The following is a 72,089-nucleotide window of genomic DNA, read 5'->3' on the forward strand; positions in this document are numbered from 1 at the left end:
TGCTGCTCCAGGTTTTCTTGTAATTATTATCACTGATGATGCGGACTTTTCTGTTTAGTTCTTCATCTGCCCTCTTTTCTTCGAGCGACCATCTAGAGAATTGCCTTTTAACATCGCTGGTGTCTGACTAGTGGTAGAAGCATCTGTTTGTCATCTAGAGTATTGTTGGTGTTGCTGATTTTGATTTGTTTTTTGACAGACAGTTTTTTAAAAGACAATTGTTGATTTTTGAATCAAACTAATCATCAGTCTTTTATAGTATTTAAAATACGTCTTTATGGTAAACGAAGAGGTTAATCGTAATTATGATAACCTGTTTTTTTTTTTTTTGAAGGTTTAAAATTTGTCCTTTGGGTTTCTTGATATTTAATTTTATATGAAAACTTATTTTTGAAAGATTTTGCATTAAAAGTCTGTTGTTTTTAAATATAAATTTATATGTTTATATTAAATGTACACGTTTTTCCCTCCTAGATTATTAAATATAGAGTGAATTTAAATCTGACCTTTGGGATGTTAGATATTTCACTATATAATATCATTTCCAGTTCACCTGTTTTTCATCACGTTTTACTACCAAGATATCATTCTTTCACATCAGTTGAGTAATATATAACTTAAAATGGCATCATACACTTCTGCAGAGTCTGATGATTTAAAGCAGCGCTTTATCAAGCAAGTTGAGGATCAAGTATATGCGGATAGGGCTACTCTTCAAGAGCAAGAGCTGAAGAGATGTTTTGATGGACTGCACCTTGGTCTGTTCAGGAGAGACCAGGTTTCCAGAAACCTGCTGGCGATGCCTTCGACTTCAGTTCGTGACATTTGTGTTGTCAGTAGTATAAAGTGCGGTGACATAGACGTGGAGTTTATGGCGATGCTCAAGGATATACATTAAGAGGTTCAACACTCGATAGAGTTTGTGACACTTCGGGTTTTCCCACGCAACTATATTGTATGATACAATTATGTGGAATTATTAAATGAAAACCTATGATATAATTATCGTGTATTATGTGGGGGGGGGGGGGGGGGGATATTCCACGGTCCTCCCAACCGCCGAGGTGATCCCACCTCGCAGACCGCCACCCAGCAAGCCTGAGTCTGGGGGTAAATCCGCTACCGTAGGAGCATTGGGAACGAGCAAGACTCGAACTCGCCACCTCCGGGTTAGAATGCGGGCTGGTGGCCATTGGGCTGACACCCAATGGTTGTGTATTATGTGTATTATGTGAAAATGTGTAATATAATTAATATGTGCAAAAGTGTATGTATGTATGTGAACTGAAACCTCTCGGTTCCGACTCGAAACCCCTTGGTTTCGACTCGGGAATTTCCTGGTTCTGACACCCCTCCTTCCCCTAATGGGTCATGCATTCATGATCTGGCCCAACGTAACAAGCCCACTCGGAACCCTAGGAGGGTGCGGCATCTTAGGAAGAGTATATAAACCTTCTCATCAGCCGACATATGGAATGTTTTGACAAGCAATCATTCAGCTCAAATCCCTAAAACATTCCATCATTCCCTCTCTCTCCTTATCCACTTTTTCTCTCTAAAAACCCTAAAGCACACAACCTTTCTTTCCTAATTCTTGATCTTGACGGTAGCCTTCAAGACATCAACAACTCACCACTTTGGAAGCTTTATATCTTGATTTTTCTACACATTCTCGCACTTAATGGAACCGGTTAGTGAACCACCTTCATACTTGTTAGGAATGCACGTTAAAGGATGATGTTGGTTAGTGATTCATGTGTTACACGATAACTGTTTCTGTGCAATATGTTGGTTTATTGATAAAAGCTATTTGATGCTAGAATGTAGAGGTTGATATAGGATTTAGGAGTTTGTTGTAGCAAAGCTTGGATTTTTATTAATTTTTATAGTTTTCGAAACAAGAAAACAGAATTATCAATAACAACAAAAAACATAAACCAAGAAACTACAAATATTCATAATGCATTTGATAATTTTACTTTTAGAGTTTATTCTTCGCATGAACTATTGCTTATGCGAATCAATGCATCGCAGACGAGTTCTTCGTCGGATAAGGGTCACTTAGTCCCTCTTGCCACTCTTCGTCATGTATCCGTTTGGCAACTTCCATTAATCTTCGAGACTTCTTTGGTTTTGTATACAATCCACCGTGTCCAAGTGATCCTTTATACAAATGCACATCTCCAAAGCCGACGAAGTGAGTCTTGTTCTTCGTATTGATAAAACCCTGCAATTAATATAAAATGCGGATTCCGAAGGTATCGTAGAAGCTTGGAAGGTTTGTAAATCACGGGCCATTGTGGCTAGGATCGGAATCGGAAATTGAGATTCCTTTCCTTTTCACCAAGCTAAGATATTAGATGTTTCCTATTCTTCGGTCGCCATTCCATTGACAAACTCTGATCCCTTAAACCTCCCGAGCTCATTGCTCGGGTGCTACCTTTTTGTCATTTTCTCTTGTCATTACTCACTATATTAAATAAATTAAGCTTCAGGTTAGCTTACTTGAAACCCGTATGAGATACGGAGGAATAGACTAGTCTATTGAAATAAACAAAATAATTGACTTGGCTATGATTTTGAATATTAAGTCAAACCGGTGCTAATCCGTCATACTTTAGGACACAATTTAATATTTTATGATTTTTAAATATATTAGTATATTTACCTATTTGTTTGGATTCAAGACTAGTTAAAATTAATATACACACGAGTTAAATAAATGTAACGCTATATACTTGGTGATAAAAAAAGTTATGTTTTTTTTAAATACACGTGTGTCGTACGGGTTGATTAAACCCTTGTATTACACATGTTGAATAAAATATAATGTAATCTTTTAACACATATTTATACACGTTTCTTTTTGAAATTGATACTAAAGCCAGAAATTATAATTATTCATAATTAATTTCATATTAAGTTCACCTGATTAGTGATATAATAACTATTCAAAAATAGATAATAAGTATCCATAATTGAATTTGTGTTAAATAACTAATATTATATTCTAGTAATATGAAGAGATGGGGAAGCATCTCCTGAAGACTATGGAGGAGGCCTTAGAAATGGTCGCGGCTTTTCTCCGAGGGAAAGAAATGCTCCAAGTACGAGTAGCAAAGTTAAAGTCAGGATCTGACAAAAAGGCATCTCCTGCTAGCCAAAGTTCCAACTCCTTCTACGCCACCAGAAAGAGATACATGCCTTACTCAAGGTTCTTACAAAGGGAACACACCTCAGAAAAGGGGGTCCAATTCATAGAATTAACCAAGACACCTATGGAAATCTTGGCCACAAAGGAGGCTTGCTTCAATTCAAACCTCCACGCCCGATGTGGCGTCAAAACAAGGATAAGTGAAAAATTGTGATTATCATACAGACAAGGACAACCACACGAACGACTACTATCATCTTAAGGAACAAATTGAAGACGCCGTCTAGTCAGGGGAACTTGCCAATCTCCTAAAAACCTTAAGACAAAAAAAAAGCCATCAGTTTCTTCTAAGGAAGAAGGGAAAGGTAAGGAAGTAGATGTTTGCATGGTTCAGGATGCTCGAGAGCCAGAATACAATTTTTGGACCCATAAAAGGAATGGTTTCCCTCCCCTCATAGGGAAACATGTTCTCAGTCTCCTATGATCATTAGAGCATGAATCATGGGGTAGGAGGTTTGCCGAGTGTACATTGATGGTGATACCTCCTCGGGAATCATTTATGAACATTGATTTGGGCAGCTAAGAAAAGAAGTTCAACAAAGGTTGAGGCTTTCAGATATCCCACTTGTAGGCTTCCACTACTAGAAAACTGCTACTATTCCTATCAAAATTTCCTACACATTTCCTACAAACAAAAATGCCAACACTTTCCCCATGAAATTCCTATGAACAAGAAAGGGTATTAGTTTTGCGACAAAAAAGCCACAAATTGTTATGCGTCGGAAAAGTGTCGAAAATTTCCCACGTAGACGGAATTCTTTTTCATTTTAACCATTTGTCGGAAATTTGTAGGAATTGGTACGCGTAAGAAAAGTGTCAGAAATTTCCGCCGGAATTCAGACATAATTCGTTTTCATTTCCGACATTTCCATTTATCAAAAAAAATTTCAAAATAAATAAAATTAATGATATTAAAAAAAGTTTTATAATTTATAAAAATATGTGTTATTTTTTAAATTTATTTATTACTATCCATAGGAAGAGTGTCGGAAATTCCGACAAATTACTGACGGAATGGATAAAAAATATTTGTAATACATTTTATATGTTATTTTAAAACAAATTTATTAAAATCCGTAGGAAATGTGTAGGAAATGCGGACAGATTTCCTACGGAATGGATTTTAATTAATATCCATATGAAATGTGTAGGAAAATACCGATGCAATTCCTATGAAATACGTTTCATTTTAATAATTCTTCAAAAATTCGTAGAAAAAATAATGAATTTAATACTTTGGTAGAAAATGTGCAGGAATCCACTAATAATAAAAATATTCATTAAAATAAAATTAATAATACTAACATATAAAGTTTTATTATTTATAAACACGTAAGTTATTTTTAAAACAAATTTATTAACCTTTCAATTTAGGGCATGTGTGACTTGTTATTCTCCGTAACGATTTGATATGACTCGATATAACATGATATAACCCTTAAAAACCGAATGTTAATAATAAAATTCATAATGGGCCATTAAAAGATATGATGGCCTAATACAGTCTATTATGGCATGTATGACTTGTTATAGTTCGTTATGATATAATTATCTGTCAATATAACATAATATAACCCTTCAATACCGAATGTTATATAAATGTCACACCCCAATTTTCCACGTGTCACCGGTGGGCCCGGTGGGGAGTATAGTGACGTAGTTGGCATCATCATAGACAAACAACACAATATATAAATGCACAGCGGAAGCAAAAGATAAATATATTACATTCCGAATATAAGTAATGTCAAAGTATTACAACGGAAGGTAAAGGATCCACAGGCGGATCAATAAAAGAAAACTGTTCAATAGGCTTTAGGCATCTAGAACTTGCAAGATTCCCTAGTGACGCCCCGAGCTCCCAGCCAATTACGCATAGTACCTGCCACTTAACCTTTTGGAAAATACGTCAGTTTACACTGGTAAATACAATTAACTGACTCATTTTGGAAAAAGAGTTTGAAAAGTGATTCGAGTGCAAACGGCACAAAACATCTTGACACATTGATTAAAATGCACAGAGGCAAAATTAATCTTTATACTTGGGACAATTTTATTAATAAAAATCTTGTATCCGATTTACATGGTTGTCCAACATTTAGGGCCGGTGATTATACAATACAAGCCGGACAAGATTAATCGACACACCACAAATATAATCTCACAAGAAGATAATCTCACGAGTGAGTATACGTTATACATATGCAACAGGAGGTGTTCTGCCTACACCTTGTGCTTACGTCGTGGCCATTCACTTTTTAAAATGAGCCAAGGATATCCAGGACACGGTCATTAACCCCCAATGTTATTTGTTATCAATCAACACAGATTAAAACGGGATTATGCAATTTAATCATCTCCGATTAAACAGTTTCTACACCCGACCAAGCGGTATTTTTATAATACCGTATCCCAAGCCCGTATAAGGGAAAATAAGTTAAAAGTATTTACCTGAGCTAGCTCCTGTCTTAAATAGCAAGAATAATAACTCAGCCGTATTCCTAAGTAAGCGTAGGTACAATTTACCGGAAAGCTCTAGTCTGGAACGATGGTATAAATAACCAATTAGAATACTAACGGGTCTTTAATTAAGCCTAAGCTTAGACCGGTTAGTTTTAAGGAAATATACGGTTCAAGCGCACGATTAAGCGAAGACCGGATAGAACGTGATCTAGACCCGACAAGTTTGAATACTTGTATAATATGGGTATACTAAATACATTCTGGATTTTGAGACAAAATGATAACGTTTGGCACGATTCGGTCAATTTATGCAAACTGGTTACATAAACCGAACCGAGCGCTAAAAGAGCGTTACGGGTAGGAAAAAGGGTCATATGCAAGTTCCCTGAGATAATATGCTTTAATTGTGATATAATATCAGCAAGTTATGTTCTATTATGCCCCGAATAAGTTTAAACTCAATTTATGCCTTGGAAGGGCATTTTGGTTATTTAAGAGATTATAAAAGAGTTAAATTGGAAATCTGAGTTATAGGTCTGATTTATACAGTAAATATACTTACTTTGACATATTATAACAGTAGGGTATGACCCATATACCAAACTTGTCATTTAAAATCAAACTATGCACCGTAGGGGTATTTTGGTAATTTTACAAGGGCTAAAAATGCCAAAACTGGAAATCTGAGCTCAAACATTTATACTTACTGTTATTATATGAAAATATACTAAATACATCAGTAGGTATGAGTCTTATATGTTTAGAATGAGTATAACGCTTACTAGGCGTTAAAAACGCTTAAAACGCGATTTAGAGCCGTTTCCGGGTTTTCAAAAGAAAGCTGAGATTTTTATATTTCCAGAATGCTCAAAATAATTTATTTAACATATAAAATCAGTAGAAAAAGGTTTGGAGTCAAAAGAATGTATAAAACTCATTTTATAGCTTAAACGGTCAAAACCGGCATAAACCGAATCGACTTAGCGACGTATGATCCGATCAGCCAAAAATTAAATAAAAATCATCAAAAATCCCAAAATATTATATAACATCAGTGGGTAAAAAGTTTTGTATCAAAACGTGGCCTGAAATGGGTTATACGTGAAATGCGCCGTTTATGTAATTTTAAAATATAGTTTTACGCTATCGGCCATAACTCAAAATCTGGACCACCAACTGGTCTCAAACTTTCGGTGCAAGTTTATATATTAAAAATAAAGATTTCTACTCTTTCACTTTTCCAAAGATCACGTTTTATATCAAAAAGGGCAAAATAGTCAACTTTAAGCATATATCGGAAACATGCAAATGAATCGGCTAAGCATAGACTCAAGAATCAAAAATTCCAGAAAGTTATACTAAAATAAAATAGTCAAAAATACTCTCTAATACAGATCTCAAACATGCATGTACGAATCCGAATCGATAGTCTACGAAAAAGTCGTTTTATAAGACTTTCGGTTCCGATTCGTATTTATACTAAAGATCGTCGAGTTTATTATGATAAAACACATTCTTACATGTATTATAAGTTATTTATGATGATCAAACAGATTGCATGTCCTCTACATTACCATTTAAGCTTATTTTTGCAAAAACATCTTCTGTTGACTTTTTAGAAACAAGTTTGACTCGACAATTAGCATGCACAAAGTGGGAATCAGAGAATACCCTTTTGAGGGTTTGTTTCCCACATAAATACCAACATATCAGGGGTTTCAATTTGAGAAATGACAGAGTAAAACTCGTTTAATCGAAAAGTCAAAGTATAAGAACAACGGTTTGACTTTTATCAATCAATCTATGCTAGAACGAATTATAGGATGATATAAAGGATTACCAAGGTCCTAATGAAGCCTAGCAAGCACTTGGAGTCTGCCTTGATGATCAGAAAGCTCCTGGAGAAGTCTTGAGAGTTTTGCAAGATGTGTGTGTTCTTGATCACAATGCAAGTGCCAAAGAAATGAGCCTTTTGATCAATTTATGGAGGAATTCAGATGTTATAGCAAGCTCCCAGTAGGCCTAGGCATGCAAGGAAGTTTATTGGTGCAAAAGGAGGTGCTAACAGCTGTTTACCACTTCAAATTCGGACCAAATTTGCAATTTTCGCGAAGTTCTGATGCTGGGGGGTTCACGCGGCCCGCCTAAGGATTCCCAGGCGGGTCGCCTGGGGTCTGCAGGCCCAAAAATGTTTCAAACTTGGCAGCTTTGGTCCCTGTTCTTGCATGCGATGTTTCGGCTAGTTATTTTGACTCGTAAACCCCCAAACTTGGTTTCTAAGAACCTTGGGACATTTACCAACATGGTAATGTCCTCGGATAACTTTGCGCTCAACCGAAAAGCCATGTAATTCGACGTTGACGCTTTTAACCCCTCAAATACGGTTTTGGCCATAACTTTCTTATACGTTAACGAAACTTCACGAAATTTTTGCCACATATTCTAGTGAGTATATTTTAGCATTACAATGCTTCGGGTCTGCCAAAAGTTCACTCAGAGGTATAATTTCAACATGTTGACACTTTTGGCCCCTATAGTTTGTAATCCCTCACTTTTGTGCATTTCTCGCTTCGTATGATCCATGAACCATCCGTTTAAGGTTATGAACATTATGTAGGGTTATCATAGAGTCTATTTATCCATTGTTGACACTTTGGACCCTTACGTTCCATAGTTTTCATTGTTTGTCAATTTTAGTCCCTCTAAAGTATATTTTCACATACCGGAACCTTATGACACGTGTCAAGACATTATTGGACGAAATTTTTCGAGGTGTTACATCCTCACCCCCTTAAAAGAAATCTCGTCCTCGAAATTTACTGAAACAAATGAGGATATTTCTCTTGCATCGTGGATTCCACTTCCCACGTATATTCGGGACCTCTACGGGCATCCCATTTGCCCTTTACAATAGGTATGTACTTCCTTCGAAGCTTTTTCACCTGTCGATCCTCAATCGACAAAGGTTTTTCCACGAACTTCAAACTCTCGTCTATGTGTATATCTGTATGCGGTATAACCAGTGATTCGTCAGCGAAACACTTCTTCAAACTACAAATGTGGAACACATTATGAATAGCGCTAAGCTCTTCAGGCAAGTTTAACTTGTAAGCGACTGACCCGACACGTTCGACAATCTCGAAAGGTCCTTAGTATCTCGGGCTTAGCTTGCCTTTCTTACCAAATCGCATCACCCCCCTTCTAGGGCGATACCTTAAGTAACACTTTATCACCTACTTCGAAGTGAAAATTTCTGCGTCTTGAATCCGCATTCGATACGGGTTTATCATTATATCACAAGTCTTCCAACCGTTATGTGATAGTGCTTCTTGGCGAAACATATCCCTTAATCCTTAGGGTGTAATACATTGCGAGTTCCACCAAGCTCCTTAAATAGGCTTTTAGCTCATAAGTTATATGATCTATGATACATTCGATTCCTTCGAATGATTTTTATATATAATCAGAGTTTAACTAGCCTGATACTTATTAATTTGGCACACCCTTCCAGAGTGATGTCTTTGATGAACCTTATTTCTTAACAAGGACTTAGGAGGGTTGCTATTTTCACAACTCTTTGATTTTTCTGCCAAAACCGGCAAGCTTACAGATGATCATGGATTTGCCTGATCTTATTCATTGTTTCCAAGGCAACTATCAGACCGGATGATTGGACTTACCAATCTTCTATTTAGCAATAGATAATTTAACATCCCATCTAAGCAAGGTCCCCAAAGGAGTAGCCTTGATACTTATACATCACTATTATAGAAATGCTTATCTTAATGTGAGATGGTTCTTCCAACCATTACTTAAAACTAATCTTAAGGGATAGTTAATTCTCCCAGTTAGTCGAACAATCGACGATCCTGGGCAGCTGATGGAAATTCTCAATTATTGCTTAATTTGGGGTTGTGGTATTCAATGCATAAGCAGAATGAACCTTCTTTCTTAATTAACAATGCCGATTTCTTCAGGATATCGAGTTAGGCTATATGGATCCTTTATTTTAAAACTTACTTATTTGGGGTTTCGATTCTTCCAATGATGGTACTAGCTACCTTGAAGGTTTCATAATATAATAACCTGAAATGGGATATAGATCTTAACTCTACTTGCCTCTCAAGAGGTGAACATGGTAATTCTTATAAGGAAGCTAATTATGACACATAAAGATGTCAGAGATTTCCGTACTCTCAGGATTTGGCTCATCTATCGCTGTCGGTGTCAGATAAATGACACATTCCTCTTACCATTGCAAAGATGCCCTAAGTAGAGATACTTATAAGGACATTTTTATATTGGATATCTTCTTTGAATATTACTAGTCGACTTTAGTACAATATGACTATTGGGATATCTTCGGGGATCCCATGCATTAAACCTCCATACTGATCAGGCATGGAAGCAATCTATGGGACACACTAGGATACGCAAATCCTCATATGGCACTTTTATCAAACATAGTTTGGCATTCGCAGGCGATATAAAACAATGAGAAGAAAAGAGAAAAAGAAAAAAATGATTAAAATAACATATATTGTTGTATTCTATGCGAAGAAAGAGTACTCTTAGATCTTTCGGAAGGATCCCTTGCCGATATGAGAAGAATTGGTTACTAAGGTTTCCTTGGTAATTTATACCTTGTGGCTAATATAAAAGTTTACTAGGCTTATGGTTTATGAAGGTTTATTATTATACATGTGCTTATATTTAATCAAAATGGGAGTTTTCACAAACTAGGCGCCTAGCTCGGTTGGCTATGCGCGCGAAAGGGTGCGGCCTAGACCCAGATTCGATTCCGGGGACGGCCGGTTCTACCATTTTTGCGACTTATCGATTTCTCACAGGAACGGAAAAATAGTCCTGGTAAATTTTCTACTTGTAAGTTTTACCTTACACTTAATATATATATATATATATATATAGTCCTTATGAAGAGTTTTAAAATTTGATATACTTATAGTTTACGAAGGGTTTACTGGTATCCGAACCAAAATAAAACTCTTAGCATTTAAATTACTGATAAAACAACAAGGAATTGTACCTGATGTCATTATTTATGGGCCAGCTTAGGCATTTTAGGCGCTTTCAATTTTTGGCTTTACTTCCTCCGCCGCATTTTCTTTGACATATTTAGGGCACGTAGTCTTGATGTGGCCTTTCTCATTACAGCCAAAACAAACTGCATTCTTCATGTCCTTACAGTCCAATGCTTTATGTCCCTTAGACTTGCAGATCCCACAAGCCCTGGGCTGTGATTTAGATCTTAGTTCGAACCTGCATTTCCCATAATGGCGCTTCCTGCAGGTCTCACATACTGGTTTCTTGTCAGACTTTTGTTTGTTCTTTTTCTTAGAACTCTGGGAGTTATCTACCTCCCTTTTCCTTTTTAGTTCATCCTTTGCATCCGAGGCATGAACGAGATCCTCCTTAAGAGCAAGGAAATGTGGTCCTAGATAAAACTTGGACCGAACAGCATGGGGCTCCTTTAACTTTTTCACAGCCTTCTTCACAGCTTTTCTAACGGCTGCGTCTATCATATTTTGAAGAACATCTTTGGAAATTCTAAGGTTTACAATTTCATCATCATTAGCATGTGTCGCGTCATCAGTGGCGCGATTGACTGTTATCTTACCCGAGTTTGCCATACTCGATATTGGTTCCTAATACCAATAAAACAATTTCTTAGTTGAAATCCACAACTGCTATTTTTCACTCTGATGGCCATAATATATACTAACCATGGGGTCAATCACCTATACAGGCTATTATAGCACTAACATTCTTAATGAACGTTATTTAAAATATATTAATATTACTTAGCCTAGGTCACAAAAGACCATCAATGGCATTAAAGATTTGGACCTAGTCCATTACTTTTCTGACAGAGGATCAAAACGTCACATCTGACTTTATTATATTAAAGAATTTAGGGAGCTTGAAAGCTTGCCATAGGAATATCAGAAAAGAGTGATTCCTATTTAGATGTAAAATATCCATCTAAGGTTTGTTGGAGCATTTTCTAAAGTGTCATCGGCCAATTTCTACTTCGTATAAAATGACCGAAGTCCTACTAAGACGGATACAACAGTTCTCAACAGTGATCGTTCATTATTGCATCACATGTGTCAGTATCAATTAAATTTCTGCATAAACTGCTTGATAAGGAAAAGTACCTGCCATATAGTTATCCTTCCTGGCATTCATCCGGAAGACTCATGCATTTGTTTTCCTGGCCTCTCAGGCTTCTTTATAAGCTTTGGGCAGTTGGTTTTGATGTGCCCTTCCTTGTTACAGTTGTAGCATGTGGCGTTCTTTAACCCCTTGCAATCTAAGGTTTTGTGGCCTTTGGTCTTGCAAATTCCACACAATTTAGCGCGTGGGTCTATTGTACATCTTCCAAAATGTTGCTTTTTGCAGTTATTGCATTTGGGTCTGTTATCAGACTGACTCGAGTTCTTCCTAAACTCGGAATCTTTCCCACGCTCCGAGCTTCCCTTCTTCTTCTTGTTAGTTTGATGAGAGTTTTCCTCCTCTCTTTCTCTTCTTCTCTCGCCAGAAGCCTTAACAGACTTAATTCTGATTGCATCTAAGGTGAGAGATAAGGATAAGTCCACCGCGGACCTATATGTGGTTGGCCTAGATGCTTTAACATTCCCTTTTATCTCTGGTGCTAGGCCTCCAATGAAACGCGCTATGCGTTTAGGTTCAGGGTGACTAGATAAGGAACTAGGCGGGACATAGTGTTGAAACTTGTCACATATGCCGGACAATTCAAATTTTCCATGACCAAAGTCAAGAAGTCTGATTCTATCTTTTCTACTTCATGCTGAGGGCAATAGTTTTCCTTGACTAAAGCAACAAATTGACCCCAAGATAAGTTGTAGAGTAGAACTTTCCCCGTGGCTTGGAGCAATGATCTCCACCATGCCAACGCTTCTCCTTTAAATGATTGTGAAACAAACTTCACAACATCTTGCTCCGCACAACCGCTGATGTCCACAACAGCGTCCATCTCATCGAGCCATGTCATGCAATCGATGGCCCCATTTTCTCCTGTAAAGTCTCTGGGCTTGCAGGAGATAAAATATTTATATGTACAGGTCTTAACTGGTGCCTCTTGATGAAACACAACTTGTCTAGACGGAATACTCCTTTGATTTGACAAGTTATGGACATCGTCCTCCCTTGACTCATGTGTTTCAGGAGGGGGCTCACTACGAGCCATAGATAGAGTCTTGGAGTGGGTATCATTTGATTCATCATACTGTCGATCAAGAGCTCGAGTAACAGCATAATCTATTATTGCCTGCAGTTCTGCTCCAGTTACACTAATTCTGGTAGTATCATTGCTCTCCTTCGAGTGACTGTTAACCTCATCTAATCTAGCCATGTAGCTTGATTGCTACATAAATATTAACAATGATTTATTCAGAGATTATTATGGAATCATCATCTTTGACGATTTATCAACCATTGTAATATAAACCATATTGGTTGACTTGTTAGTTATATTTAATTAGTATTTTCCATTATAATTTATCCTAGTTATAAAACATTAAGGATATTAAGGTGGCGCATAAGGCCTAGTCACAAGGACAGTTCTAAATTTTTTTTGTAAGCCATGATTTCAGAGAATCGATGCATTAAGGTTTGAATCACGTTCATTGCCTTCTCTTGACAGGGATTTGTAGACTTCAACTGTCTTTTGTCTTTTAGGACAATAGGTATAGCCCGTGGGCATTCCCCTTCTAAGGGATGGTTATAATATGATCACCTTCACAGATGCTATTAGTCGAGATCGCATGGGTCCTACCGACTATTATGCTTGGTCCTGGTCCAACACTTTTAGACAGGAGGTCAAAGACCACCACTGTTGTTGTCTTATCGGACAACAAGTTTAGCCCGTAGGCACTTCATCACTATCGGATGTTTATAATGTGATCATCTTATAGGATGACACAAGCCATGATTTCTAAATCACTAGGCTAGATAAAAAATTTGGAAGAATCCAATATAAGTTTGATTGTTGTGATTTATCGAATCACATTTGTCAGGAGTGCTAACACGTTCTTAGGCGTTAACAAGGATCTGAATCCCTTGGGTAGGTTTCACCATCTTGGCCGCGTAGGCTAGATTTCACCTTTAAGATTCTTTTTTAAAAATGCCTACTGGCAGGGAAGGAAGGATATTTATTTTATTCAGGATTTTATCATAATCCTAATTTATAAGTTAATAATAGCACAAATGGCCTAGTCGCGTAGACAAGTTAATTTATAAGCCATGATCGTTTGGGATCGAGGCATTTAGTAATAGCACAAAAGGCTTAGTCACGAGGACAAGTTTAATTTATAAGCCATGATCGTCTGGGATCGAGGCATTTAGGTGTGAATCAAAGTTCATTACCTTTTCTTGACAGGGAGTCATAGACCACCACTGCCTTTTGTCTTATATGACAATTAGTATGGCCCGTAGGCGCTACATCACTATTGGATGTTTAATAAGTTTGGCCCATAGGCACTACATCACTAATGGATGTTTTAAATAAGTTTGGCCCGTAGGCATTAAAAGATAATTATGTCCTTATAAGGACAAATAAGGAAAACGATCTTCAGTAAAAGGAGTTTCTTCTTCATCTTATTTCTGAATGCTTTCTCCTTGGATGTTCGTTCCATTTTAGCCGCGGTACGAGACTCAGCATCTCGGGCTCCGGTGTGGAGAACTCCCATTACGGCTTCTTCGCTTAGCGACGTATCCAATATAAAAATAATCGGAAGCAGTAAATTCCATATTAGAATCGGGAGTATTCCTATGTTAAGTCTAGACTCAAGTATGTGCAATTGTGTCACTGAGATTAAACACATTAGGATAGTGTTTAATTCACTCAATGTTGGCTCTGATACCAACCTGTCACACCCCAATTTTCCACGTGTCACCGGTGGGCCCGGTGGGGAGTATAGTGACGTAGTTGGCATCATCATAGACAAACAACACAATATATAAATGCACAGCGGAAGCAAAAGATAAATATATTACATTCCGAATATAAGTAATGTCAAAGTATTACAACGGAAGGTAAAGGATCCACAGGCGGATCAATAAAAGAAAACTGTTCAATAGGCTTTAGGCATCTAGAACTTGCAAGATTCCCTAGTGACGCCCCGAGCTCCCAGCCAATTACGCATAGTACCTGCCACTTAACCTTTTGGAAAATACGTCAGTTTACACTGGTAAATACAATTAACTGACTCATTTTGGAAAAAGAGTTTGAAAAGTGATTCGAGTGCAAACGGCACAAAACATCTTGACACATTGATTAAAATGCACAGAGGCAAAATTAATCTTTATACTTGGGACAATTTTATTAATAAAAATCTTGTATCCGATTTACATGGTTGTCCAACATTTAGGGCCGGTGATTATACAATACAAGCCGGACAAGATTAATCGACACACCACAAATATAATCTCACAAGAAGATAATCTCACGAGTGAGTATACGTTATACATATGCAACAGGAGGTGTTCTGCCTACACCTTGTGCTTACGTCGTGGCCATTCACTTTTTAAAATGAGCCAAGGATATCCAGGACACGGTCATTAACCCCCAATGTTATTTGTTATCAATCAACACAGATTAAAACGGGATTATGCAATTTAATCATCTCCGATTAAACAGTTTCTACACCCGACCAAGCGGTATTTTTATAATACTGTATCCCAAGCCCGTATAAGGGAAAATAAGTTAAAAGTATTTACCTGAGCTAGCTCCTGTCTTAAATAGCAAGAATAATAACTCAGCCGTATTCCTAAGTAAGCGTAGGTACAATTTACCGGAAAGCTCTAGTCTGGAACGATGGTATAAATAACCAATTAGAATACTAACGGGTCTTTAATTAAGCCTAAGCTTAGACCGGTTAGTTTTAAGGAAATATACGGTTCAAGCGCACGATTAAGCGAAGACCGGATAGAACGTGATCTAGACCCGACAAGTTTGAATACTTGTATAATATGGGTATACTAAATACATTCTGGATTTTGAGACAAAATGATAACGTTTGGCACGATTCGGTCAATTTATGCAAACTGGTTACATAAACCGAACCGAGCGCTAAAAGAGCGTTACGGGTAGGAAAAAGGGTCATATGCAAGTTCCCTGAGATAATATGCTTTAATTGTGATATAATATCAGCAAGTTATGTTCTATTATGCCCCAAATAAGTTTAAACTCAATTTATGCCTTGGAAGGGCATTTTGGTCATTTAAGAGATTATAAAAGAGTTAAATTGGAAATCTGAGTTATAGGTCTGATTTATACAGTAAATATACTTACTTTGACATATTATAACAGTAGGGTATGACCCATATACCAAACTTGTCATTTAAAATCAAACTATGCACCGTAGGGGTATTTTGGTAATTTTACAAGGGCTAAAAATGCCAAAACTGGAAATCTGAGCTCAAACATTTATACTTACTGTTATTATATGAAAATATACTAAATACATCAGTAGGTATGAGTCTTATATGTTTAGAATGAGTATAACGCTTACTAGGCGTTAAAAACGCTTAAAACGCGATTTAGAGCCGTTTCCGGGTTTTCAAAAGAAAGCTGAGATTTTTATATTTCCAGAATGCTCAAAATAATTTATTTAACATATAAAATCAGTAGAAAGAGGTTTGGAGTCAAAAGAATGTATAAAACTCATTTTATAGCTTAAACGGTCAAAACCGGCATAAACCGAATCGACTTAGCGACGTATGATCCGATCAGCCAAAAATTAAATAAAAATCATCAAAAATCCCAAAATATTATATAACATCAGTGGGTAAAAAGTTTTGTATCAAAACGTGGCCTGAAATTGGTTATACGCGAAATGCGCCGTTTATGTAATTTTAAAATATAGTTTTACGCTATCGGCCATAACTCAAAATCTGGACCACCAACTGGTCTCAAACTTTCGGTGCAAGTTTATATATTAAAAATAAAGATTTCTACTCTTTCACTTTTCCAAAGATCACGTTTTATATCAAAAAGGGCAAAATAGTCAACTTTAAGCATATATCGGAAACATGCAAATGAAGCGGCTAAGCATAGACTCAAGAATCAAAAATTCCAGAAAGTTATACTAAAATAAAATAGTCAAAAATACTCTCTAATACAGATCTCAAACATGCATGTACGAATCCGAATCGATAGTCTACGAAAAAGTCGTTTTATAAGACTTTCGGTTCCGATTCGTATTTATACTAAAGATCGTCGAGTTTATTATGATAAAACACATTCTTACATGTATTATAAGTTATTTATGATGATCAAGCAGATTGCATGTCCTCTACATTACCATTTAAGCTTATTTTTGCAAAAACATCTTCTGTTGACTTTTTAGAAACAAGTTTGACTCGACAATTAGCATGCACAAAGTGGGAATCAGAGAATACCCTTTTGAGGGTTTGTTTCCCACATAAATACCAACATATCAGGGGTTTCAATTTGAGAAATGACAGAGTAAAACTCGTTTAATCGAAAAGTCAAAGTATAAGAACAACGGTTTGACTTTTAGCAATCAATCTATGCTAGAACGAATTATAGGATGATATAAAGGATTACCAAGGTCCTAATGAAGCCTAGCAAGCACTTGGAGTCTGCCTTGATGATCAGAAAGCTCCTGGAGAAGTCTTGAGAGTTTTGCAAGATGTGTGTGTTCTTGATCACAATGCAAGTGCCAAAGAAATGAGCCTTTTGATCAATTTATGGAGGAATTCAGATGTTATAGCAAGCTCCCAGTAGGCCTAGGCATGCAAGGAAGTTTATTGGTGCAAAAGGAGGTGCTAACAGCTGTTTACCACTTCAAATTCGGACCAAATTTGCAATTTTCGTGAAGTTCTGATGCTGGGGGGTTCACGCGGCCCGCCTAAGGATTCCCAGGCGGGTCGCCTGGGGTCTGCAGGCCCAAAAATGTTTCAAACTTGGCAGCTTTGGTCCCTGTTCTTGCACGCGATGTTTCGGCTAGTTATTTTGACTCGTAAACCACCAAACTTGGTTTCTAAGAACCTTGGGACATTTACCAACATGGTAATGTCCTCGGATAACTTTGCGCTCAACCGAAAAGCCATGAAATTCGACGTTGACGCTTTTAACCCCTCAAATACGGTTTTGGCCATGACTTTCTTATACGTTAACGAAACTTCATGAAATTTTTACCACATATTCTAGTGAGTATATTTTAGCATTACAATGCTTCGGGTCTGCCAAAAGTTCACTCAGAGGTATAATTTCAACATGTTGACACTTTTGGCCCCTATAGTTTGTAATCCCTCACTTTTGTGCATTTCTCGCTTCGTATGATCCATGAACCATCCGTTTAAGGTTATGAACATTATGTAGGGTTATCATAGAGTCTATTTATCCATTGTTGACACTTTGGACCCTTACGTTCCATAGTTTTCACTGTTTGTCAATTTTAGTCCCTCTAAAGTATATTTTCACATACCGGAACCTTATGACACGTGTCAAGACATTATTGGACGAAATTTTTCGAGGTGTTACAATAAAGGTTCTAATGGGCCATTAAGATATATCAAGGCCAAACACGGTCTATTAGGGTCGTATGACTTGTTAGTGTCCATTAAGATATATCAAGACTTAACACGGTCTATCAGGGCATGTATGACTTGTAATTAGTTGTTACAACATAATATCCTCAATACAATGTGATATAACCCTTCAACGTCGAATGTTACATAATATCATGGAGTTTTCTAGTAGTGTTCGTGGAAGAAAGGGTTCGTCCCATCGGAGAAGTAAACCTAAGGCGTTCAGATTCCTTTGGATATGCATGTGTATTGGTCACACCTAATGACGTCCCCCACCCTCACTTGAATTGGGCCATTTTTATCGGCTGGAACAAATTCAACATGCACATATGTCAGAATTCAAGATTGGAGTCCGCTACTACACTCATGGATGTGCCCTTTGCGCCCCTCAATGACACCCACAACACGGTGTTTTGCCCCCCCCCCCCCATTTGCTGATTTGGCACTGGACATTAGCCCAGTCATAAAACAACTACCTTCCCACACTTTCTTTAAATGTTGGGAGTCTCGGATACAACATTTGTCAATAAACGTTAAATTGCTGAAGGTTCAGTTAGTTTCCAGTCATTTAGTTGATGATATGGTCCACTTGCAATTTGCAAATCCATTAAAATGACTAGTATGGAGCTATGGAGTCAAAGTAGGCGGCTTAGGTTGAATGCGTGCCATCCACTCCTTTAACTTTTGGAAGTATACATGCATCTACATATCATGGTTTGGGGATTATTTTTATATATTTTGTTTAAACTGAAAACGTATTGATCAAGTAAATAGTGCGTTCGGAAAAAAAACATATAATATGAACATGAAACATCATTTTACCAACTATATATAAATACACCTACTGATGATCCTTTAAGTTATTACCCAAACTCAACTTCTCATCAAATCATCAATCGCTTCCTCTCCCAAAGACCTTCACTTTGTCTTGTTTCCTCTAATGCAACAAGGCCACATGATACCAATGGTCGACATTGCACGAATACTAGCCCACCGTAACGGCACAGTTACAATCATCACAACTCCAGTTAACGCCACCCGTTTCAAGCCAGCCATCGATCGGGCAATCCAAGCCAAGCTCAAGATCCATGTTATCGAACTTCAACTTGCCTTAGCCGAAGTTGGTTTGCCTGAAGGATGTGAAAATTTCGACATGATTCCATCGGTTGATCTCTTTGTTAACATGTATGCCTCCATGGACAAGTTGGAAAAGCCATCAGAAGAAGTTCTGAGGCGGCTAACGCCGGTTCCTAGTTGCTGTTGGAAATCTGAAACATCACCATTGACATTTGCAGCGGAAGAATGATACATACTTGCAGGCATGGTGATGTTCACTAGTGATTCAAGGAACCGTATGCAAAGATATGTTTACAGAGAAATCAAAACGAATGAATGGACAAGTTCTATAAACGAAAATGTCTTGATAACCGGATAATATGGTTCCCGGTAATATTTAAACATACATAATTGGCGGTTAATTTTGGCGGGTAACTGCCATTGCAGTTTAACTTGATTACCTGACCCGCTTATCATCCTAAAACCGCTTATCATCTAATCTAATAGGTAATCATCCTAATTATAAGTTAAACATACATACATAACCGAATAATAACGAAATAAACATAACTAAAGTTTAATATCTAATGCAGCAAATATAATTCTAACACAACCCCCTTAAACTTTGGTTATGTTTGAACCTTGCTGCATCACGCTCTTGTTGGCATCATCCATTACTTTCTTTATGTGACTGAAATTGAATTTCCTCCTCCTCTTGTGCATGTTCCAATTGTCTGTCCATCCATTCTCACTAAACAATGCATAATGCATTGAACTAGTGCTGGCTTGATCATTTCTCGCGTTATCTTCCCGGACATCTCCTGCACTTCCGATCCTTCTGAAACAGCTTTGAGAAGATCCGACGTCATTCTGATCACTTCTTGCAGTACTTTCTTGAACGTTATCTGCACTTCCAGTCCTCCGATGGCAGCCTTGCATTGAACCAACATTCTCATTAATCATTTCCTTCTCTTGCACCCCGTCTTGAACTGTTTTGAATTTATAATAATATTCTAAAACATCAAGATACATTGTATATATTAGTCTCATATAATCTCCATCTTCATATCCGAATCCTAGATCCTTTGCTATGATCGGCCATGTGTTCTCGGTTGTAACTTCACGGTATCCTCCTTCACTTGCTACCAGAATGTATAGACTTAACAAGTCTATTTTCTTTTGATCGGTAGAATAGGGTGGAACCGGTCTTGATGTGATTCCCATATAACCATTCAGAAACCACTGAACCATTTCTTCAAATTTGTTTTGAAGTTCAACTTTGTATTTGAAAACATACTCTCGGTCGTCGAGCATGTCAATCAAAGCCTTACAATCAGCATATTCTCGGAATTTTAATGATTTTAAAATCAATCTATTCCAGTCGTTATCATCTTCATTCGAAACATTTAAGGTTTCGAAATAAGAGTTCAGGTATGCCTCTTTAAATTCATCATCCACACCTTTCAGATCTTGTAATCTCCGTTTTTCATGTAAGCCCAATTCCTCTTCTTTTGTTAACCCATTTGTTTCATTTCTTGAATTTACAGTTGGTGTTGAAAACATTGGATATATCTTGCATTTATCACCGGATTTCCTGACCGTATAGCCTTGTAACGTTAATTGATCAAGACTAAGGACATTCCGATCAATCTCCGGTGAATAAAAAACGCTTTGGATATTTAGAGTTTCATTTCCAGTTTTCATTTCTACCGACCCTACCCCTCTTATGAACAGAAAATTGTTCATACCAGATCTTGTTTCTACTCCCATCATATGTTTTACCCTTTTGAAAACATTAATATTGCCTGAAAAATGATGATTAAACGATGGATTAACGTACCATATTTCTGCCCATTGTCCACCGTCGGTACCAGTGACAATCATTTCATTCTGGCAGTGTACATCTTCTTCTTTTCGTTTAATTCCGGCGTTGATAGCCTGCCTTAACAGTTGTGTTACTTCATCATTTTCTTTGGCCTTACAATTGTAGATTTGATGACCCGGTAAGTGACAATAATAGCATAGCCTTATGCGAGCGTTTCTCCTGTTCCTTTCGTCTTGTTCATCGGTGCAATGTTGACAAGGGAGAGTGGTAGAATTTGGTCCGACTTCAGATTGATTCCTTGAAGTGGCTCTGATACCACTATGTTGGAAATCCGAAACATCACCATTGACATTTGCAGCGGAAGAATGATACATACTTGCAGGCATGGTGATGTTCACTAGTGATTCAAGGAACCGTATGCAAAGATATGTTTGCAGAGAAATCAAAACGAATGAATGGACAAGTTCTATAAACGAAAATGTCTTGATAACCGGATAATATGGTTCCCGGTAATATTTAAACATACATAATTGGCGGTTAATTTTGGCGGGTAACTGCCATTGCAGTTTAACTTGATTACCTGACCCGCTTATCATCCTAAAACCGCTTATCATCTAATCTAATAGGTAATCATCCTAATTATAAGTTAAACATACATACATAACCGAATAATAACGAAATAAACATAACTAAAGTTTAATATCTAATGCAGCAAATATAATTCTAACAGTTGCATCATCTCGGACAACCAATTTCCCTGGACGACTGATATAGCTCATCGGTTCGGTATTCCTAGACTTGTGTTTCATGGACCGGGATGCTTTACGTACTTGTGTTTACACATTGTGATGAATACTAATGTACTAAATGAAATCAGCTCTGATTCGGATTACTTTGTGTTGCCCGGGATACCTGACCGGATTGAGCTCACGAAGGCACAAGCAGGCGGTTGGGGGAAAATTAGGGAGATAGAAGGGATGGAGGACTTCTTTGAACGAATGAGTATGGCCGAGGAAGGTGCGGATGGGGTCGTGGTTAATAGTTTCGAAGAGCTGGAGCCGAACTATGTTAAACGGCTCGCAGAGGCGAAAGGTAAGAAGGTATGGTGTATCGGGCCGGTTTCACTGCATAACAGAAGTTTTCTAGATATGGCAGAGAGAGGAAAGAAGGCCGGGATCAATGGGCATGATTTATTGAAATGGTTAGATACGAAGGATCCGCGATCGGTGATCTTTGTTTGTTTGGGAAGTATGTCGAGTCTTAGCAACGAGCAGGTACTCGAGCTCGGGTTGGGATTGGAGTTATCAAGCATACCGTTTATTTGGTGTATAAGATCAACCACAGACGAGACGGACATATGGTTATCGGGATATGAAGAAAGGGTAAAAGATAGAGGCTTAATTGTTCGCGGTTGGGCGCCACAAGTCTTGATACTGTCCCACGAGGCGGTTGGTGGTTTTGTATCTCATTGTGGTTGGAACTCGACTCTTGAAGGGCTTTCAGCCGGGGTACCGATGGTTACATATCCACAATTTGCGGATCAGTTTTTAAATGAAAGACTTGTGGTAGATGTGTTGAAAACAGGAGTGAGCATTGGTATGGAGGTTCCTGTTGCTATTGGAGAGAAAGATAAGTTTGGAGCGTTGGTGAAGAAAGAGAACATCAAGACGGCGGTAGAAAGTGTAATGAACGACGAAGGGGAGGGAAAGGCGAGAAGAGAGAGAGCTAGAGAGTTTGGGGAAATGGCGAAGAAAGCAATGGCGGAAGGGGGTTCTTCGTATGTCAACACGACGTTGATGATGCAAGATGTTATTGAGGAATTAGCCAAGAACACAAAACCGATTCAAGATGTATTCTAGGCATTCTAATGTGTAGATGGACTGAATGTGACTAGGTCCATTTTAAGATTTTCAGGTGTGATTGTTTACAAATTTTTACTTTGAATGCAACCTTTGATTGAGTTCCAGCATAATTCGTCTCAATTAATATGTGCTCAGCTAAAACACATGAAACTGGCTACAATTCTCCATTCATTTATGCAAATGTGTAAAGAAATAAGTAAAATGATACAATATTAGTATATAAAGTCATCTGGACCAGCTGGCTTTTTTTGGTCATTACTATTCAATGGCTTTTGGCTTCTAACATTTGCAAGTTCAAGTAGATCTTGTATTAACAAAGTCAAGTTATGGTGAGAAGACCCTCCTTCTTCGATTGCTTTCTTCGCTACCATCCCGAGTGCTTTCACTTTCTTTCTTCTCTCATTTCCTTCTGATCCCGGGTCCATTACTTTTTCTATAGCTGTTTTGACCTGCTCGCTCTTCACGGTGACCCCTAATCTGTCTTCCTCGCCCCAATGTACCACACCGGGAGCACCAACACCCACACCAATTCCTAACACGTGAACAAGTAACTTCTCGTTCAAGAACTGGTCGGTAAACTGAGGCCATGTGATCATAGGGACACCAGCAGAAACCCCTTCCAAGACTGAATTCCAACCGCAGTGTGTCAAGAACCCTCCAACCGAAGGGTGCGATAAGATTAGGAGTTGCGGTGCCCAATCTCTGATTATGAGCCCTCTATCTTTTATTCTGTTTTCAAACCCGTTTTCTGATAACCACTTCTCAACCTCTTGAGCTTTGTCTCCAGCTTTAATCACCCATATGAATGGGGATTTAGATGCTTCCAGGGCTAACCCAAGCTCGATGAGTTGAGGAGGGGTGATCTGACTAATGCTACCGAAGCAGGCGTAGACCACTGATCCAGGTTCCTTGGAATCGAGCCATTTCAAGTAGAGTTGATCATCACTAGAAGTACTGTTACCCCTTAAGGATTTACCCGAATCGTTACTGTTCGACAGTGATAACGGTCCTATACACCAAACCTTACCCCTTTTTAACTTCTTAAATTCGTTAACATAGTCTTGCTCCAACTCCTCAAAACTGTTGATCACCATCCCATAAGCTCTCGACTCGGATTCTCTCATTCGTTCATGCCGTTCAGGCATTGTAAAACGACTAGGATTGAACTCAGTTGGCAGCTGAGCTCGAGTTATCTCAATCCGGTCAGGCAGCCCAGGGAGAACAAAAGGCTCCGACTCAGGGAAATCATTGAACACCTTGGACGCATAAAGATGATGAGTACACAACTGTTTGAAACAACTCATTCCATCAAATATGACCAAAGGAATCTTACACTTAGCCGCCGTATCACCCGTCCAGAGCAAATACTTATCAGATAACATACAACTCGGTCGAGGATTTAGCAATCAAAACATTGTTCGAGTCTTTGTTCTAACATATCAACTGCAGCTGTAAAGTTTGTAACTAAATGTAAACCAGGTAAAGCATCTAAACTTTCGCATCCTTCCGGTAGTCCATTTTCGGTGGCGGGAAACGGGAGTTCAAGGAAACGCACCGGGAGTCCGGACTTGATGTGTTGTTGGATAGTGGAACCGTATCGAATGGCGTTTAGAGGTGTGGTGACGATGGTGACCATAACATTCGGTCGCTGTGCGAACAATTTGGCCATGTCGATCATGGGGATGGTGTGGCCGGGAGCTAGATAGGGAATAAGGAGGATGTGAAGTTGGTTGACTGGTTCAGAAGCCATTGCTGAATTCTTGTGAATGGTGTGGATTTGGGAATTCTTCAAATTGATACTTCTAGATAAGCTGCTTGAATTTATTCCGGTACCTGCTTTTGAAGGAGTGCTCGGCAGCGAGAAGAAAGAGTTAGACTGTCGGTAGTGGGCCGTTCTTTTTCCAAAAAAAGCCACCAAGCCCAATAATGCCCACCCACCGCCCGGCGTGTTTGACACCTTTTTTTTTTTCTTTTTTTAGTAAACTGCCATTTTGGTCTCTGTGGTTTGGCTAGTTTTGCCACTTTAGTCCAAATCTCAAACTTATTACATCTGGGTCCCTGTGGTTTGCATTTTGTTGCCATTTTAGTCCAAAATCCAAAAACCCCCTTTTTGACTGTTGAGAGCTGTCTATTTTGTCCTTTAGTGCAGGGGCATTTTGGTCATTTTTTAAATTGAAAACTGATTATTATTTTTTTAGCTCTCTCTCTCTCTCTCATTAAAACCTATATTATCAGCTCTCTCTCTCTCTCTCTCTCTCTCTCATTAAAACCGAAAACAAATAATCAGCTCTCTCTCTCTTCTCTCTCTCTATAGCACCACCACCACCGCCACGGCGCCACCTCCTCCCTCTCTCTCTCTAGAAAGAAACTCAGCAGCACACTGATTTGGGGAAGGAACTCCGATGACGGATCTGAGATTTGGGGAAGAAAGACGGTGGTGGCGTACGACGACGACGCTGCTGCCGGCGACTGGATCTGGGGAAGAAAGACGGTGGTGGCTTACCGGAGACAGCGGCGCTGCTGGAGACGGTGGTGGCTTACCGGAGACGGCGACTGGATCTTGGTAGTGACGGCCGGCGGCGGATGGTGGAGACGCAGTGGTGGATCTTAATGGTGGAGATGGTGGCGGATTTGACTCAGTTGCAGTAACTTGGTGAGGGTATTAAGAATATCAGGGGTTTCAAGTTTTGTTGCTAATTGATTTGATTTCTTTGATTGAGTAATCGATGTGTTGATTTACGTAATCGATATGTTGATTTGCGTGTTTAGTTTTACAATTTGACTGTGAATTAATGAGTGTTTTGTTGCTAATTGATTATGATTTGTTTGATTATTCGCCAAATTTTGAAGTTTTTCTTATTGATTGTTGATTCCATATGTTGATAAATCAGAGTGATGACCAGAGAGAGAGAAGAGAGAGAGGGGTAGTCAGCGGTGAACATGATCAACCGGAATCAACAGTGGTAAATCAGGGGGTAGGGTGCGTAGAGAGAGAGAAGAGAGAGAGAGAGGGAGGAAGGAGCGGTGGTGATGGTGGTGCTATATAGAGAGAGAGAGAGAGAGCTGATTATTTTAATCTGGGTTTTATTGCTAAAAAAGTGAAATGTAAAAAATGACCAAAATGCCCCTGCACTAAAGGACAAAATAGGCAGCTCTCAACAGTCAAAAAGGGGGCTTTTTGGATTTTGGACTAAAATGGCAACAAAATACAAACCACAGGGACCCAGATGTAATAAGTTTGAGATTTGGACTAAAGTGGCAAAACTGGCCAAACCACAAGGACCAAAATGGCAGTTTACTCTTTTTTTTTTTTGCGTGTTTTGAATCACGCGGTTGGGGCGAAATTTTGACCAATCAATCCGTTGCAACGGTAAAAAAGCAACGGCTAGTTTTATTTATTTATTTTTTTTCATTTCTCACCTCTGTGTATATATATATATATATATGAATTACGCTAAAATAAGAACCACCTCCAGTTGTAAGAACCATGAGAACTACTTGATCCGGGGCGGGTTGGACCAAATTTTTTTTTCATAAACGTAGATGCGTGTATTATAAACACATTTTAAAAAAAAATTCAAAAAAAATGTCGTGTGTGTAGTTTTGAGCACCACAAGTTTGTGTTTACGGGTACCGTAAATTTTCCGGTAAGATTTACGGTACCCGTAAACACAAACTTGTGGTGCTCAAAACTACACACACGACATTTTCTTTTTTTGAATTTTTTTTACAAATGTGTTTATAATACACGCATCTACGTTTATGAAAAAAAATTGGTCCACCTCGCCGCGTACGGTGTAGTTCTCACGGTTCTTACAACTCGAGGTGGTTCTCATTTTAGCGGTCCCCATATATATATATACATATATATATATATATATATAGGTAGAGGATCCTGTAAAAAGTGCTCAAAGTGTGAGAAGTGTATTATAACACTATATATAATACTATATAACACCATATAAACACCGTATAACAATATGTAACACCATATAATACCATATAACACTATGTAACACTATATATCATTATATAACAAATATAACACTATAGGTTGTCTGATAGCATGTCTATGATAGATGTATAGTGTTATATTTGTTATATAATGATATATAGTGTTATATGGTGTTACATATTGTTATACGGAGTTTATATGGTGTTATATAGTATTATATATATGTTATAATACACTTCTCACACTTTTCACACTTTAGGCCCTTTTTGTAACGCCCTGCTTTTTCATACTTTCCATAATTAGAAAGCTCGCCTTGTAATGCTATTTTTGGAAATCTTGTATTATTGTAGTCGTCTTTTCGTTGTAAAATCCGAGACTTGGATCATAAATAAAATTTGTATTTCTTTAAATTCACCATCTACATATTCATACATGTTCATACGTTCGAATTCATTGTACATCGAATCCTTATTTGTAATTCATACTTATACGATACTTATTCACGATGCATGTCCATGCTTGTCCTTAAATTGTTGATACCTAAAAACCCCTAATAATATGCTTATTTATACAACGGTTAATCATCTAATATGTGACATATACTTGTCACTTACAAACATGTTACATACTTGTACATTACACTTTTTACCTAGTTAAATCATGTTTTATTTCATATTTCACCTTGTTACAAGTTAGGGGAAACATTGTTGCATATTATTACACAACTTAATTAACAAAATTACTCATTATAATGTTTTAAAAAAAATAAAAAATAAAGAAATATGGCAGCCCCAATTCAACAAAATTCAGCCCCATATAGTTGGGTTTTGTGGGCTAGTTTCAAGGTGTAACCCCTTCTAAACACTTATAAAGCCCAACCCATTGAAACCCTAATCCTTCCCCCTATAAATATCACTTATAACCAGCCTCCCTACCACTTTTGCAACACTAAAAACTCTCAAAACATCCTCCAAACCGTAGCTGAAAGCAAGGGTTCGAGCAGATTGACACCCCTTCACGAAAATGAGCATAACTCACTCAATTCTTATCCGATTCACTCGATTCTTTTTCCTACTACTTTGTATTGACCTTATCTACGTTTCCATGGGTTTTTCACAGTAAATAAGTCCCTAGAACTCCGGAAAAAAGGCTCCAAAGTCCACTGATTGTTTTTGTTTTCATGAAATCCTTGTTATTTCTTACCAAACTTGAGTCTATCTCATCTCAAACCTATGTCCTAATGCTTACAACACTTTAGTGGTTGGTTAGGCTTAAAAACAAGGTTGAGACACTTAAAAATCAGAGGATTAAACCTCATAAACTTGGTGTTTTGTTTAGGGTTTTTAACCCACAAGTCATGTCAAACTTTGTCTTTGATACATGAGTGATTATGGAACAACTTGGGTTGTCCAAACATACAATCCTCACATGATTTGATGATTTCTCTTAGTTAGTGTGTATATTTCTTATTCTTTATTGTATGTTCATGACCCTCCTTGGTTGTTTTTATATCAAGTGTAGTGGTGAACACATAGAGGTGCCTAAATGGAAGACTTGATCTTCCTACCTCCTACATGATTTCTATGACATTTAGAGGTACCAAAATGAAGATTTTAATCTTCTACCTCATGCTTGAACTATTGGACATATATTATATACCCTAAACATATTATTCGAATAATCGAATCCTTGATGAGGAACTAGTGTTCATATGTCGGGGTACTAGATTACATCATCCTAGACTATGATAACTTGTCACGATTCTAATGGAACCTTGTTCCATGAAAACATCAAAACTCCTTCGAGTTTCCTAGTGTCAAGAACAAGCATCATATGTACTAAATGATTATTTTCCATGTTATTCTCATATCTTATTTTTATGTTGTTTTAAACACCGAATCTCGACTCTAAACATACTTGAACTTTAACCCTTATACATTCGGACTCTAAATCTCTACTCGTCAACAATTGGATAATCGGAAAACATATGCAAACCTTGTGAGTATACTCGTATTCCCCTTTTTACTTTTACCACTTTTGGGGTGTAACATGTTTATCTATCAACAAACTTACACATGAACATTTTGCTTAAACACATGAACATTCCTATAACATGCTTGTATACGTGATGGCTTGATGCTTTAAACTTGGATTTATCTTATGTGTTGAATTTATCATTAACTTCGTACGAGCCAAACCGTGACATATGTAGCGCTATAGGATTAACGACCCGCCTCTTTATCTTCGGTTATGTCATGAGCATATTGCGTTTCCTTGGTTTGATATGTTAGACACATACCATATTTAAATGTTCATCTTGAATCACATGCTTGCTATGAGGAATTGTTCAAACTTATCTTTTGCTATGTACGTATCAAACTTGTATACTCGCCTTTGCTTTTGCATTGAACTTTATTTTAACATGTTACAGGTGGATGTTGACGATGCATGGAATCTAGTAGGATGCTTAGATACACACTTAGAAAGAATTGTATTTGTATTGTATCATTTTATTATTTATGTTGTTTTATTTTGTTTCAAAACCTTGTACTTGATTCTTTAGAAATGAAATGAAACGATTATTTAAATACTTGTCACAATTATTAGCATTATGATGTCTCGAGCAATCTTCACACTTCGTCTCATCCCGATGTTTCCGCCATTGGTTGGGGTGTGACACTTTTTACACTATCCTTACCCTAGGATTAGGTTCAAACGTGAACATTTTCTCCAGCGTGAACTGCGTGAACTGATCTGGGCCCTTGATTTTTTAGATGATAGATCTTAGATCAATGGCACAATTGTAATTAAAGGTATAATAAATTTAATTTAAATTTTAATCTAAAGGGTAAACTAGGGAACTTCAATATTAAAGATATGGAAACTAATTCATTTGTAATCCCCTAAAATCTCTGTATAAGTTTCAAAACACTCAAAACAAGATTCCCTCACCCACCACCTCACCCGATCTCTCCCTATTATCTGAATATGGCCGGATTTCTGGCGACTGCCGGCTGTGTTTTCCAGCGAAAGACCCCCCCACCCTCTCGTTTCTACTCTGGCGCCACACAAGACCGGTGACCGGGTTAACCAGTAGAGCCGCCGCTCACGACGGCGCACGGCGACGACAGTCGGAGGGAGAGGAAGAGAGACAGAGGCGGTGGCGGTTGTGCTTTTCCGATGACCTTCATGTTCTCCAGCTGGTTCAGGCCGTTTTTCCGGCAAGCTACTCCACACCCCCCCCCAACCCACCTTCTTCCTATACTACACACACAACTCAGAACCATGATAAGAGGGGGTCGCACGGTGGCGGCGACGGCGACGAATACGGTTGTATATGTTGGAGGTTCAAAATCATGGTCTTCTTTTCTCTGTTTGATTTTGTTTCACTCATATTTGTAGTATTATACTCCTTCTTATTTATTTTTAAATTAATTACTGTTTTGATCTTCTGCAGGGAAGAAAAACTAGTGAAGCGTGCCAAAGCACTTAAAGTAAATGTTGGAACCAACCCTGATACAGACGTCGGCCCTGTGATCAATAAAATGGTGAGTACATTAATACTTTTTGACAATCAAATGATCCTATAACCTTTTCTGTTATTTTTTGTTCTAAATATTTATTTATTAGTCACATCAATCTATTTTTTTATATTGTGATGTATTGACAGGCAAAGGAAAAAGTAAATAGATTAATCCAAATAGGTATCGAGACTAGTGCTCTGTTTGTTTTAATGCGATTGACAGGCAAAGGAAAAAGTAAACACATATCTTTCTCTATTTGATTTTGCTATGTTTTTAATTCGATGTACACATGTGTATTCTACTTTTACTCTGTTTTTAATGCGATGTACACATGTGTATAGCATCTATTTTTGTGACATCTCAAAATTTTTTGTGTATTGCATGTGTAAAGTTGTTGATGTACACTTGTGAATTATGCAAAGTATTAGTTGTTGAGTTTTTTTGTTCATTTTTTTGATTTTGCTCTTTTTTAACGCGATGTACATATGTGTATTCTGTTTTTGCTCTGTTTTTAATGCGATGTACACATGTGTATTCTGATTTTGCTCTAATTTTAACCCAATGTACACATGTGTATAGCATCTGCTTTTGTGATATCTCATAAGTTTTTGTGTATTGAATGTGTAAAGTTATTGATGTACACTTATGAATTATGCAAACTATTAGTTACTGAGTTTTTATGCTATTTTAGGAAACGTCGTTAACGAGAAAAGTGAAGATGAAAGGTCGATAAGAATGATTCGCGTATGAGGTCGATAAAGATGATTCACGTATGTTTGTTTGCTTGGCCGATAAGCATGATTCAGCATACAACGTGGTGAATAGTTGTAAAAGATTATGTTTTTTGTTTTTTCGATTATGTTGGGTTTATTGTTTTTACGAAACTGGAACTTGTAATTATATGTTTTTTGTTTGGTTTGGAAAACATTATGGAACTTGTAATTTGTTAAATATAAAATAGTTTTACGGGTATTGTTTCTATGTATGTATTATGTAGCTAATTACACATATGTACGATGCTGAGTACACATGTGTACTGTTCTATTTATATCCAAGTACACATGTGTATACCGTTGAAATATGAAGGTTACGTGGATTTTAAAAATCAAAATTCGAATTCCGGTGATGAATCTGAAATAAAAATTAAAATTGAAATATGGTGATTTGTTGTTTGTTTTGATAATTATCTTATTAATAAATAAAACATAATGTGGATAACGAATTTAAATTAGGAAAGATGTAACTTAATTCAATTATTAAAATAATGATTTAAATCTAATTTTTTACACAATTACAATCCTACCCTTAACAACTTAAAAGGAAATCAAGGGTCCAGATTTGTTCACGCAGTTCACTCTTGGGAGATTGTTCACGCTGGAACCCTACCCCCTTACCCTATATGTATATATATATATATATATATATATAGACACACACACACACACACTTCAACTCCATTTTTACAAATAAAAACCTCTACAATCCCAAATATTAAACCATTTTTATGAAAAAAAAAATGGCTTCCCCTAGTTCCTCGTCCATCGCAAATTATTACTATTGAGAGTTTTAGCGGATGATGGTGAATCCACCGATGAGGAGGTCCAGCAAGAGGCGGTTACGAGTGCTTGTCAACTGGCGGTCCGATATGTGAAGCATTGTAGCTAGCCGGCCCGAACGTGAAATTAAAACAAGAGATTATATTGAACGAGACCGACGTGCGGCAAACGATAGGTTGATGAAAGATTATTTCGATGAAGCGCCAATAATGTACCAGAAGCCGTTCAGGAGGAGCATTCGCAAGCGTCAATGAAAGAAAGAGTGAATAATGCACGAGAATTGCGTTACGAACCCAACATTCCACGTTAACGGATGATTTGGTAAAACACGCATGATCGGTTTGGTATATCCCACCTGAGGGTGAAGATGAAACAGAGGACGAGGAAGGCGAAGATGACGAGAATGACGAAAATTAATATATTTTATTTTTTCCGATTTTTTTATTATTTTAGTAATTTTTTTTAACTTTACTCCATTTTTATTTTTTATTTTAATTATTGTATTTTTTTTAATGAAGTATTATTAGTTTTTAATTTAAAAAAAATCAATAATTGTGTAATGATTGGTTGGGGCATTATTGGACATTATCCCACTACGCCCCCTTTATGAAAACGCCCAATAATCCCCCCTTGCTGACTGGAGTACTGCCACGTGGCAGAAAATGCCCAAGGGTGGGGGCATTGTTGATAAAACCACTACACATGGTCTTAGAACGAAGAGTCGTGGTTCGTATTTCCTTGATGTGGAGAGATTCCTCAAACTAATAATAATAATCTACAATTTCTATAAAAGGGCAAAGGCCGCTAACATAAAAAAAAAAAAAAAAAAAAAGCTGAGGTGACAGTCATAGAAGTTGTCCAACAATGTCTTTCATATGTCATTATTGCATCATAAATCTTAATTTATAAAATCACTTTAAAATACATTTATACCTCTGCCATCAAAACTTCTGCCCATATTCATCTATATAAAATTCAAACCTCTACCATCAAAACCTCTGCTCAGATTCAAAATTCAAAATTCTGGCTCTAGATTCAAAATTCAAACCATATACATATATAACATACATGATTTTGGCTCCACATTCAAATTCCAATTCATCTCTCTCACTCATATCCACGAGCAATCTCTCTCTCTCTCTCTCTCAAATGCAGAGCTCTCATGATTCAGCCGGTTAATCTCCGATTACAGATCTTTGTTCGAACATTACTGGTTCTGTTTACACATCATCATTCCAACATCATCGTTCCAACATCGTCGTTCCAACGAAGCTTCCAATCACATATCAACGTTCCAACATCATTGTTCCAACATTGTTGAAAGTATGTTTTTTGTAATTTTGATATTTGAACTGATCTACTCAAATTCTCGCTTTATATTACAGTGTCACACCCCGATTTCCACGTGTCTCACCGGTGGGCCCGGTGGGGGATTACCGTGACGATGTTGGCAACAATATAGTCAAACCACACAATTATATAATGCACAGCGGAAGCTTAAGATAAACATATAAACTTCAACCTCTGGTTGTAATATCAAATGTATTACAGAAGTTGAATATATCCACAGCGGATCAAAAATAATAAATATTGTTCATTCAGATGCAGCATCGAGTTTGCGAGACTATGTACGATGCTTAGGACGCCTATACCAGCCCATTTCGTATAGTACCTGCACTTAATCTTTTTGGGGAAAATACGTCAGTTTACACTGGTAAATACATTCAACTGACACATTTGAAAATGTTTATTAAAATTGATTTGAATGCACAAGGCACAAACTCTTTTATAACTTGGGAAAATTATTAAAATTTTGTGAACGTTTTACATGTTCTTTTATGCGTTCAGTAGCCCGGGTCGTGCCGGGTTAAAGATTTATAGACACACCACATTGCGTAAAACCATAGTATAAAAACCAACGGCTACGTCTTTTAATTTAATGTCGACAATATATACCGGGTGTACGCCTACACCGGGATGTCGATGGTCGTGGCCATTTCGTAAAATGATGCCAAGGATATCCGGGACAACGGTCATTAAACCCCCCAAAGGATTTTAAGAAACAAAACTGTTTAAATGAGCCGATCATATTATTTAATTAACCACCTAAGCGATGGAAAAATATAATGCTCAATCAAGCGGTATTAACATACCGTAACCCAAGCCCATATAGGGGAAATAAGTTAAAGTATTTACCTTTGCAAGTATATTTCCTTAATTTGGATTAAATCACCGACAGCTTTTACTGGGGCTCCTAATCTGGAACGAAGGTTTTAATTAACCTCTTAGAATCCTAACGGGTCCTCATATTAGCCGTAGCCTAGACCGGTTGGTTCCGATATATATAGATATGGTTTAATCGCGCGAAAAGGCGAAAACCGAGAATGGAGTGCGATTCTGACCCAACAAGTTCAGAGACTTGTTTTATATAGGCCTAAGGTTCACACTCTGGATTTTGGGGTTCAAATAATATAATTTGACCCGTATCGGTCAAATTATGAAAACTAGTTTCATAAGCCGAACCGTGCGCGCAATAGGCGAAACGGTTAACCATGAGAGTCGTACGCTTATTTCCTAAGTCAATATGCCTTAAAGAGGTTGTGGTATCAGTAGGATACCTTCCGTGATGCCCGTAACGAGTTTAAGTTAATATTATGCCCCGTAGGGGCTTTTCGGACATTTTAAAGACTTTTAAAGAGCTTTTCGAGTTCTACAGGAAATCTGAGTTTCCCGAACAGTTTATAAAGCTTAAAATACTTTATTTATTATTTAAAATCAGTAGCAACTGGAATCGGGTCAAAAGACCATGTAGAACTCATATTTTGGCCGAAAAGGGCATATTCGGTATTTACCGAACCGTAGCCATAACCGCAGGTTATGAGCGAGGTAAAAATTATTAAAAATCTTTAAAATTCCCAAAATATTATTTCAATACAGTGGGTAAAAGTTTTGGTGACGAAATCTTGGTTTAGATAGGTGTTATGCTAATTGCGCCGTTAATTACTAAAGTTTACTTTAAATGCGCCATTTAGCATAACTCTCATTCTAGACCTCGGATTGACGTGAAACTTTAAGGACATGCTTATAATTTGATAAGCAAGGTTCTGGTCCGTTCACGTGTCCGAAATACCCGTTTTATTTTCAAAATGGCGTTACGGTCAACTTTTAGGCGATTAACGGAAATGCGCAAAAGACTCGGATAACTCATGAACCGATTACATAGGTTTATACCATCATGTAACCTGGCCCTAAGAGAGTCCTAAGGTATATCTATACCTCACTAAAACGGGTCAGAACTGAAGTCAATGCAAAAGTCAAACTTTTGCGACATTCGGCTCCGAACCGGTTCAATATAGCAAATGATCGATTCAAACGAGCGCAAACAAGTTTATATACTTAATATCATATTTTATGAGTGTCAAAACAGGGTTCTTAGTATGTACATTACAGATTATGCATAAATCGCTAAAATAGCTTTCTGTTGACTTTTTAACCGCACGTTTGACTCGATATTTGACATAGTTAGAGTGGTGATCAGGGGGAACCCTTTTAGAGGTTTATTACCCACATAATTACCTACTCAAAACTACTTTTGATCCGTCATAAGACTGAACCATTTGTAAGTTATTGTAATGACAACCGTTAGTTACGACGGTTGTGTTTATAAGCTATAACTATGGAAATGCAAGACCATATTGATTGTGAAGGACTTACAAAAGTTGTTTCTTGCTTATAGAGCAGAGATGGATGCTTGGGAGCCTTAGAATGATCAGAGATGAGTGTGTTTGAAGTGTGGTGAACTTATGAGCCAATGTGGCTATTTATAGTGTTCAAAAGCCTTCAAGATCATTACACAACAGCCTATAACTGATAATGGATGATGGGCAGGTGCCCCTAAGTGATATGGGTCGAGTAGGGGGCGCCCATGCTCCATTAATTGGTTGTTGGTCGTTCAAAGGCTCCAAAAGGCATGTAGTTACAAGTATTCTGTATCTGGGCGTTTTACGCGGCCCGCATGGGAGTTCCATGCTGGTTTAATGCGGGTCGCCTGGGATTCAAATAACAGGCGCGTAAAACAGGAGGCTCGCGGCCCGCCTCAACTTATCCCTAACCTTCACGCGGGTCGCGAGAGGTTATAAATTCAGAATTTTTAAATCTTTTGTCATGATTACGAAATCCTGGTAATTAATAACGAAATCTTTCGTAATGATTTACCTGACCTTTCGGGTTTGAAGGGGTAACTTTGCGGTTTGGCCCTCGGTTATTTACCGATAGGGGCCTCGTGTTATTTACCCGCGTTGTTAAGTCCCCGATTAGTTTATTAATTATTCAGAAAGCCTTAACTTTCATTATTGACGCTTTTAACCCTTCTCATACGAATTTGAGTATTACTCTCTCGTTTTAAGACGGAACTTCGCGGAATTTGTACAGTATATTCCAGTGAGCGTATAATACTGTTACGAAGCCTTGGGAACGTTAAAGGGTCACTCAGAGGTATAATTAAACATGTTGACACGATTAACCCCTGTAGCTCGTAATCTCTCACTTTCTTCCGCGTTTCGCTTCCGTACGATCTATGATACATTCGTTGGAAGGTTCAAGCATTTATTTAGGGTTACTATACAGTATATTTACCCTTGTTGACATTTATAACCCTCGAATTTATATACTTTCAAGGTTTGTCAAAATTAGTCCTTTATTTAATATCAATGCCACGTGTAAACAAATGACACGTGTTAGCACATTATTGGACACAAAAATTCGAGGTGTTACATACAGTCTGTTGGAACTATTGGAACTCTGTAACTGTAATAGACCTGACTGTCAAAGATAATCACAAAAACCACAGTTTGCGGTTGACCATGTGCTAGCTTCTTTGATGAGAGAGTTGCATGTTAGGTTTGTGGCTTATTTTTTTAACTGTAGTTATACTTATTTAATTTGATTATGAAGAAACAAGTGTTGATAATGTTGATAATCTTTACTAACACTTAGATTTTAGAATATGTTAATATTGATAGTATTAAATTAAATACAAAGAAAAATTAAAAACTGAGATATGCATAAAATATTACACGCTACAATTAACACTTGCTAGGATTTCGTAGACTCTCGCCTTCTTCCATGCGATTTCATTCTTTCTTTTGTTTTGCAGAGCGACTAGCATGTCGCAGATTTTCTGATCCTGTTTCAGCATTTGTGTGATAAACTCTTCTGCATTGTTCTTGAAATCTGATGGAGGAGAGTGGAGGACTTCATCAAGCAATCCGATGCTGCTCCAGGTTTTCTTGTAATTGTTATCACTGATGATGCGGACTTTTCTGTTTAGTTCTTCATCTGCCCTCTTTTCTTCGAGCGACCATCTAGAGAATTGCCTTTTAACATCGCTGGTGTCTGACTAGTGGTAGAAGCATCTGTTTGTCATCTAGAGTATTGTTGGTGTTGCTGATTTTGATTTGTTTTTTGATAGACAGTTTTTTAAAAGACAATTGTTGATTTTTGAATCAAACTAATCATCAGTCTTTTATAGTATTTAAAATACGTCTTTATGGTAAACGAAGAGGTTAATCGTAATTATGATAACCTTTTTTTTTTTGAAGGTTTAAAATTTGTCCTTTGGGTTTCTTGATATTTAATTTTATATGAAAACTTATTTTTGAAAGATTTTGCATTAAAAGTCTGTTGTTTTTAAATATAAATTTATATGTTTATATTAAATGTACACGTTTTTTCCTCCTAGATTATTAAATATAGAGTGAATTTAAATCTGACCTTTGGGCTGTTAGATATTTCACTATATAATATCATTTCAGTTCACCTGTTTTTCATCACGTTTTACTACCAAGATATCATTCTTTCACATCAGTTGAGTAATATATAACTTAAAATGGCATCATACACTTCTGCAGAGTCTGATGATTTAAAGCAGCGCTTTATCAAGCAAGTTGAGGATCAAGTATATGCGGATAGGGCTACTCTTCAAGAGCTGAAGAGATGTTTTGATGGACTGCACCTTGGTCTGTTCAGGAGAGACCAGGTTTCCAGAAACCTGCTGGCGATGCCTTCGACTTCAGTTCGTGACATTTGTGTTGTCAGTAGTATAAAGTGCGGTGGCATAGACGTGGAGTTTATGGCGATGCTCAAGGATATACATTAAGAGGTTCAACACGCGATATAGTTTGTGACACTTCGGGTTTTCCCACGCAACTATATTGTATGATACAATTATGTGGAATTATTAAATGAAAACCTATGATATAATTATCGTGTATTATGTGTATTATGTGAAAATGTGTAATATAATTAATATGTGCAAAAGTGTATGTATGTATGTGAACTGAAACCTCTCGGTTCCGACTCGAAACCCCTTGGTTTCAACTCGGGAATTTCCTGGATATGACACCCCTCCTTCCCGGACTAATGGGTCATGCATTCATGATCTGGCCCAACGTAACAAGCCCACTCGGAACCCTAGGAGGGTGCGGCATCTTAGGAAGAGTATATAAACCTTCTCATCAGCCGACATATGGAATGTTTTGACAAGCAATCATTCAGCTCAAATCCCTAAAACATTCCATCATTCCCTCTCTCTCCTTATCCACTTTCTCTCTCTAAAAACCCTAAAGCACACAACCTTTCTTTCCTAATTCTTGATCTTGACGGTAGCCTTCAAGACATCAACAACTCACCACTTTGGAAGCTTTATATCTTGATTTTTCTACACATTCTCGCACTTAATCGAACCGGTTAGTGAACCACCTTCATACTTGTTAGGAATGCACGTTAAAGGATGATGTTGGTTAGTGATTCATGTGTTACACGATAACTGTTTCTGTGCAATATGTTGGTTTATTGATAAAAGCTATTTGATGCTAGAATGTAGAGGTTGATATAGGATTTAGGAGTTTGTTGTAGCAAAGCTTGGATTTTTATTAATTTTTATAGTTTTTGAAACAAGAAAACAGAATTAGAAATAACAACAAAAAACATAAACCAAGAAACTACAAATATTCATAATGCATTTGATAATTTTACTTTTACAGTTTATTCTTCGCATGAACTATATATTGCTTATGCGAATCAATGCATCGCAGACGAGTTCTTCGTCGGATAAGGGTCACTTAGTCCCTTTTGCCCCTCTTCGTCATGTATCCGTTTGGCAACTTCCATTAATCTTCGAGACTTCTTTGGTTTTGTATACAATCCACCGTGCCCAAGTGATCCTTTATACAAATGCACATCTCCAAAGCCGACGAAGTGAGTCTTGTTCTTTGTATTGATAAAACCCTGCAATTAATATAAAATGCGGATTCCGAAGGTATCGTAGAAGCTTGGAAGGTTTGTAAATCACGGGCCATCGTGGCTAGGATCGGAATCGGAAATTGAGATTCCTTTCCTTTTCACCAAGCTAAGATATTAGATGTTTCCTATTCTTCGGTCGCCATTCCATTGACAAACTCTGATCCCTTAAACCTCCCGAGCTCATTGCTCGGGTGCTACCTTTTTGTCATTTTCTCTTGGCATTACTCACTATATTAAATAAATTAAGCTTCAGGTTAGCTTACGTGAAACCCGTATGAGATACGGAGGAATAGACTAGTCTATTGAAATAAACAAAATAATTGACTTGGCTATGATTTTGATTATTAAGTCAAACCGGTGCTAATCTGTCATACTTTAGGACACAATTTAATATTTTATGATTTTTAAATATATTAGTATATTTACCTATTTGTTTGGATTCAAGACTAGTTAAAATTAATATACACACGAGTTAAATAAATGTAACGCTATATACTTGGTGATAAAAAAAGTTATGTTTTTTTAAATACACGTATGTCGTACGGGTTGATTAAACCCTTGTATTACACATGTTGAATAAAATATAATGTAATATTTTAACACATATTTATACACGTTTCTTTTTGAAATTGATAGTAAAGCCAGAAATTATAATTATTCATAATTAATTTCATATTAGTTCACCTTATTAGTGATATAATTACTATTCAAAAATAGATAATAAGTATCCATAATTGAATTTGTGTTAAATAACTAATATTATATTCTAGTAATATAAAGAGATGGGGAAGCATCTCTGAAGACTATGGAGGAGGCCTTAGAAATGGTCGCGGCTTTTCTCCGAGGGGAAGAAATGCTCCAAGTACGAGTAGCAAAGTTAAAGTCAGGATCTGACAAAAAGGCATCTCCTGCTAACCAAAGTTCCAATTCCTTCTACGCCGCCAGAAAGAGATACATGCCTTACTCAAGGTTCTTACAAAGGGAACACACCTCAGAAAAGGGGGTCCAATTCATAGAATTGACCAAGACACCTATGGAAATCTTGGCCACAAAGGAGGCTTGCTTCAATTCAAACCTCCACGCCCGATGTGGCGTCAAAACAAGGATAAGTGAAAATATTGTGATTATCATACAGACAAGGACAACCACACGAACGACTACTATCATCTTAAGGAACAAATTGAAGACGCCGTCTAGTCAGGGGAACTTGCCAATCTCCTAAAAACCTTAAGACAAAAAAAAGCCATCAGTTTCTTCTAAGGAAGAAGGGAAAGGTAAGGAAGTAGATGTTTGCATGGTTCAGGACGCTCGAGAGCCAAAATACAATTTCTGGACCCATAAAAGGAATGGTTTCCCTCCCCTCATAGGGAAACATGTTCTCAGTCTCCTATGATCATTAGAGCATGAATCATGGGGTAGGAGGTTTGCCGAGTGTACATTGATGGTGGTACCTCCTCGGGAATCATTTATGAACATTGATTTGGGCAGCTAAGAAAAGAAGTTCAACAAAGGTTGAAGCTTTCAGATATCCCACTTGTAGGCTTCCACTACTAGAAAACTGCTACTATTCCTATCAAAATTTCCTACACATTTCCGACAAACGAAAATGCCAACACTTTCCCCATGAAATTCCTATGAACAAGAAAGGGTATTAGTTTTGCGACAAAAAAGCCACAAATTGTTATGCGTCGGAAAAGTGTCGAAAATTTCCCACGTAGACGGAATTCTTTTTCATTTTAACCATTTGTCGGAAATTTGTAGGAATTGGTACGCGTAAGAAAAGTGTCAGAAATTTCCGCCGGAATTCAGACATAATTCGTTTTCATTTCCGACATTTCCATTTATCAAAAAAAATTTCAAAATAAATAAAATTAATGATATTAAAAAAAGTTTTATATTTTATAAAAATATGTGTTATTTTTTAAATTTATTTATTACTATCCATAGGAAGAGTGTCGGAAATTCTGACTTTCCGACAAATTACTGACGGAATGGATAAAAAATATTTGTAATACATTTTATATGTTATTTTAAAACAAATTTATTAAAATCCGTAGGAAATGTGTTGGAAATGCGGACAGATTTCCTACGGAATGGATTTTAATTAATATCCATATGAAATGTGTAGGAAAATACCGATGCAATTCCTATGAAATACGTTTCATTTTAATAATTCTTCAAAAATTCGTAGAAAAAATAATGAATTTAATACTTTGGTAGAAAATGTGCAGGAATCCACTAATAATAAAAATATTCATTAAAATAAAATTAATAATACTAACATACAAAGTTTTATTATTTATAAACACGTAAGTTATTTTTAAAACAAATTTATTAACCTTTCAATTTAGGGCATGTGTGACTTGTTATTCTCCGTAACGATTTGATATGACTCAATATAACATGATGTAACCCTTAAAAACCGAATGTTAATAATAAAATTCATAATGGGCCATTAAAAGATATGATGGCCGAATACGGTCTATTATGGCATGTATGACTTGTTATAGTTCGTTATGATATAATTATCTGTCAATATAACATGATATAACCCTTCAATACCGAATGTTATATAAAGGTTCTAATGGGCCACTAAGATATATCAAGGCCAAACACGGTCTATTAGGGTCGTATAACTTGTTAGTGTCCATTAAGATATATCAAGACTTAACACGGTCTATCAGGACATGTATGAGTTGTAATTAGTTGTTACAACATAATATCCTCAATACAATGTGATATAACCCTTCAACGTCGAATGTTACATAATATCACGGAGTTTTCTAGTAGTGTTCGTGGAAGAAAGGGTTCGTCCCATCGGAGAAGTAAACCTAAGGCGTTCAGATTCCTTTGGATATGCATGTGTATTGGTCACACCTAATGACGTCCCCCACCCTCACTTGAATTGGGCCATTTTTATCGGCCGGAACAAATTCAACATGCACATATGTCAGAATTCAAGATTGGAGTCCGCTACTACACTCATGGATGTGCCCTTTGCGCCCCTCAATGACACCCACAACACAACACGGTGTTTTGCCCCCCCCCCCTATTTGCTGATTTGGCACTGGACATTACCTACACTTTCTTTAAATGTTGGGAGTCTCGGATACAACATTATATCTACGATAACAAATACCATGGCCTTCAATAGTTCTTTTATTTGGTTGGGTGAGTTGGGCGGCCACCTGCCACCCACAAAGGTTTTTTTTTTTTTGCTAAATTTTCATTTTTTCATGTTTATATTTATAGTCATGCATGACACTTCCCTATAGGCCCAACAAATTATGATTTTTTACCGTTTTAAAATTACGATTTGCCATCAGTTCAAAATTATGCTTTTACCCTCACTTAAAAATAAATTTACGCTTTTGCTCCCAGCAAAAATTTTTCAATTTTTCCCTCAGTTCAACATTACGATTTCGCCCCGTTTAAATTTACAGTTTTGCCATTAGGTTTTTTTCCTTGATAGTAACGATTTTGCCATATGTTCAAAATTATGTTTTTACCCCCAATTAAAAATAAATTTACGCTTTTGTTCGCGGCTAAAAATTTCAATTTTGCCGTCGGTTCAAAATTACGATTTTGCCCCGTTTAGATTTACAGTTTTGCCATTAGTTTCTTTTCTTACACAGCCAAGTTACGATTTTACCCTCAACCCCATTTGTCCATTTAATTTACGATTTTATCCCTGAAACAAAATTATGATTTCCCCCTCAGTTCAAAATTACGTTTTCCCCATCGTTTTAATTTTTCTAGCAAAACTGTAAAAGTTTTTTGTTTTAATTGGTTGATTTGATTTAATTTTTTTTTCGTCTAAAGGAGCTGCCTAACACTCGCTCATTAGTCCTGAAAAATTACAATTTTGCCCTTAGCCCAAAATTACAGTCATATCATCGTTTTAGTTTTTTTCCTAGCAAAATTACTGTAGTGTTTTTTTAATTGATTGAGAACTATACGGCCATCGCCCCGCAACGCGGACGAGGCATGAACTAGTTTGTCAATAAACGTTAAATTGCTGAAGGTTCAGTTAGTTTCCAGTCATTTAGTTGATGATATGGTCCACTTGCAATTTGCAAATCCTTTAAAATGACTAGTATGGAGCTATGGAGTCAAAGTAGGCGGCTTAGGTTGAATGCGTGCCATCCACTCCTTTAACTTTTGGAAGTATACATGCATCTACATATCATGGTTTGGGGATTATTTTTATATATTTTGTTTAAACTGAAAACGTATTGATCAAGTAAATAGTGTGTTTGGAAAAAGAAACATATAATATGAACATGAAACATCATTTTACCAACTATATATAAATACACCTACTGATGATCCTTTAACTTATTACCCAAACTCAACTTCTCATCAAATCATCAATGGCTTCCTCTCCCAAAGACCTTCACTTTGTCTTGTTTCCTCTAATGCAACAAGGCCACATGATACCAATGATCGACATTGCACGAATACTAGCCCACCGTAATGCCACAGTTACAATCATCACAACTCCTGTTTGTTAGAAGATATAAACATAATTTCTATTATATTCGGTTACTATTATGTATGTTTATTATTTTAGGTTTATATGACTTATAATTATGTAATTTAGATCGGTATGTGTGAACGGTTATGTTACAAAGGTTGACACCGTTTAAACGGTTTATGTTCCCTCCAAATATAACCGTCACTAAACGACACTATAAATGTACATTGACCGGCAGTTATGTCCGGTACCAAAAAACAATTTCATTCGATCTTGTTTTCCAAAAAGCTTTGTCTATTCTTTCGATAATCATGGTTTCCCAAACAACGAATAATTCCGCTGCAAATGCAAGTTCATTTCTAACAAGTGGTATCAGAGCCACTTCTGAAAGAGAAGAGATCCAGGGAGAAACGTCAACAACTCTGCCATGTCTGCACTGTTCGTATGAGAATAGAGAGCGACGAAGATTTCAAAGAAGGTGTTATTATTGCAATCTATCAGGGCATCAGATTGCACAGTGTAAGAAGAAGGAAGAAGATGAGGCCTCTCAACTCATTCGTTTAGCGATAAACACGGGATCACAATCTCAGAAGGGGGCAGGGGGCTGATGATAATAAACAATTTGATCGGAGTACAGAGTTTATGGTGGTCGGTACAGACGGAAGTTACTGGTCGGATATCTGGTACGTTAGCAAGTCATCGACACTATTCTGGAAACATTAACATGTTTAAACGAATCAAAAAACTTTATGAAGTCGAAACAAACACTGGGGAGTGTAACTTTTATTTCATTCAAGGAATTGGTGTTGTTGAAATGATATCCGGAGTGGAGAAATTACGAATTCAAAGCGTATTTTATACACCAGATATTGATCGAAACGTCCTGAGTTTTGATCAATTAATAACACAAGGTTATACGGTAAAATTCATGGGTGATAAATGTAAAATATATCCAACATTTAGCATTCCTACAATTGATAAAAGAAGTGATTATGCATGTTACTCTAAAGAAGATGAAGTGGGAAACAAAGAAAAGGAAGAAATACTCAGATCTGAAACGGAATATGAAAAATTCAAGAATGATTACTTGAATTCATATTTTGAAAGTTTAAACATTACATCCGAAGAACCGGACTGGAATGTAATGATCCTACAAGCGATGACATTCAATGAATTCCAAGATTGCAAAGCCCTTATGGATATGTTGGAAGATGATGAATATGTAGGAAAATATAAGTTCTTCATAGAGAAGAAATTCGAAGACATGATAGACTGGCTTTTAAAAGTTAAACTAGAAATCAATTCAAGACCGTTACCCGCTTATGCCAAGAATAACCGGAAAGTCTGCATGTTAGACTTATACTTAGCAGTAAAAAAGGAGGGTGGTCATCGACGGGTAACAGATAATCATATGTGGGCAGTGATAGCAAAAGATATGGGTCTTGATTATGATGATGCAGAACTGATGAGGCTCATGTACGCTATGTATTTAGACGTGATGGTTTATTACTACAAGATCAAATGCATTCAAGGTACTGCTGAAGAAAAGGAAATCGGAGAGGATGCTGGTGCAGAAAGAAGAACCAGAAGCATGGAACTAATTGCTGGAACAAGTGAACAAGCTGCTGCCGAACAAGAAGGAGGAACAGATGAACATTTCGCGTTATATGCTGGAAATGATTGGAAAGGATTAAGGAGGTTGAATACGAGAAGAAGGTTCGATTTTCAGAGAGCCAAGGCAGCAGTAGATGATGCTAACATCAGCGTTTTGGCACATTCTCGTAAACGAAATCATGTTTAGGGGAGCGTGTTAGAAGATATAAACATAATTTCTATTATATTCGGTTACTATTATGTATGTTTATTATTTTAGGTTTATATGACTTATAATTATGTAATTTAGATCGGTATGTGTGAACGGTTATGTTACAAAGGTTGACACCGTTTAAACGGTTTATGTTCCCTCCAAATATAACCGTCACTAACCGACACTATAAATGTACATTGACCGGCAGTTATGTCCGGTACCAAAAAACAATTTCATTCGATCTTGTTTTCCAAAAAGCTTTGTCTATTCTTTCGATAATCATGGTTTCCCAAACAACGAATAATTCCGCTGCAAATGCAAGTTCATTTCTAACACTGTTAACGCCACCCGTTTCAAGCCAGCCATCGATCGGGCAATCCAAGCCAAGCTCAAGATCCAAGTTATCGAACTTCAACTCGCCTTAGCCGAAGTTGGTTTGCCTGAAGGATGCGAAAATTTCGACATGATTCCATCGGTTGATCTCTTTGTTAACATGTATACCTCCATGGACAAGTTGGAGAAACCATCAGAAGAAGTTCTGAGGCGGCTAACACCGGCTCCTAGTTGCATCATCTCGGACAACCAGTTTCCTTGGACGACTGATCTAGCTCATCGGTTCGGTATTCCTAGACTTGTGTTTCATGGACCGGGATGCTTTACGTACTTGTGTTTACACATTGTGATGAAGACTAATGTACTAAATGAAATCAGATCTAGATCTGATTCGGATTACTTTGTGTTGCCCGGGATACCTGACCGGATTGAGCTCACAAAAGCACAAGCAGGCGGTTGGGGGAAAATTAGGGAGATGAAAGGGATGGGCGACTTCTTTGAACGAATGAGTGTGGCAGAGGAAGGTGCAGATGGGGTCGTGGTTAATAGCTTCGAAGAGCTGGAGCCAAACTATGTTAAACGGCTCGCAGAGGCGAAAGGTAAGAAGGTATGGTGTATCGGGCCGGTTTCACTGCATAACAGAAGTTTTCTAGATATGGCAGAGAGAGGAAAGAAGGCTGGGATCGATGGGCATGATTGCTTGAAATGGTTAGATACGAAGGATCCGCGATCGGTGATCTTTGTTTGTTTGGGAAGTATGTCGAGTCTTAGAAACGAACAGGTACTCGAGCTCGGGTTGGGATTGGAATTATCAAGCATACCGTTTATTTGGTGTATAAGATCAACCACAGACGAGACGGACATATGGTTATCGGGATATGAAGATAGGGTAAAAGATAGAGGCTTAATTGTTCGCGGTTGGGCGCCACAAGTCTTGATACTGTCCCACGAGGCGGTTGGTGATTTTGTAACTCATTGCGGATGGAACTCGACTCTTGAAGGGGTTTCAGCCGGGGTACCGATGGTTACATATCCGCAATTTGCGGATCAGTTTTTAAATGAAAGACTTGTGGTAGATGTGTTGAAAACAGGAGTGAGCATTGGTATGGAGGTTCCTGTTGCTATTGGAGAGAAAGATAAGTTTGGAGCGTTGGTGAAGAAAGAGAACATCAAGACGGCGGTAGAAAGTGTAATGAACAACGAAGGGGAGGGAAAGGCGAGAAGAGAGAGAGCTAGAGAGTTTGGGGAAATGGCGACGAAAGCAATGGCGGAAGGGGGTTCTTCGTATGTAAACACGACGTTGATGATGCAAGATGTTATTGAGGAATTAGCCAAGAACACAAAACCGATTCAAGATGTGTTCTAGGCATTCTAATGGGTAGATGGACTGAATGTGACTAGGTCCATTTTAAGATTTTCGGGTGTGACTGTTTACAAATTTTTACTTTGAATGCAACCTTTGATTGAGTTCCATCATAATTCGTCTCAATTAATATGTGCTCAGTTAAAACACATGAAACTGGCTACAATTCTCCATTCATTTATGCAAATGTGTAAAGAAATAAGTAAAATGATACAATATTAGTATATAAAGTCATCTGGACCAGCTGGCTTTTTTTGGTCATTACTATTCAATGGCTTTTGGCTTCTAACATTTGCAAGTTCAAGTAGATCTTGTATTAACAAAGTCAAGTTATGGTGAGAAGACCCTCCTTCTTCGATTGCTTTCTTCGCTACCATCCCGAGTGCTTTCGCTTTCTTTCTTCTCTCATTTCCTTCCGATCCCGGGTCCATTACTTTTTCTATAGCTGTTTTGACCTGCTCGCTCTTCACGGTGACCCCTAATCTATCTTCCTCGCCCCAATGTACCACACCGGGAGCACCAACACCCACACCAATTCCTAACACGTGAACAACTAACTTCTCGTTCAAGAACTGGTCGGTAAACTGAGGCCATGTGATCATAGGGACACCAGCAGAAACCCCTTCCAAGACTGAATTCCAACCGCAGTGTGTCAAGAACCCTCCAACAGAAGGGTGCGATAAGATTAGGAGTTGCGGTGCCCAATCTCTGATTATGAGCCCTCTATCTTTTATTCTGTTTTCAAACCCGTTTTCTGATAACCATTTCTCAACCTCTTGAGCTTTGTCTCCAGCTCTAATCACCCATATGAATGGGGATTTAGATGCTTCCAGGGCTAACCCGAGCTCGATGAGTTGAGGAGGGGTGATCTGACTAATGCTACCGAAGCAGGCGTAGACCACTGATCCAGGTTCCTTGGAATCGAGCCATTTCAAGTAGAGTTGATCATCACTAGAGGTACTGTTACCCCTTAAGGATTTACCCGAATCGTTACTCTTCGACAGTGATAACGGTCCTATACACCAAACCTTACCCCTTTTTAACTTCTTAAATTCGTTAACATAGTCTTGCTCCAACTCCTCAAAACTGTTGATCACCATCCCATAAGCTCTCGACTCGGATTCTCTCACTCGTTCAAGCCGTTCAGGCATTGTAAAACGACTAGGATTGAACTCAGTTGGCAGCTGAGCTCGAGTTATCTCAATCCGGTCAGGCAGCCCAGGGAGAACAAAAGGCTCCGACTTAGGCAAATCATTGAACACCTTGGACACATAAAGATGATGAGTACACAACTGTTTGAAACAACTCATTCCATCAAATATGACCAAAGGAATCTTACACTTAGCCGCCGTATCACCCGTCCAGAGCAAATATTTATCAGATAACATACAACTCGGTCGAGGATTTAGCGAATCAAAACACTGTTCGAGTCTTTGTTGTAACATATCAACTGCAGCTGTAAAGTTTGTAACCAAATGTAAACCAGGTAAAGCATCTAAACTTTCGCATCCTTCCGGTAGTCCATTTTCGGTGGCGGGAAACGGGAGTTCAAGAAAGCGCACAGAGAGTCCGGACTTGATGTGTTGTTGGAGAGTGGAACCGTATCGAATGGCGTTTAGAGGTGTGGTGACGATGGTGACTATAACATTCGGTCGCTGTGCGAACAATTTGGCCATGTGGATCATGGGGATGGTGTGGCCGGGAGCTAGATAGGGAATAAGGAGGATGTGAAGTTGGTTGACTGGTTCAGAAGCCATTGCCAAATTCTTGCGAATGGTGTTGATTTGGGAATTCTTCAAATTGATACTTCTAGATAAGCTGCTTGAATTTATTCCGGTACCTGCTTTTGAAGGAGTGCTCGGCAACGAGAAGAAAGAGTTAGACAGTCGGTAGTGGGCGGTTCTTTTTCAAAAAAAACCCACCAATCATGCCCAATAATGCACACCCACAGCCCGGCATGTTTGACACTTTTTTTTTCTTTTTTTTTTTTGGCGTGTTTTGAATCACGCTCTTGGGGCGAAATTTTGACCAATCAATCCGTTGCAACGGTCAGAAAGCAACGACTAGTTTTATTTATTTATTTTTTTTCATTTCTCACCTCTATATATATATACACACACTTCAACTCCATTTTTACAAATAAAAACCTCTATAATCTCAAATATTAAATCATTTTTATAAAAAAAAATGGCTTCCCCTAGTTCCTTGTCCATCACAAATTATTACTATTGAGAGTTTTAGCGGATGATGGTGAATCCACCGATGAGGAGGTAAAGCAAGAGGCAATTACGAGTGCTTGTCAACTGGCGGTCCGATATGTGAAGCATTGTAGCCGGCCCGAATGTGAAATTAAAACAAGAGATTATATTGAACGAGACCGACGTGCGGCAAACGATCGGTTGATGAAAGATTATTTCGATGAAGCACCAATAATGTACTAGAAGCCGTTCAGGAGGAGCATTCGCAAGCGTCAATGAAAGAAAGAGTGAATAATGCACGAGAATTGCGTTACGAACCCAACCATTCCACGTTAACGGTTGATTTGGTAAAACACGCATGGTCGGTTCGGTATATCTCACCTGAGGGTGAAGACGAAACAGAGGACGAGGAAGGCGAAGATGACGAGAATGACGAAAGCGAAGACGAAAATTAATGTATTTTATTTTTTCCAGTTTTTTTATTATTTTAGTAATTTTTTTAACTTTACTCCATTTTTATTTTTTATTTTAAATATTGTATTTTTTTATTTAATGAAGTATTATTAGTTTTTAATATAAAAAAATCAATAATTGTGTAATGGTTGGTTGGGGCATTATTGGACATTATCCCACTACGCCCCCTTTTTAAAAACGCCCAATAATCCCCCCTTGCTGACCGGAGTACTGCCACGTGGCAGAAAATGCCCAAGGGTGGAGGCATTGTTGATAAAACCACTACACATGGTCTTAGAACGAAGAGCCGTCGTTCGTATTTCCTTGATGTGGAGAGATTCCTCAAACTAATAATAATAATCTACAATTTCTATAAAAGGGCAAATGCCGCTAACATAAAAAAAAAAAAAAAAGCTGAGGTGACAGTTATAAAAGCTGTCCAACAATGTCTTTCATATGTCATTATTGAATCATAAATCTTAATATATAAAATCACTTTAAAATACATTTAAACCTCTGCCATCAAAACCTCTGCCCATATTCATCTATATAAAATTCAAACCTCTACCATCAAAACCTCAAAACCTCTGCTCAGATTGAAAATTCAAAATTCTGGCTATAGATTCAAAATTCAAACCATATACATATATAAGATACATGATTCTGGCTCCACATTCAAATTTCAATTCATCTCTCTCACTCATATCCACGAGCAATCTCTATCTCTCTCTCAAATGCAGAGCTCTCATGATTCAGCCGGTTAATCTTCGATTACAGATCTCTGTTCGAACATTACTGGTTCTGTTTACACATCATCATTCCAACATCATCGTTCCAACATCGTCGTTCCAACGAAGCTTCCAATCCCACATCAACGTTCCAACATCGTTGAAAGTATGTTTTTTTGTAGTTTTGATATTTGAACTGATCTACTCAAATTCTCGCTTTATATTACAGTCTGTTGGAACTATTGGAACTCTGTAACTGTAATAGACCTGACCGCCAAAGATAATCACAAAAACCACAGCCTGCGGTTGCCATGTGCTAGCTTTTTTGATGAGAGAGTTGCATGTTAGGTTTGTGGCTTATTTTTTAACTGTAGTTATACTTATTTAATTTGATTATCAAGAAATAAGTGTTGATAATGTTGATAATCTTTAGAGTAAACCTCAATTTTCGTCCCTGTGGTTTGCTGATTTTAACACTTTTAGTCCAATAGTTTGAAAGTTGCATTTATCATCCATTAGTAAAAGACCTTCACAACGCCATTTTCTTCCCTCCCCTTTCATTTTCCCCCAAATCTCTGCGAACCATCGCCGTAGAACCGCATATTTTGCCCAAATCGGTTAGTTTAACTTTCTTTTTGTTAAATCTTTTCTCTATTTTGTTATTTACATGTTATAGGTGTTGGGTTGTGGAGGATTTGACTAGCAGGGGTGTTGTTACACTCCTTCTGCACCTAGCAAGCTAGCAGGGGTGTTCTGTGCTACACTCCTCTTGCAGCTAGCAGGAGTATTATCTTTTTATGTAGTAAAGTCAATGACCCTAATTGTAACCAATATAAATACTTCTCTTCATGTACTGTAAACTTCTTGAGCACCTAATACAAAGAATACTAGTTGTGGAGAGTGGATGTAGATCAAGCTTGATCGAACCACTATAAATCTTGTGTTCTTGGGATTTTAGAGTGTGTGTGAGTGTGCAAGCTTGCTGATTATTGTTCTATTGTTTGTGTGAATCGTGTTCTTTGACCTAACAACTGGTATCAGAGCTCAGGCTCTTGATTGATTCGCACAAACTAGTAGCAAAAGAGGTGAAGAAGAAGATACCTGTCGGGACTAGGGTTCCGATTGAAGACGTGTTCATCGTCGCTGCTGCAGATCGCGACTAGGGTTTCAGAAACCCAGTAGCCGTCGCCGCTGTTCATCTTCCCGCCGCTAGCACCTCAGCCGTCGCCTAGGGTTTCAATTAGAGATCATCCTTGCTGGAAATCGCATCTAGGGTTTCAAAATCGAAGGTCTAGGGTTTCGATTTTGCTTGGGATTCGCTGGATTTCAGAAGGAGATTGAAGTTTTTTTTTGCTCTGTTCGTAGGAAGAAGAAGAAGACAACGTTCTTTTTTTCTTTCTTCCTTTTAAGGGAATCAAGTTTCTCTTGTCTGCAAACAGGCCCCTCAACTTTGACAAAGTTCTTATCAGCCGTCCTTATTTTGCTCAGTGCCATTTCAAAGCTTGAATTAGATAAGTGTTTGTTTCCGTTTATTGCTTCCGCTAGTATAATTATCCTTTAGCAGTACGAACTCATTTAGTTTGTAGCAAATTGATAATTGTTCGTTAAAAATGTCAGAAGATAGTAAAATCAAGATTGACAAGTTTGATGGTAGTGATTATGGATTTTGGAGAATGCAAATAGAAGATTTGTTGTATCTAAAGGGTTTGCATTTGCCTATGATGGGACAACAACCGGATGACATGTATGATGAAGAATGGAAGTTGTTGGATAGACAAGCTTTGGGTGTGGTTAGGCTTTCTTTGGCAAAGAGTGTTGCGTATAACATTGTCAATGAAACAACTACGTATGGTGTATTGAAAGCTTTGTCCAACATGTATGAGAAACCATCTGCTTCAAACAAAGTATTCCTCATCCGACAATTGGTTAACACCAAGATGAAGGAAGGCATGTCGGTTACCTCTCACATAAACGAGTTCAACTCAATTATCTCTCGTTTAGCCTCAGTTGAAATAAAGTTTGATGATGAAGTACAAGCACTCCTCCTTTTATCATCATTGCCCGAAAGTTGGTCAGGCACAGTCACAGCAGTTAGTAGTGCATCCAACACTACCAAACTCACCTTTGAGGGTATTCGTGTCTTGATTATAAATGAAGATATCAGACGGAGAAGCAATAATGAAACTTCCAGTTCAAGTTCTTTATTGCACACAGAAAGTAGAAGAAGAAGAAACGATAGAGGAACTAATCGAGGTAGGTCAAAGTCTAGAAAAAGAGGGCAGTCAAAGAACAGAAAAGACATTGAATGTTGGAACTGCAAAGAAAAGGGTCACTTTAGAAGCCAATGTACAAAACCAGCTGCAAAGAAAGAAGTAAACAGTGTAGTCTCTGAAGAATCAGGAGATGCTCTCATATGTTGTGTTGAGAATTCAGTGGAATCCTGGATTATGGATTCTGGTGCTTCTTTCCATGCTATCTCATGCCCAGATATGGTCAAGAATCTACGAACAGGTAACTTTGGTAAAGTTCGTTTAGCCGATGATCAAATGCTTGATATTACGGGTATTAGAGATGTAGACTTGAAGACCTCATTAGGAACTATATGGACATTGAAAGATGTCAGGGTTATTCCTAATTTGAGGAGAAAGTTGATTTCAGTTGGTAAATTGGACGATGAAGGGTTTAATGTTCACTTTGGGGGTGGACAATGGAAAGTGATCAAAGGCAACTTAGTGATTGCCAAAGGAAAGAAGCAAGGCACTCTATACATGGCAGAGATTCATGTCGAAGGTGTTCATGGCATGACCACCAGTCCGAGTCCATCTACTTTATGCACAGTCGACTCGGACACATGAGCGAGAAAGGATTGAAGATGTTGGCTCAGAAAGGGAAGTTTCCAGACTTAAAGAAAGTGGAAACTGAATTCTGTGAATCTTGTGTCTTTGGTAAACAAAAGAGAGTCACTTTTGTGAAGACGGGGAGGTCACCAAAAGCTCAGAAGCTGGATCTTGTTCACTCAGATGTATATGGACCAACATCAGTTTCATCTCTAGGAGGCTCGAGATACTATGTTACTTTCATCGATGATTCAACACGCAAGGTATGGGTCTATTTTCTTAAACATAAATCTGATGTATTTGATGCTTTTAAGATATGGAAATCTGCTGCTGAAAATGAAACTAATTTAAAGGTAAAGTGCTTAAAGTCGGACAATGGTGGTGAATACATAAGCAAGTAGTTTATTGACTATTGTGCCAAGAAAGGGATAAAGATGATCAAGACGGTTCCAGGAACTCCTCAGCAGAATGGTGTAGCTGAGAGCATGAACAGAACACTGAATGAAAGGGCAAGAAACATGAGGTTGAATGCCGGGATGCCCAAAGATCAACCGATCTCCATCAGTTCCCTTGGGTTTCAAATTGCCAGAAGAAATGTGGCAAGGAAATGAAGTAAGTCTCGAACACTTAAGAGTCTTTGGTTGTAGTGCTTACGATTTGTTAGAAGATGGTGACAGGGATAAGTTAGACTCAAAGTCCAAGAAGTGCACATTCATTGGTTATGGGTCAGAAAAGATGGGTTACAGGCTTTGGGATAATGAAGGTAGAAAAGTAATCAGAAGCAAAAATGTCATCTTCAATGAAAACGAATTGTACAAAGACAGAAACACCAAATGACCAGAAGTTCAAAAAGAATATGTTGAATTCAAAAGTGGTGAAACAAGAAAAGAAGCTTCAGTCGACATTCCAGAAAATGGGGATGAGTCAAGCGACAGTGGGAGCTCAGGGGATGATTCTAGTAATGATTCCGAGGAAGAAAAAGCTACTCCTTCAGCTCCAAACTCCCCAGAAACACCTCAAGTTCAACCAAGAAGGTCGTCTAGAGCCACTAGACCACAAAACAGGTACTCACCATCAGTCAACTACATACTTTTGACAGAAAATGGTGAACCCCAGTGTTACTCTGAAGCTATGGGGTTGAAAGATTCATTGTAGTGGGAGCTTGCAATGAAAGATGAAATGAAGTCGCTTAAGAAGAACAAGACCTGGCACTTGACAAAGCTTCCATCTGGGAAGAAGGCTCTTCAGAACAAATGGGTTTTCAGGGTCAAGGATGAATATGATGGTACCAAACAGTACAAAGCAAGATTAGTAGTCAAGGGATTTCAACAAAAAGAGGGAATTGATTTCAATGAAATATTCTCTCCAGTGGTGAAGATGACTACAATTAGACTGGTTCTCAGCATTGTAGCAGCAGAAGGCTTGCATCTAGAGCAGCTAGATGTCAAGACAGCTTTTCTACATGGTGACCTAGAAGAAGACATCTACATGACACAACCAGAAGGTTTTCAGGTTAAAGGCAAAGAAAACTTGGTGTGCAAATTGAAGAAGAGTTTGTATGGTCTGAAACAAGCGCCCAGACAATGGTACTTGAAGTTTGATAACTTCATGGGAAGAGTTGGTTACAAGAAATGTGACAATGACCATTGTTGTTACATTAAGAAGTTCAAGGGTTCTTATATCATTTTACTACTCTATGTGGATGATATGTTAATTGCTGGTTCAGACATGACAGAGATTAAGAAGTTGAAGAAACAAATGTCTGAAGAATTTGAGATGAAAGACTTGGGAGCTGCAAACCAAATACTCGGGATGAGTATTTTCAGAAACAAACAAGATGGTTCTTTGACACTCTCTCAAGAGAAGTACATTGAGAAAGTGTTAGAGAGATTCAGCCTTAAAGATGCCAAGATCAGAAGCACACCTTTGGGAAGTCACTTTAAGCTTTCAAAAGTTCAGTCACCCAAATCAGATGAAGACAAAGCAGAAACGGCTAAAGTTCCGTATGCATCTGCAGTTGGTAGCCTCATGTATGCAATGGTATGCACGAGACCGGATATTGCTCATGCAGTGGGAGTTGTTAGTCGGTTTATGTCCAATCCGGGAAGAGAACATTGGGAAGCAGTTAAATGGCTGCTAAGATATTTGAAAGGAACTTCCAAAGTGGCATTGCATTTTAAGGGGAAAGAGGTTATTCTGAAGGGTTTTGCAGATGCTGACCTTGGTGGGTGTAAAGAGTCATTCAAAAGCACCACAGGGTATGTCTTTACAGTGGGAGGCACTGCTATAAGTTGGATGTCCAAACTTCAGAAAAGTGTTGCCCTATCAACCACAGAAGCGGAGTATATGGCTGTTGCTGAAGCAAGCAAAGAGCTTATTTGGTTGAAGAATTTTCTCAAAGAGCTTGGCAAGGAACAAGTTGATTGTGCATTGTTCTGTGACAATCAAAGTGCAATACACCTTGCAAAGAACCCTGTCTTCCATTCGAAGACGAAACATATACAGTTGAGATATCACTTTATCAGAGATCAAGTCAGTGATGGCACTTTGAAGTTAAAGAAGATCAAAGGAACTGAAAATCCAGCTGATATGTTGACTAAGGTTGTCACCTTGGAGAAGTTGAAGCTTTGCATAGCTTCAACTGGCCTTCAGGTTAACTGATGAGAAGGCCGCCCACAACTAGTAAAGATGAAGAGGTTACAGAGGTACTTATGAAGATGAAGTTTTAAGGAGAGCAGTTTGAAGTCGTCAAAGCCTCCAAGTGGGAGATTGTTGGGTTGTGGAGGATTTGACTAGCAGGGGTGCTGTTACACTCCTTCTACACCTAGCAAGCTAGCAGGGGTGTTCTGTGCTACACTCCTCTTGCAGCTAGCAGGAGTATTCTCTTTTTATGTAGTAAAGTCAACAACCCTAATTGTAACCCATATAAATACTTCTCTTCATGTACTGTAAACTTCTTGAGCACCTAATACAAAGAATACTAGTTGTGGAGAGTGGATGTAGATCAAGCTTGATCGAACCACTACAAATCTTGTGTTTTTGTGATTTTAGAGTGTGTGTGAGTGTGCAAGCTTGCTGATTATTGTTCTATTGTTTGTGTAAATCGTGTTCTTTGACCTAACAATAGGCTTTAATTTTTGCTCATTTTTGTGTATATTTGTGTTTATGGAAGAAAATTCGGATCACCGCCATCTCTTCTCCGGTCACCACCTTCACTTCTTCGGCACCACCTCGTCTCAGCGGTCTTAGTCTACTTGAAACCTGAAAAAAAAAACGGTTAGTTTTATATGTATTTTTTTGAAGTTTAGAAATTGTATAATTTTTGGTTTAGGTATGTAAATATGTGTATGTAAGGATGAATGTTTGTATGTCAAATGTATAATATAGGTGTAATTGGAGAAAATGAGTATATGAAAGTCTATGTATTTGTGTATGTAGGTGTATGTAAGCATGTATGTGGGTATGTAAGTGTATGAATGAATGTATGTATGTATGTATGTAGGTGTATGTTAATATGTTGGTAAAAAATGTGTATGTTAGTATGTATGTTTGTATAAAGTATGCAAATGTGTATGTAAGGATGAATGTTTGTATGTCAAATGTATAAAGGTGGCCCGTTCTTGTAGTGACACCTGTCGCTAGGGGTGCTAAACGGGTCGTGTTCGTGGGTTGGCGGGTTCAACCCGACCCGAACCCGAAAATTTTACACAAACCCGAACCCGACCAGAACCCGAAAATCGTATCAAACATAAGAACCCGAACACGACCCGAAGTTTTGTGGGTTGTGTTGGTGCACTTGTGTCTGTACTTTGTCTGTATTCGGTCTGATATAAACGATGTCCTGATTTGTGTTGTAAGTTGACCAAGTCAACCATCCTCCGGTTTGACTTGGACAACAGTTGAAAGATGCTTGTCTGTATCGAAGGATAAGAGGTCGAAGGATGATGTGGATCCTTCGACCTCATCGAAAGATATGCTTCGAATATTAGACCTCGAAGGATAATCCTTCGAGGTCAATGCTCATCTTTCGAACATGTAGTGATCGATAGATGATCCTTCGGACCATCTATCAGATCGTTCGAGCAGACCTGCTGAGCTGGGTATATATACCCATGCATGTGTTGAGTGTGAGTAAGTTCTGCAGCTCTGCCATTTTGCACCGAGAGATAGAGAGTTCCTTTGAGAGCATTCTGTCGGAACTCACACACACACACACTTGAGAGTTTACATGTTAGATTTGTAAACATTGAGCTTGTAACCGAATCCTCATTGCATTAATACGACTAGTGTTAATCGGTGAACTTGTGTGTTTGTATCTTTACTTGCTACTAACTCGGTTTGCCTCCTAGCTTGGATTCCGCACTCGCTAGTGGGTTAGTATAACAAGGTTTGAGGTTCGTCATCCTCCGCGAAAAGGGACCTACAAGTGGTATCAGAGCCAAGGCTCTTAACCTTGTTTAAAACCGGGTTTGTTCAAGTGTTTGGTGTGTTTGGACACTTGGTTTAGCACCCGTTTTTGTGGTTTTTCTTGCTTGTTTAAACTGAAAAACGGTTCCTAAACCTTCGGGAGTGTTCAAGGTTGGGTTGGGTAACATAAAAATTGGTTTTTAGAAAACTTTGTGTTTTCCGGTGGTATTCCGGTGTGTTTCCGGTGACTGAACTTGAGGATAAGGTTATCCTTTTTGGGCAATCTTTCAAAAGTTGGTGGGAAAGTTGATCTGACATCCCCTTTGCCGAAAGTTTGACCTTACCAACCTGTCACCTTTTCACCAACCTTTCACATCAAGTCAGATTGTGTCAGAGCTCTCGAAAGATATCTTTCGATATCGAAAGATTATCCTTCGACATCTGTCGATCAAGGAAGGATCGAAAGACTGTTATCCTTCGATCCATCTTTCAAGGTTGAATTACATCCTTCGAGAAAGGAATCTTTTCGAAAGATTAGTGTCCGAAAGATTAGGATCCTTCGTATTGGTGAATCTTTCGAGATCTGTTGTTCGAAAGATAAGGATTTGACACGAAAGATAAGGATCTTTCGAAAGAGAATCTTTCGTGTTCTTGAATCTTTCGAAATCATTGTTCGAGAGTCAACAGTAATCCTTCGAGTACTGTTGATCCTTCGAACAAGGTTATATCTTTCGATTGAGGTTTGTTTGTTGTTAACAAGTTTCTGTGATTTCAGATCCTTCGACCAGAATCCTTCGGCTGTGTATCTTTCGGATCATTCTTACTTAGCATTTATTTTGTTTATCTATCATGAATCCGAGTTGGTGGGGAAGTCCGGCTCCAGACAGTGGAAAATACATGAATACCAGTCAATCTCCATCATGGGCAGAGTCTCCGGTATCTACATCCTCACAAACAAATGCCACTCCAGCTGGTCAATGGGCGTTTGTTTCAAATCAAACTCCGAGTATTCAAAGTCTTCTACTAAGCGAAAGTGAAACCGGAAGTTTGAACAGGCCTCCAAAGTTGATGCATCTTCATGAATATCCGGGATGGGTTGATCGTTTCCATACGTACATTCTTGGTCAAAATACAGAGTTGTGGTTGCGGTTCACTACGGAATTCGATCAAACTATCGAGGTTGCTGCTTCTTCGACAGCTACATTTGCCGATCTTCCTGAGGATCAAAAGAAGACGTATGACTTAGAAAAGAAAGCATACGCTATTCTCACTCAAGCACTGAGCAAGGATATTTATCATCAGTTCGTCAGTTTCAAGACTACGAAGAAGCTGTGGGATGCATTGAAGACAAGAGGAGTAGGTAATGAAGCCACACGTCAACTACGACGAGATCTACTGAAGAAAGAATTCGATGGCTTCACATGTATGGATAAGGAGTCCTTGGGAGATATGACAAGCCGTTTCTATCACCTGCTTACTGAGCTGACCAACTTTGAAGTCACAACGACTCCAACAGAGGTGGTAAAGAAGTTTGCCGATGCATTGCCTCCTCAATGGAATAACTTCCTGGAAATCTTGAAGTACAACGGAACGTTGAGAACTACAAATATCAACGATTTCGTGCAGCTTCTGGAGAACAAGGATCAGGAAGAAACGTTGAAGGCAAAGAGAGTTGCAGTGCCACAGAATCCAGAGATGTATTATGGCACCTCCACTTCTTCATCTGCAAAAGCTGGTTCACATGCTCCACTTCAAACGGCATTTGTCACAAGCACGGATATGTATGGCAATCCAGTGCAAGTTCCTGTAAAGCCGCCTCCAACCACAGATCTGTATGGAAATCCAATACAACCACCTCCTCCTCCTCCTGCTCAACAACCACACTATGCGTGTTATGGAGGAACATCATCTGCTGCAGGTCAACAATCAAAGTCAAGTACAGTACAGCTCGACACGTCAAGCTTCTCTAAAATCAGTGTAGAAGTAGCTAAGGAACACATGGAGCTGCTTAACACTGTAGTGAGCGCGTACTGTGGGTTGATAGAAGGTCAGATTGGAAACATTAATCTGACACAAGAAGATTACAGGCAGATTGATAAGGAAGAGATGGACTTGATGGATATCAAGTGGGCCTTTGCGAGTGCTGTGAGAAGAGCAAAGGATTGGATGGAAAGTACTGGCAGAACCAGCTTGGAAAGTAAGCGAGACACCAAGTATGGGTTTGATAAGCAGGCTGTTAAATGCTTCAACTGTGGTGAACGGGGCCACTTCAAAAGGGAGTGCACAAAGCCAGCCCAGCACGGGAATCAAAACCCCTTCAGAAACCAAGGCAACCAGCAGAACAGAAACAATGATCGTACATTGGTTCCTGTCAACAACCAAACCAACCGAGCACTTGCAGTTCAGGTGGATGAAGGTTGTGACTGGTCAATCCAGTTGGGTGGCGATGCTCCTGATGGAACAGCATGTTTTGCTCAGATTGTGAAGGAGCTAGTTCACACCAGTGGTAGAGAATCTTCTGCCAGTGGTGATGAATCGTCTGAAGATGAAGACTCTTCTGGTTATAGCAGGAGTGCTGATGAAGAATCATCCAATTCTGGTGATGATTATGTGGGTGAGACATCGAATGCAGCAATCGATGCAGATATTGATGAACTCTTGGAGGAAGCTGCAGCAGAAACTCAAAGAAGATCTATTTTGGTGGATCAAGCTGCTTATACTTCGTCTTCTCTCCATTCAGCCTTTATGGCTAATGTCGACGGTTCATCAAGTCAGGTATGTGTCAATGAACCCACTGCTGTTAATTGTGATGAATGTGCTAGGTTGCATGCTAGATGTGCTGAAATGGAGAAAAGTATGTCTGAGTTGCAAGGCAAACATGATACTTTACAAGCTAGTTTGTTTGACTTGCAAGACAAACATACTACTGTGAATGAGAATTTGAGTGACTTGCAAAGTAAGCATGACGCTTTGCAAGAGAAATATGATGTGACATTCATCCACAATCAGAAGTTGACTGTGGATCTCTCTAAATGCACAGAAGCCAACATGTTTTATGAAAACCATGAAAAAGAATTTAAGTCAGTAATTGAAACATTAAAGAAGGATAAAACTGAACTGACTAAAATGGTTTCAAGAAAACAAACTGATATTAATCTGTATATATCTCGCCTTGAGAATATGCAAAAAGAGATGGCTTGTGTGAAAACCGAAAGTGATGCGATCCAGCTCAAGCTAGACAGTTATTTGAGTTCTAGCTATGTGTTAGATCACATCATTGACGTTCAGAAGGAAAAGAGAGATGTCACATGCATAGGGTACAAGAAGTGTCCACCACCAGTGAGACATAATTATGATGCCATGCCTGATGAAGAGGACAGGGTATTCTTTGAACCTTCTGTGCCTCTGGATGTTAAGGAGTTTGCTGCAGGACTCGGATACCACAAGGAAGGATCCTCAGATTCAGATGTGTCAGCAGATACATTTGTGAGTGCTGAACAGAATCAAGATCCTCCAGTTGTGATTGAGGATGCTGATTCGTCTGATGATGAATCTGATGATACTGTCACAGCAAAGTCTGATGCGGTAGTCAAAAATGAGGACATACCTCTTGAGAATCATATTCTATGTGATCCCCCTGTACAACCCGCTAAGACTATTGCAACTGAGTCCACATCTGCAGGAGAGCCGGAGAGTGTGAATTTGCTGTACACTCTAGTTGGTGATGATAAAATTTACTCAGACAAAGATTTTCCCATTAAGAATGTTAATCAATCCTTAATCTGCAAAGTCTTTGAGAATTCGACGAGTAAGTTCTTGGGAAAGGCAGGACCTAAAGTTACAGTTACACAGTGTCCTCCTATTCCAAAAGCTGAAATTCGAAAACAATTTGGTAACAAGAAATTACCAACAGTGCCAACACAGCAAAATCACACCAAACCCAAAGGTAAAACACCGGCTCAAGCTAACAAGAAGCCGAACCAAAAGAAGAAGAAGAATGTTAACTTTGTGAAATCGACGGGAACAGACAAACTTGAAAAGTTTGAAAATCAATCTAACTTAGATTTTGTCAAGAAAACAGTTGTCGAGAAAAGAAATGAACCAAGCAGTTCAAAGCCTAGTACCTCGGGTTCACAAAGTTCGACATCATCGGCTAGACGATCACATGATCCTTCGGGGTTTGTAGAACGAAGATCATGTTTTGAGTGTGGAACCATTGGGCACATTATTAGAAACTGCCCATATCTTCATAAACAAAAAGGAAAGGTTGATGATCCCCGTGGTAAGACTGACCGTAAGCCAACTGTTTCCACAAAACAAGATCCCCGACTTGTAAAAGAAAGGGAAAAGAAACAGAAAAGGCAACAGGTCAAGAAAATTGAAAAAGCAATTAAAACTGATGTGGTTCAAAAACAATCTGTGGTTGTAAAACCAGAAAATTCTAAAACTTCAAATCATCAAGAAGTTAAAATTTCAAAGAAAAACACTGGTGAAACCAAACAGACTTGGAAACCTAAATCGGTTACTGAATCAGGGGGGCCATCACAATTCACCAACCATCAAAGACAAGAAGTTATTGTCATTGATGAAAATGGAAGACCCAAGACCACAATGGCTTGGGTCCCCATCTCCAACTAATTCATTTGAGTTCATGTGCAGGGTGCTTCAGGAAGGACTATCAGTAGTCATTGGATTGTTGATAGTGGGGCATCCAGGCACATGACAGGCGACATGAAGCTTCTCTACGACGTTAAATCTATTAGAGGAGGTTATGTTGCTTTTGCTGGAGATAAAGGTGGATATATAACGGGAGAAGGAATGATATCTAACGGGATTGTCAGCTTTGACAAGATCAATTTTGTGCAACAACTTGATCACAATCTTCTCAGTGTTTCTCAAATCTGTGACAAGAAATTTTCAGTACACTTTGATGCTAATGGATGTTATGTGCTGAAACCCGGCTTCAAAATTCCAAAAGAATGGATTCTCTTGTCGGCTCCAAGGATAAATGATTTGTACGTCCTTGACATGAGCCAGGCTATTACTACGTCTGCACAAGCAACTTGTTTCGTTTCCAAAGCCACAGAAAAAGACACTATCTCTTGGCACAGACGAATGGGTCACATTCACTTACGCAAAATGAATCATTTGGTTTCAAATGAATTGGTGAATGGTGTTCCCCTCAAAAATTTCCATCTTCAAGACATCTGTGTTTCGTGCCAGAAAGGAAAGCAAACAAAGAAGAAGCACCCTACAAAGAAGATCAACACAGTGGCAGTTCCTCTTGAACGCTTGCACATGGATTTGTTCGGTCCCGTCAAGCACAAGAGTATTCGGGGTGATCAATACTGCCTCGTGGTTACTGATGATTATTCAAGATTTTCTTGGGTTGCGTTCATGGCACACAAGAGTGAAACCTTTGGCATTATCAAAAACTTGATCATTCAGATTGAGAATTTGTATAAGTTGAAGGTTAGGCGGATACGTAGCGACAATGGTACTGAATTTAAAAATCATTCCATGACGGAGTTCTGCACTTCAAAAGGTATTCTTCATGAGTTTAGTGCAGCTTATACTCCTCAACAGAATGGTGTCGCTGAACGTAAGAACCGCACATTGATCGAGACTGCTAGGACAATGTTGGTAGAGTCGCAGCTACCCATTCCATTCTGGACTGAAGCTGTGGCCTCTGCATGTTACACATTGAACAGAGTCCTTACAGTCAAAAGACACAACAAGACCTGCTTTGAGCTTCTTCAAAAACGGAAACCAGATTTGTCTTATCTAGAACCGTTTGGAGCTCCATGCACAATCATTGATCCTAATGGAAAGTTTGGGGCAAGAGCAATTGATGGATACTTTCTTGGGTATGCCACCCCTAACTTACGAGTCTGGAATCTAGAGACTAAAAGGGTCGAGGAATGGTCTGAGGTCAGAGTACAAAGGCACACCTTGCCAGTCAAAAATCCGGGTCAACCTTGGATGTTTGAGTACGATGACTTCTTCAATTCGATCAATGTTGAAGCCGTTGAAGAAAATGCTGCGGCTAGGATGTTTTTCGAGAGTGACAATGCAACAGTTTCACCGGTGGTTCGTCCAATTCTTGTGAATCAAGAACCATCTTCCTCGGTGAACAACAATACTCTCAACAATGAGGATTTTCATGATGCAAACGATTTGAACGAATCTTCAGAGGATGATGAATTTCTAGATGCAGATCAGGAAGCTCCTACAACAGCAGTTCATGGTACTTCAGAGGGTACTCCTCCAGTAGATGCCCATAGAACAGCTGAGGCTACTGCATCATCCTCTTCGTCAATTCCTGGTCTTGAATTGGTTGTTGATCTTAATCTTAACAACCTGGGTATAAATGTTCCAGTTCCAGATAATCCAGAAACAAGGATTCATAATACCCATCCTCAACAAAACATCATTGGAAATGTGCAAAGTGGCGTTCAAACAAGAAACATGTTGCGAAACAACAACAATGCAGGCTTGTATGCAGCTATTCGAGAATCCGGGCAACAAAACGACTGGTCCTTCGCGTGTTATGTCTCACAAGAAGAACCAAGAACGTGGAAAGAAGCCTTGAAAGATAACGCTTGGGTTGAAGCTATGCAGGAAGAACTGCAACAATTCCAGAAGCTGGGTGTCTGGAAACTCGTAGAGAAGCCTGCTGGATACAAGAAGATTGGTACCCGTTGGGTTTTCAAATGCAAAAAGGATGACCGCGGAGTTGTTATCCGAAACAAAGCACGTTTAGTCGTTCAAGGTTTTCGTCAGATTGAAGGAATCGACTACAACGAAGTCTATGCACCAGTGGCACGTCTCGAAGCAATTCGAATCTTTCTAGCCTATGCGTCTTTCAAAGGATTCAAGGTTTATCAGATGGACGTGAAAAGTGCATTTTTACACGGTGTGGTTGAAGAAGAGGTGTACGTCGAACAGCCTCCAGGTTTTGAAGATCCTATCCATCCCGATCGGGTTTGGTTGCTCAACAAAGCTCTTTATGGTCTTCATCAAGCACCACGAGCTTGGTATGCAACCTTATCACACTATCTGCTGGAAAACGGTTTTCATAGAGGTCTCATCGACTGTACTCTTTTCATCAAGGAACAAGATGGAGATCTTCTTCTGGTACAGGTATACGTTGATGACATTATTTTTGGTTCTACTAATGATGTTTTGTGTAGGGAATTCGAGCGCATTATGCAGGATAAATTCGAGATGAGTGCTATGGGGGAAATGACCTTCTTCTTGGGCCTACAAGTACAACAAACGGAGTCTGGGATATTCATCCATCAGACTAAATATGTTGGTGACATCTTGAGCCGGTTCCAGATGTCTGACGCAACGCCCATTGGTACCCCATTGCCAACCAATCACGGAATTACTCCAGATTTGAAGGGAGAAGCTGTTAGTCCCTCAATCTATCGCGCCATGATCGGATCTCTTATGTACCTCACAGCATCAAGGCCAGACATAATGTACCCAACGTGCCTACTTGCCAGATATCAAGTTAACCCGAAGGCCTCTCATCTTGCTGCTGTTAAAAGGATTTTTCGTTATTTGAAGGCGTACCCTGACACCGGTCTGTGGTACCCTAGGGATAATAACTTTGAATTGGTAGCTTTCAGTGATTCTGATTTCGGCGGATGCAAAATCGACGGTAAATCCACAACGGCTGGATGTCAGTTCTTAGGAAATCGCCTAGTTACATGGCAGTGCAAGAAGCAGACGTGTGTCGCTACATCAACATGCGAAGCTGAATACATTGCTGCCTCAAGTTGTTGCTCCCAAGTTCTTTGGATCCAACAACAAATGCGGGACTACGGTTTTGAATTCCTAACTACTCCTATTTACGTTGATAATTCTGCTGCTTTAGATATCACTAGAAATCCTGTGCAGCATTCAAAGACCAAACACATCGAAATCAAATATCACTTCATACGTGATTGCTTTGAGAAAAGGCTAATCGATGTTGTTAAGGTCCACACCGATGACCAACGTGCCGACTTATTTACCAAAGCATTTGACAAATCAAGATTTGACTTTTTACTATTGGTAAACGGCATTAAGGTCAAGCAAGAGTAAAACCAACATCGGAAAATCATTTTTGTAAATACCTTTGTGTTTTAAATTTGTCTTAGTTTATTGATTTTAGGGGGAGTAAATCCAAAAATCAGAAAATCCAAAAACATCGAAAAATTTCAAAAACACAAAAACAATAGAAAAACAAAAATGAGTTTCCTGGCGAGCAAAAGAGAAAATGATAGTACATCAGTGGTCTATCCAAACCTCTTTAAACCTTAAATGAAAAACGATAAGCAGCTCTATATAAGATGTATCGGTAGGCTCACAATCATTTTAAAGTGTGCAGGGTGATATAAATCTTAATCGACTGAAGACCAGGTGGGAACCATTCATTGGCATATGGTCTTAGTACCGAAATTTCGTTTGATAGATTGCCGAGGTTCTGAGATATTCGGTCTTTATGCTGCTTATCATCTGGGTATCATGGCTGTATCTTTTACCGAAAAATAACGGGGACACAAGTCTAGATCTTCCATGATACTATACATACGTGTACATATTGCATACTGCATTCGACCTCAATAAGTGATAAACAATCACATGTCCATATCAAATAAGTGATAATATATCACATTTATCCGGGTGTCAAGTTCGTCTCTCTGCTGTACGGAAGTACTGACCTGTTCACGGACTTGCATCTGTGCCCTCATGCATACGAAAATCAAGTTCCTCATCAATAAGTGATTTTATCACAAAGGGCTTGTTTTCAATTCAAAATAAGTGAGTATCTCACATTTTATACGGTCAAACAGATGATAATCGGTATACTCACCGGTAAGATGAACTCTCGTGCATACCTTGATACGGGAATGTGTCGTGATGTGGATGAACACCGGTCGGTAAGTATAAATCATACCTTAACGTATCCCCTCGCCATGATTACATCTGATAAGTTGAGCTTAAGTGGACAACAATACCGATAATTGTTATAGGATGCTTATCTTAATGTTAACTAACTGAACAACAAGAGTGTTTTGGCATGACCGTACACTGATATGATTCTCTTACCCTCGAAACTCGCAAAAAGAATGTTTGTTTATATTTATTTATTTACTGCTTAACTCTTATTGTTTTTTCTTTTAAACAGTTTCGTCGTTTGGTGCATATCAGTACGACATTAGCGGTGATGTCGTTTGATAACACTCAAAGGATTCTAAATTGTTATCTTTTAAATTTTAGAAAAGCCAAAAAGATTTTATTTCTGCTTTATTTTCGATCGTACGATGTTGGAGCTCAAGTCTTCGTTACCTGAAACCTGACTGAAAACCGAATTGGCTAAATCTTCATAAACGGTCAAAAATTTGCATGTTTTGAAAGTTAGAATTTAAAATTGATAAATTTATGAAACTTTCAAACTGTCGGACGGTGTTTGTTTATGACATGGTCATTCGTGTGTCATTTGTTTATACTATATTCCAAGCAGTTGTTCTCATTACGCGTTTAGATTTCTTGCATGTGCAGATTCTAAAGGCTAGGAGAACATGGTCGATGACAAGCTTTGGAATGAAGACACGAAGGCACTCAACTGATGAAGATGATCGAGTTGCCGCTGGCCATCATCAACACCACAAGGATCTCACTTCATAAAGATAAAGTCTTTTCACGAGCATAACTCAAGGGGGAGCTTATGTTAAGGGGGAGTTTGTCAACACACTTTCTACATGATACGGGTAGTTTGTTGATACACTCTCTGCTTTCAAGACGTGAAGACTTTGAAGATCCTCCGACTTTGAAGACTTGAAAGGACATCAGAGTTTTTGAGAACTCGAAGACCAAAGACCGTCGAAGTTCAAGACGAGTCTACATTTATTGGAAGACAAAGACAAAGCTACAGCCAAGGGGGAGTTTGTTGGTGCACTTGTGTCTGTACTTTGTCTGTATTCGGTCTGATATAAACGATGTCCTGATTTGTGTTGTAAGTTGACCAAGTCAACCATCCTCCGGTTTGACTTGGACAACAGTTGAAAGATGCTTGTCTGTATCGAAGGATAAGAGGTCGAAGGATGATGTGGATCCTTCGACCTCATCGAAAGATATGCTTCGAATATTAGACCTCGAAGGATAATCCTTCGAGGTCAATGCTCATCTTTCGAACATGTAGTGATCGATAGATGATCCTTCGGACCATCTATCAGATCGTTCGAGCAGACCTGCTGAGCTGGGTATATATACCCATGCATGTGTTGAGTGTGAGTAAGTTCTGCAGCTCTGCCATTTTGCACCGAGAGATAGAGAGTTCCTTTGAGAGCATTCTGTCGGAACTCACACACACACACACTTGAGAGTTTACATGTTAGATTTGTAAACATTGAGCTTGTAACCGAATCCTCATTGCATTAATACGACTAGTGTTAATCGGTGAACTTGTGTGTTTGTATCTTTACTTGCTACTAACTCGGTTTGCCTCCTAGCTTGGATTCCGCACTCGCTAGTGGGTTAGTATAACAAGGTTTGAGGTTCGTCATCCTCCGCGAAAAGGGACCTACAGGTTGACCCGATCACGACCTATTCAACCCGAATTTTTTTATTTTTTTCTGAAATTAATATATTTAAATTAAATTTTACTTAAAAAACACAAATGTATATATAATATCATATTTAAATTATAAAATCTATGTTAATTTCTCTTTTTAAGTTATAATCATTGCATAAAATACACACCCTATTCAATTTATGACATAAAATATATTGTAAAAAAAAATATAATATAGTAGAAATGTGTTAAACGGGTTAACCCGTCAACCCGACCAGGTTGACCCGAACCCGACCCGTTAACCTAAACGGGTTCGCGGATTCAACCTGAAACTGACCCGAACCCGTTTAGACTAAACCTAAACCCGCGAATTTCGTGTTAGGTTCGTGTCGGGTTTTTGGGTCGTGTCAGAAATTCACGCCCCTACCTGTCGCCGCTAAAGGTGGCCCGTTCTTGTAGTGAAAATAATTAGTCAATAAACGTTAAATTGCTGAAGGTTATTCCAGTTAGTTTCCAGTCATTTAGTTGATACACAATAATTAGTCCACTTGCAATTTGCAAATCCTTTAAAATGACTAGTATGGAGCTATGGAATCAAAGTAGGCGGCTTAGGTTGAATGCGTGCCATCCACTCCTTTAACTTTTGGAAGTATACATGCATCTACATATCATGGTTTGGGGATTATTTTTATTTATTTTGTTTAAACTGAAAACGTATTGATCAAGTAAATAGTGTGTGTTTGGAAAAAAAGAACATATAATATGAACATGAAACATCATTTTACCAACTATAAATACACCTACTGATTATCCTTTTAAGTTATTACCCAAACTCAACTTCTCATCATCAATGGCTTCCTCTCCCAAAGACCTTCACTTTGTCTTGTTTCCTCTAATGCAACAAGGCCACATGATACCAATGATCGACATTGCACGAATACTAGCCCACCGTAACGCCACAGTTACAATCATCACAACTCCAGTTAACGCCACCCGTTTCAAGCCAGCCATCGATCGGGCAATCCAAGCCAAGCTCAAGATCCAAGTTATCGAACTTCAACTCGCCTTAGCCGAAGTTGGTTTGCCTGAAGGATGTGAAAATTTCGACATGATTCCATCGGTTGATCTCTTTGTTAACATGTATGCCGCCATGGACAAGTTGGAAAAGCCATCAGAAGAAGTTCTGAGGCAGCTAACACCGGCTCCTAGTTGCATCATCTCCGACAACCAGTTTCCCTGGACGACTGATCTAGCTCATCGGTTCGGTATTCCTAGACTTGTGTTCCATGGACCGGGATGCTTTACGTACTTGTGTTTACACATTGTGGTGAATACTAATGTACTAAGTGAAATCAGATCTGATTTGGATTACTTTGTGTTGCCCGGGATACCTGACCGGATTGAGCTCACGAAGGCACAAGCAGGCGGTTGGGGGAAAATTAGGGAGATGGAAGGGATGGAGGACTTCTTTGAACGAATGAGTATGGCCGAGGAAGGTGCGGATGGGGTCGTGGTTAATAGTTTCGAAGAGCTGGAGCCGAACTATGTTAAACGGCTCGCAGAGGCGAAAGGTAAGAAGGTATGGTGTATCGGGCCGGTTTCACTGCATAGCAGAAGTTTTCTAGATATGGCAGAGAGAGGAAAGAAGGCCGGGATCGATGGGCATGATTGCTTGAAATGGTTAGATACGAAGGATCCGCGATCGGTGATCTTTGTTTGTTTGGGAAGTATGTCGAGTCTTAGCAACGAGCAGGTACTCGAGCTCGGGTTGGGATTGGAGTTATCAAGCATACCGTTTATTTGGTGTATAAGATCAACCACAGACGAGACGGACATATGGTTGTCGGGATATGAAGAAAGGGTAAAAGATAGAGGCTTAATTGTTCGCGGTTGGGCACCACAAGTCTTGATACTGTCCCACGAGGCGGTTGGTGGTTTTGTATCTCACTGTGGATGGAACTCGACTCTTGAAGGGGTTGCAGCCGGGGTACCGATGGTTACATATCCGCAATTTGCGGATCAGTTTTTAAATGAAAGACTTGTGGTAGATGTGTTGAAAACAGGAGTGAGCATTGGTATGGAGGTTCCTGTTGCTATTGGAGAGAAAGATAAGTTTGGAGCGTTGGTGAAGAAAGAGAACATCAAGACGGCGGTAGAAAGTGTAATGAACGACGGAGGGGAGGGAAAGGCGAGAAGAGAGAGAGCTAGAGAGTTTGGGGAAATGGCGACGAAAGCAATGGCGGAAGGGGGTTCTTCGTATGTCAACACGACGTTGATGATGCAAGATGTTATTGAGGAATTAGCCAAGAACACAAAACCGATTCAAGATGTGTTCTAGGCATTTTAATGTGTAGATGGACTGAATGTGACTAGGTCCATTTTAAGATTTTCGGGTGTGATTGTATACAAATGTTTACTTTGAATGCAACCTTTTTTGGTGATTACTGTAGTTCTTTACTATTCAAAAAGAATCAAGATTATTTATCAGTTATTACTATAATTCTTTACCAAAAGAACATGAACAAGAGAATCCATCCGTTTAACCGTATGTGTTAGTTCGTCAGTTGGTTAAAGTTATTCGGTTCGTTTGCAAGCCTAACTTCAATGGCCATGCTATTTTCATAAGACTAATGTTTATTTAGTTGCTAAATTTGGCTATAATCAAACACATACGACTGCCTTATGATATAAACATGACTTGTATACTGTACGGCAGATACTCGAATAAGACTGATACTTGGTGCCTGTTCTTAACCAAAATTTGGAAGTATTAGCTTCAAATGATTGACTTTTGGCTTCTAACATTTGCAAGTTCAAGTAGATCTTGTATTAACAAAGTCAAGTTATGGTGAGAAGACCCTCCTTCTTCGATTGCTTTCTTCGCTACCATCCCGAGTGCTTTCGCTTTCTTTCTTCTCTCATTTCCTTCCGATCCCGGGTCCATTACTTTTTCTATAGCTGTTTTGACCTGCTCGCTCTTCACGGTGACCCCTAATCTATCTTCCTCGCCCCAATGTACCACACCGGGAGCACCAACACCCACACCAATTCCTAACACGTGAACAACTAACTTCTCGTTCAAGAACTGGTCGGTAAACTGAGGCCATGTGATCATAGGGACACCAGCAGAAACCCCTTCCAAGACTGAATTCCAACCGCAGTGTGTCAAGAACCCTCCAACCGAAGGGTGCGATAAGATTAGGAGTTGCGGTGCCCAATCTCTGATTATGAGCCCTCTATCTTTTATTCTGTTTTCAAACCCGTTTTCTGATAACCATTTCTCAACCTCTTGAGCTTTGTCTCCAGCTCTAATCACCCATATGAATGGGGATTTAGATGCTTCCAGGGCTAATCCGAGCTCGATGAGTTGAGGAGGGGTGATCTGACTAATGCTACCGAAGCAGGCGTAGACCACTGATCCAGGTTCCTTGGAATCGAGCCATTTCAAGTAGAGTTGATCATCACTAGAGGTACTGTTACCCATTAAGGATTTACCCGAATCGTTACTCTTCGACAGTGATAACGGTCCTATACACCAAACCTTACCCCTTTTTAACTTCTT

General features: G+C 38.6%; 5 protein-coding genes and 1 pseudogene across 5 annotated transcripts in view; 3 read left to right on the plus strand and 3 right to left on the minus strand.

The window, feature by feature from the left end:
- The first annotated feature begins 19,217 nt into the window (after window positions 1-19,217).
- On the plus strand, window positions 19,218-23,125 carry LOC110866454 (UDP-glycosyltransferase 73E1-like). The gene is made up of 2 exons (XM_035989550.1): window positions 19,218-19,462; window positions 21,889-23,125. Exons 1-2 carry the CDS (start codon window positions 19,218-19,220, stop codon window positions 23,015-23,017), a joined length of 1,374 nt encoding a protein of 457 aa, XP_035845443.1. The 3' UTR covers window positions 23,018-23,125.
- On the minus strand, window positions 23,103-24,904 carry LOC110867768 (annotated as a pseudogene).
- Window positions 24,905-43,701: 18,797 nt separating this feature from the next.
- Window positions 43,702-47,453, plus strand: LOC110866455 (UDP-glycosyltransferase 73E1-like). Its single transcript, XM_022115602.2, has 5 exons — window positions 43,702-43,866; window positions 43,961-43,964; window positions 44,798-45,599; window positions 45,708-45,728; window positions 45,964-47,453. Exons 1-5 carry the CDS (start codon window positions 43,731-43,733, stop codon window positions 47,338-47,340), a joined length of 2,340 nt encoding a protein of 779 aa, XP_021971294.1. The 5' UTR covers window positions 43,702-43,730; the 3' UTR covers window positions 47,341-47,453.
- On the minus strand, window positions 47,448-49,228 carry LOC118480727 (UDP-glycosyltransferase 73C6-like). The gene has a single exon (XM_035975760.1). The coding sequence runs from the start codon at window positions 49,092-49,094 to the stop codon at window positions 47,556-47,558; it is 1,539 nt and encodes a 512-aa protein (XP_035831653.1). The 5' UTR covers window positions 49,095-49,228; the 3' UTR covers window positions 47,448-47,555.
- A 20,138-nt stretch (window positions 49,229-69,366) lies between these two features.
- LOC110917255 (UDP-glycosyltransferase 73E1) lies at window positions 69,367-70,976 on the plus strand. The gene has a single exon (XM_022161843.2). The coding sequence runs from the start codon at window positions 69,378-69,380 to the stop codon at window positions 70,863-70,865; it is 1,488 nt and encodes a 495-aa protein (XP_022017535.1). The 5' UTR covers window positions 69,367-69,377; the 3' UTR covers window positions 70,866-70,976.
- Window positions 70,977-71,143: 167 nt separating this feature from the next.
- LOC110917717 (UDP-glycosyltransferase 73C6) overlaps window positions 71,144-72,089 on the minus strand; it is a 1,830-nt gene continuing 884 nt past the window's right edge. The window contains exon 1 of the mRNA XM_022162177.2: window positions 71,144-72,089. This exon is cut by the window's right edge and continues 884 nt beyond it. Coding sequence (XP_022017869.1) covers window positions 71,304-72,089 — 786 coding nt within the window. The 3' untranslated portion in view covers window positions 71,144-71,303.

The sequence above is a fragment of the Helianthus annuus genome, chromosome 1, assembly GCF_002127325.2.
Source record: "Helianthus annuus cultivar XRQ/B chromosome 1, HanXRQr2.0-SUNRISE, whole genome shotgun sequence".
Lineage (NCBI taxonomy): Eukaryota > Viridiplantae > Streptophyta > Magnoliopsida > Asterales > Asteraceae > Helianthus > Helianthus annuus.

Excerpts from the sequence above, each read along its gene's own strand:
- LOC110866454 (XM_035989550.1), top strand. The coding sequence starts at position 19,218 with ATGCAACAAGGCCACATGATACCAATGGTCGACATTGCACGAATACTA. Across the intron at positions 19,463-21,888 it reads GTTGATCTCTTTGTTAACAT|TTGCATCATCTCGGACAACC; the intron begins GTATGCCTCCAT and ends TAATTCTAACAG.
- LOC110866455 (XM_022115602.2), top strand. The coding sequence starts at position 43,731 with ATGGCTTCCTCTCCCAAAGACCTTCACTTTGTCTTGTTTCCTCTAATG. Across the intron at positions 45,600-45,707 it reads TAGATGATGCTAACATCAGC|GTTTATATGACTTATAATTA; the intron begins GTTTTGGCACAT and ends TTATTATTTTAG. Across the intron at positions 45,729-45,963 it reads TTTATATGACTTATAATTAT|TTCATTTCTAACACTGTTAA; the intron begins GTAATTTAGATC and ends TGCAAATGCAAG.
- LOC118480727 (XM_035975760.1), bottom strand. The coding sequence starts at position 49,094 with ATGGCTTCTGAACCAGTCAACCAACTTCACATCCTCCTTATTCCCTAT.
- LOC110917255 (XM_022161843.2), top strand. The coding sequence starts at position 69,378 with ATGGCTTCCTCTCCCAAAGACCTTCACTTTGTCTTGTTTCCTCTAATG.